This window comes from Lichenostomus cassidix, chromosome 2 (assembly GCF_008360975.1).
Source record: "Lichenostomus cassidix isolate B80296 chromosome 2, HeHo_3.0, whole genome shotgun sequence".
In the NCBI taxonomy this organism is placed as follows: domain Eukaryota; kingdom Metazoa; phylum Chordata; class Aves; order Passeriformes; family Meliphagidae; genus Lichenostomus; species Lichenostomus cassidix.
Window position 1 is genome coordinate 32,962,356 of NC_139482.1, and position 72,089 is coordinate 33,034,444.

The window sequence follows — 72,089 nt, forward strand, 5'->3', positions numbered from 1 at the left end:
GTCTCACATTTTGCAAGAAACCAGCACACAACCAATAAGAAACTGCAGATTGAAACCCAGAGTATGAGGCTCTTCCAATCAACCACAGCTTTATATTATTATTACCTTCTCTGAAACAGTCATGAATATCAAGCTAAATTTGAGGGCTGTATATTTTGCTACTCTAGAATTTGCCCTGGATGTTGATTTTAATTGGTCAGTCTGGTGTATTCATGTGAATAAACACAGTGACACTATGCTATTTTATTAAACCTGACTTTGAGAAACAAAACTAAGCAGAATAAAAATTGCCTAGAAATAAAGGGAGGAAACAATAAAAACCTTGTAAGAAGCAAAGTTAGAGGAGAAAAAGGAAAAGAAAGTCTGTATTCCTTTGCTTCTATCAAATGTGTCCCTTTAAAATTATTAATGTTTTTTCATTCTTGCTTATTTTTACTGCAGAGTATCATGCAAGTTGACTAGAGAACACTATGCAACACCAAGTGTGTGGCAAGGAATCATAGCTCTTTCTGATGGTTTTCAGTTTTTTAATAAGGCTCTTGGCTTCTTCACAGGTTGAAAAGATGGCAAAGGAATTTCATTAATAATCCTTTTCTTGTGGGTTGATAATTTTCTTCTTCTTCACACTAAAACCATCAAGTCCTTTCATTTGACCTTGTCTTCAGATCAGATATAATAAGGAAAACTGGAATTACTTACAGGTAAGAATATTTAAAAAGTGAAACAAAATAAACAGTCTCTTTTCATATTACATGCAAATCTGAATAATCCTCTCCTTCCAACAGTCTGACCCAATTTTGCTTGGGCAGACTTTGTGCTTCTAAGCCAAGCAACTTTGAGACTGAAAACTTAGCAGATACTACTGAATGTGAAAGCACAGCAGTTGCAAAACCAAGTTTGAAGCTACTGCACTCATGGCACTAAAACGTCCAGTGCACTGGCAACTTGCCTGCTCTAACCAAAAGTCCTCCCTTAGCCATGGTCACATAAATGGACAAGCTAAAGCCAAGAATTTCATTCCTTCAGCAGTTTTAGATATGAGAACATCTGCCCAAGCTGCATGATGGAATATTTTTGCAGGTAGGAGTATTTAAATATGTCCATCTGCTTGTTGCCATACATACTTGGAAAATGGATACAAACTAGTAGCAGGACACTGGCAAATGTGGTGATTTCATGCTTTATTGCAAATAAGCGACAAAGAAATCACTCCTTGCCAAACACAACATCATAGTTGAAGGACAATTGTTGTTTTCCACTACAGAACACAAACCAGTCCAGGGAAACATTAGCAGAGTTCCTTCTTTTGTTCTTCTCACTTCTCTTAATCCTTATACCTTCCACAAGATGAAAGCACTGAACACCCTTACCAAGCATTTTTCAGAACTGCAGTCATTGACACAATTCCTTTTATTTTTTATTGGTGCTTCCTAAGAGTAACGCCTAAGAATCCCACTGCAGCCTAATGCTGCATAATTTCCTCCCCTCTTCAGCCATAAAAAGGAAATTAGGGGAAAGTCTTAAAAATATTTTTTAATTTGTTTTCATAATATGCCACATTTCTTTATTCTTTATTTATTTAGTTTGAGGTGGTGTACTTTGCAAATTTAAGACTCTTCTTTTTTATCTGGAATTTTTTATTATATGATCCAGTCCTGTAGCATTCTCTGGATGCAGAAATTTATTCAAATCTAATGAAATAATTGAGGGACTATAAACATGGAGTAACAAAAGCAGCATTTTAATCACTCTTTGACTTAGGCTAGGTCTATGTTAGCAAGCAGCAGGATTCCAACCAGAAAAGCTCTGCAGTGCAAACCAGCTTGTGTGGAGGACGTGACCTTCCCCCTTTCTGTGCTCTGGAAGGTTTGTTTGAGGGTGGCTCCATCACTGGTTGGAGTGCAGCTTTTTGTTATGTTTCAGGTGGAACATTTATTACTGTGTCTTCTGAGGCTGCTCCACAAAATGAACCAAAGAGCAGAAAGGGAGGGCAACCAGAGATTTGCTTCAAAAAATACATACATCATCTGAAACAAAATGTTAATGTAGATGAATGCACACATAAGTTTACCCTTATGAATAAATGGAATATGAATAAAAGAATAATATCTGTGGCAGGTTTAATCTGAAATAAATCAAACTGATGGAAAGATAGAAGAATAAAATCTTATTCCTGTAGAAATTTTAAGAGAGAGATGTTGTGGAATAAAGTTTCCACTTGTTTTTTTGGCTGAAACATGGAAAAAATGCTTTACATAGACTCAATAACTCCCTGAAGTGCAATTAGTTTATCATAGCATTAAGAGGCAAGTTCTTGGCACAGGGGAAGAAATCCCCTCAGACCAGCAGCTCAGCCAACACCAGCAGCAGGCCATATCACTTGTCCCAGCACTATAGCTGCACCCCGAGAAACACTTGGACATCATGTCAGGACATAGTACCACTGGCACAAAAAACTGGACAAAAACACCATGAGGACTTCACAGAAAATGCACAAAAATTTCCTTGATGCAAATTCTCGTCTGTCAGCAGAACTAAATTGGGAACACCAGTGTTCTAAAACTGCCCCTTGCCCTAATTTTTATCCCCTTCCCTCAGAAAATAGATCTCCTTTTTGTAGTCCTTTGGGCTTTTTCTCCTCCACCTTTCCTGGTTTTTTTTTTCCCCTAGGATGTTATACCTTTTATTTATTTATCATCTATAATAATCTTGAATTTTGCTGTTGAGCTGAAATCTGTTTCCATTTCGGTAGGTCTGGTGGGAGATGCTCTGAGCAGTAACCAACTGGCCCCTCTGAATCTTTCACCAGACAGCTTTGTACAGATCAAGGCAAAAGGAGAGCCTCTTTTGCCAGCAAAAGAAAGGAGGAAAATCAGTTTGAGTACACAGCCCCCATCATCCATGAATAAATGGATAGCAGAACATAACATTAGAAACATCATGAAGATGACTTAGATTGGGAAAATTTTGTCCATGCTAACAAAAACTGGGTACATTTTTTGTAATATAATATTTTGTAATATATATCCAAATTAGGTTATGGAAACAGAAGCCCAGCCCTGTGAGGAAATCCCTGAAGTAGGTCTTGGACAGATCTTCCACTTCAGAAACACAAAATGTGAATATTATGATGATTAGCATCTGGTCCTCCTGATGCAAGGTTTCCTATAAAAATATGAAGAAAGGAAAGTTCTGTAGGGGCATCATTCACTTGTTCATTCTGATGCTCATCACAGTCATCTTAGTAAGGTCTGATCTATTTCATTTTCCATTCTTTCCTAGAATATATCTGCACACCATATCCTTATGAAAGGTGGTTATTCAGTATGGCACTGAAGTGGGACAGAACAAAAACAAAAGTCTGGAAAATGAACTAAGGACTGAAATCCTTAATTCGAATAAGCAGTTTGGAAGCCTGAACAGATCGTCTCTAAAAGAAAAAATTGTTTCCTGTCATAATTGTTCTTCGTATTTTTTCTATTAAGAATACTTGACTGTATGGCCTCTCTTTGCTAAATTTAACTATTTCAAATTATGATTTTTTTTTGTTGCTGGCAAAATTGTGTGGCTTACAGGTTGCACCATTTCACATTTATGTGGAGATAACCCAGATTTATAAATCTCATTTATATTAATTTTTTAATGCTAGAATCAAAGAAAAAAAGATTTCTGAAAATGAGTTTATACTGGCAATCCTGCAGAGCGCTATTTAATTATAAGTTACCCTCATCCTTTCCTTTAATTTTGGCCTTTTCCTATGATGGCCATCCTTTGTGACTCTCTTCTTGGGCAGGGTGGTGGCTCAGGGCTGCTGCTCAGCACAGCATCTGACAGTACCCGCAAAAAAGGTGATGTTCAGCCTTTGTGCTTTCACCATCCTACCACAAAATCTGCCACTACAGGACAAGTGCCATTCAGAGCCCTGTCTACACCCACGTGGTGAACAACCATTAACAGATATTTTGCGGAAAAGGCTGATGCAAATACTTGATGTAACACCCCCGTAATTCTCTGTACTCTGTTAATATGACCCAACAATTGTTCATGTTGATCCCTACCTGTGTCTGTAGTGTTTTGCTTAAGGGCTCTTATTGCATAAAAGTTTTGGCATACTCAAGATGAATCAATAATTATTTTCTTTGAGAATTTTCACCCTAGAACTTGCTTCAGATTTTGATGTATTATGAGAAAAATCAGCCCACAGTTTACAGAAAAAGGGTAGGAAAATAAAAGATTACAGGCTTTTTTTTCAGTATTTAGAAATGAAGTAAATATATACAATGATACTAAAATTATTTGTCTTTTTTGAAACAGGAGGAGTTGCTCAGACCTTCTGGTGATTCTTATTAGTACTGAGGTAAGTAAAGATCATTCAAGCGCTTGAGAAGCAGAAACCCTTACCACTTCTAGTTGTAACAAAAAATTTACTCTTTTCCTTCCACTCTCATCAAGGTGCTTTCATTTATTGCTCTTAAATCAATTTCAGCACAAAAGAAAAGCCTCAACAGCAAGAGACAAGCACTGTCACAGATAAATGATATCCCCCAGCTTGCCAAGCTCCTTTCCAGAAGACAGATTCCAAAACCCAGGAATCTGAGGTTCCAGAGTTGTGGTGTAAATTTACCATACCATTATGAAGACAATCTCCAAGTGATGGCACGCAATATTAATAATGTATTTGAAAACCCTCTTGGAACTTTAACACCTAGCCAGTAAGGAAATAAAATTACTACAATCTTGATTTCCTGAGAAATCAAGTAAACCTGAAAATAAACCTGCAGGAGAGATTTCATTCACCTTTTAAAAACTAGTTAATTACATTGATAAATCACAGAATAACAGAATCACTTAGGTTGGAAGACACGCCCAAGATCATCAAATTCTACCTTTGACCTATCACCACATTGTCAACTAGACCATAGCATTAACTCCCGTGTCTAGTAATTTCTTGTAAAACTCCAGGGATAATTTTCTTTTTCTCCCCCCTTTCTTAACTAACAGGCTTTTTAAAAACTCCCAGTAAACCCTGAACTTTTTCAGTGTGAGCTAGATGCGTGCATAGGGTGCAATCTCATGGGGTGCCGACAACGGAGGTGTTACAAGAGGTAAACGCAATCAAGGTGAGTGGCTCACAGGGCGGGGATTTGATCAGGATGCTGATGTGATCAGGATGCCGATGTGATAGGGTGCCGATCACAGGACACTGCCGCACACCATCAGCACGCCCCCAGGGCTGAGCCTCCTCCCGCTCCCGGGTGACGGGGCGGACAAACACTGCGTTCGACGAAAGCCATTCTTTGCCCCCCGGCTCTCCAGGGCCCGGGCGGGGCGGGGAGCGCGGCTCCGCCCGCTGCCGGTGACGTGCCGGCTTCTCCCGGGCTCTGGGCGGCGGCGGCAGCGGCGGCGGCCGAGGGTGAGCGGTGCGGGATCGGGATCGGGATCGGGATCGGGATCGGGATCGGGATCGGGATCTGTCAGACCCTTCGGACAGCCGGGGGCCAGCGGAGCGTCCGGTGTGGAGCGGGCTGTGCGGGGTGCCGGGGCTGTGTCTGTGTGAGGCTGAGGGCGGGCGGTGCGGGGTGCCGGGGTTGTGTCTGTGTTTGTGAGGCTGAGGGCGGGCTGTGCGGGGTGCCGGGGCTGTGTGTCTGAGTGTGTGTGAGGCTGAGGGCGGGCGGTGCGGGGTGCCGGGGCTGTGTCTGTGTGTGTTTGTGGGGCTGAGGGCGGGCTGTGCGGGGTGCCGGGGCTGTGTGTCTGAGTGTGTGTGAGGCTGAGGGCGGGCGGTGCGGGGCCGTGCTCCCCCGGGCTCCCCCGGGCTGCGGTGACGGAGCGGCGCTGCTCCAGAGCGGCTCGGGGAGCCCCGGGCCGGCAGCCAGCCCTGTGTCCCGGCTGCCCCGGCTGCTCCCGGCCCTCAGAGTGTGTTTTCCCCCGGTCTTTGATAGAGGGCTCCGCCGCGGTTTACGGCGCTCTAAGTGATTGCTCTGAGCAATGATTAACGCCCGGCAGGGGGAAAATTCGGCTTGAGCAATTACTAAGCTTGTTTTGGACCACTCCTTTTTGTTTGGCTATTACAAATCCATCGCCTTTGGCAACCGTGATTTAAAGATCACAGGGATGTGCAAAAGCTGTGTGTGTATATATACACATGCACGTGTTGTTATTCTTGTGTATGAAGATAATATAATATACACATTATTCTTGTATGATAATATACAAATATATAATGTATATCATAGCATGCTTTTGTATTAAATACATCGTATTCGATGTACTGCTTTGTTAGTCAGGAGACTGCCGTATTGTTATTTTTAAATTCTGTGATCTAAGTTAAGCAGCATGAGAAATGTTTAGGTAGGTATGAAGGCAGCCTATGAAAACACAGTGTGCAGTTAAAACGAACTGATTTATAAAGCAGAGGAAGTTGCAGTGACCGAGGGCTGCTGGTTTGCCTTGGGTCATGTTCTGGAGTTGGGCACAGAGGACAGGGGCAGCTGCCTGTGCTTTTCCTTGAGACGCCTGGTTTGCTGTTTGTTGCCCTTCAAGGATACGGCAGTTCTAAGTAAATATTGCCTAATTCTAATAGCAGTGTCCCAGGGATAAAGGCGGACAGAGGTGCGGAGCCAAGCTGCTGAGGATCAGGGTCTGGCTCTCTCGGGTGTGTTTGGGGCTCCCACATCACCCATGACCCAAGGGAAACTGCAGCTGGAGTTTTCATTGCCCGCTCTGCGTCTCACATTGACAGAAACAGCTCAAGTGAAGGGAAAGGTCTTCCTGTTTGTGCTAGAGACAACTGAAACTGAAAGTAATGCAAGGCAGGACTTTCCTGAATGCCACCAAACTGGACTTCCTTTAGAAAAGTGGAAACACCAATGTTTTCTTTGTGCTGAAGATGCAAATAATAATTATGCCTGACTCAGCCTAGGGTATTATTTATGATGCGTGACTTGAAATCCAGGAGTCTCCTGTTTATCATGTATATTTTGTATTTAATCTAAGGAGTTTTTAAGTTGCCTTTTAATTAATTTAAACATCTTGCATTGGTACACCATGCTTGTATTAATATAAACACATTCACCTTTATTATAGATGATGATGGTTATTATTATTATTTTATTTGGAAAATAATGATATTTAATTATTTTATTAAAAAGGAGGAAAATATTTTTAAAATATTACTACTAAGGATTTGTGCTCCCGTACCATTGCAAAATAGCTGTGCTTTTCCACACAAATGCCTGAAGAACAGCTATTCTGGAGGCAGCACCATTAACCAGTCCTGGTGTAGCTGCTTGAGCTGATTCTGTGATCTCTGCATGCTCACAGTAATGAGGTGCTTTTAGCACAGGTGCAGCACACAGGTCACACTGAGTGGTGCCCTGCTGTGCTGAGGGCTCCGAGTGTCCTGAGATTTCCCTTCCCAAGCACGATGCCATACAGAGCGAAAACTGCTGAGGGTTTGGGTCAAACTGAGCTGTTAGGCATAAGAGGAAGTGGAGCACTGAATCAAGCCATCAGTTGGCAGACGTGAGGTGACCTCTTGGGGGACTGTCACCATCGACCCAGGACTGGTGCAAGGTAGTAGCACTGAATAGTGAGGAGCAGAACATAATAAGGGTGAAGGCTCTGTTCACAGAAACTTTAGAGCCCTTACTGCTGCTGCTGGACATGGATCTCTTACCCAATAGCTCTTTCCACCCAGACAAAGGCCATGGCAGTCATCAGTTTGAACTTGAAGGGTACCAGTGCAGAAGTTGGGACCTTTCTGACCATAAAGGGGTGAAGCAGTCTTGTGGCCTCATTTTAGTCAATTTTTGCTCAATATGTTTCCTAATTGCCATCATTTCAGGCAATTGCAACTTCTCTGCTTTTATCATGCAATTTTGTAACTTCTCCATTTGAAACAAGGAAGCACATCTCTGGCAGGTTGATTTAAAAAGAAAATGCAAACAAAACCCAAAAAACCCCATAAGAACAAAACCCACACTACAGTAAATCGCAAAGCAAAATAATTGTGAACATTTACTCAGCAGCGTGGACTGCTGGGGCTGTTTCTTGCTTCCTGGGAGTAGATAGGTAGTATAAGATCGGTGACAACTTTGGTGTATCATATCTCTGCAATGTGTCACACAGATCTTATTTCCGTGTGTGTGGTGTGTAGTATGCATAAGGTTTTGGCTTTTGTAAACAGAGAAGTAAAAAAGGTCTCAATAATTCAGGATATTGTGGTTTTTTCTTTCTTCTCATTAAACGTTTTGCATCATTCTGTTTTCTAAAAAAACAAAAAAAACCCAAAAAACCAACTGTCAGCAACTTTTTTGTCCTTCTGATACTAGAAATACAAAGAGAAAAGCACAGCTATGTGTCCTACAAGAATGTCCTGACTTCTTGGCAAGACAACTGTTGGAATAGAGAGGCAAATCATGCTTCATGTCTGCAGGGAGCTACATGCACAAGTTTACTGCGTAGTGTTTGGCTCTGGATCTCTGTATCATTGCTTGCTAAATCTCTGCACATAACTTAAGAATAGAAACACCTTTCATAAGCATTCTTGTTCCCCATCCTGGGGGGAAGGAAACAAACCCAGAAGAATCCTTGATTAGTATGTTTACAAAACATTCATGTTTTGTATATAGACATTGAAGGACAGGGGGGCAAAAATAAAAAGCTTGTCATGCCACTTGGTTGGTGGCTGCAGGAGTGATCTCCTCACCCACAGAAAGTGGACTGCCATCACGATTTCCTTGTTGGCAGAAGCTCCAACTGAATCACACGCTTGGTCAACAGCTCTCTGTGCTCTTAAAATCAAGCATCTGTGGGAGGGAAAGAAGAAGCAGAGAGACTGCAAAGACAGCTTGGAGCTGAAACCACTTGCAGCAGCCCTGGCACAAACCCTCATGGTGGGAGGTGTAGAAGGAGCAGGGTCTCCTGAGCAATCCCTCTACACTGCATGGAGCACCAAAGTGCTGCCTGTGCAGCATCCAGCAACTTGGACATGGGTCAATTGCCTGATGTGCATGATGTGTGCCTTTTAAGGTGACTGTCCAGAGGGATCCAAGACACCTGTATGAGGCTGGCACATGACCTACAGTTGATCCACCCTCTTCTTGAGCAGCAGTTGAAGAGTAAGTAGGACACTGTGTGAGCATTCACAAAGACAATGAACATCTAAGTTTAGCTATATGAATCCTACTTATCCAGATTTCTGTAGACCAGGCGGAACAGTGGGAGTTTTAATGGAACATAATCCAATGATGAAATGACAAATTGTTCTACAATTCCCACAGTATTCCTCCAGGGATCCTCTTTCAACTTGGAGAAATTCAAACCAGTATTTTTCTTCTCAAGGTCTAATTAGTGAAATGTCTTCACAGAAACCTTAAATGTCCTCAGGGCTCCTGTTTTCAGTTTCCTTTCTGATTTTTTTGGGTCTGTGTTGTTCTCCACAGAGAAAGGAGCTCTAAAGGAGTGAGAAGCCCACGCTGTCTGCCAGCCTTTTTTCTGACCTTGACTTGCTCCTTGGTGTGCTCACTCCTTCAGTACTCAGGTGACAGACATAAATAACATACATACTACATTCTTGCTTGTTTTCTTCTGTTTTGCTGAAAGTCTGCAGTTAAATAGAGTATGTCTCTGGATTGCTGCTGTGCACATGTTGCTCAGGGTGTTCACATCACACTAGCACTGCATTTGGTCCTGCTGGCACCTCAGCATGACATGTCAAAGTGTCTCCCAGTAGACAAGAACCTTGCAGAAACTATTACAGCATCACCCTGTGAGCCCAGCCTGGAAGTACTAGATTGGACTGAAGGGAGTTTCTTTTTGCTCCAGCATCTTTGTGTGACTGGTGTTACAGATTGTCACAGAGCTGAGGAGCAGCTCCAAATGAGATCCATTTGTCTGAGAACAAGTAAACCAGCAATGGTTTTGTTCTGGATCTTCTCTCTGGTAACTCTTGTGTATAAAAAGAGAAAGTGATTTATCCTCCATGCCTGCTTTTTTTGTGGTATGAAGGAATTCCTTTTTCTTGGTATTGAAAGGATTTGTGGCTTAAGAAAATTACTTCTCCTTTCCCTTTCTTCTTGGCCAGAGATGTCTACAAGGATGCACTCACTTACAGCTAAAACTAGGTTTCAAAGCCAAATGTTCTGCTTCTGTAACGTATCTATTTTATTACAGAATTGACAAGAGTAATTTACCCTGACCTCTGTTTGTGTGCTGCCAACACATCCTTCAAGTTCCTACTCCTCCTTTCCCTCAGGGAGGCCCTAACTGCTCACCTACCTTGCTTCTTGTGTGCAGCAACAGTCACCAGGTTGTAAGTTTTGCCCTCTAATAGTCTCATTGCTTTAATTGTGTAATGGTGATGTGTGGTTTTAAATTAGTCATAACTTTAGCTTCCGTTTTAATGAGATCTTCAGTTGTCTTCCCAGAGGGGAAGGCTTTGTTTCCCCAAGAGCAGTGTGCCTTTTCCCAGAAGAAATGAATTTCTACTAATGACCTGAAAAGGTGTGGTGGCAATGGAGATGTTGGGAGTGGTTACAGGGAGAAGGGACCTATCTGCAAGTCTCAGGCACTATAGAACATGCTGATAATGCCAGAGCCTGTGACGTGCCAGGCACTCGTGTATAAATAGTCACATTGGCACGTAGCGTCATTGCAATCATGCTTTGACAACAGCTGAATCTAACAGCCTTGCCTCTCATGCACAGCCCAAAGACACCCTCACATGTCTTGAGACATGAAATAATGAGACTGGTGTTTAATGACTGAGACACAAGTTGTGCTCCCCAAGGATTTATTACTGCCTGGCATTTGTTAGATCTGTCTGGCCACTGGTTACAGGTATGACTGCTTGGGGTTGGGGAGACAGGAAGGCAAACCACTCATTCTGGATGAGGGAAAACCCCTTCGTCTCCCCCTCTCTGGGTGGATGAAGATGATTCACAGAATGTGCTGAGCTGGAAGATCTGATTGACCTGCTGGCTGGGAAAAAGATGTCAACAGTAGGTGTTTAATCCAGTGCTAAACCTTAGAGTAGAAATGCAAGATCCTCTCCCAGCTGAGGTATTTTTGGTGAGCTTTCCACAGCTGAATTGCAGGGTTTTTATGCCAACCCTGGTAGGTTGGTGTTAATAGTCCAGGTCAGCTTGCAAAGAAAGCATCTTGATTTTCTCAGGAAAACTACCCATCAGTATTTGCACCAAACCTTGTAACTAATGCAAGGTGACTGTAAAGATCATTTGGAGTACTGTGGACTATCTCAAATAAAATGTAAGGCAATCTTTAGGCTTCAGTTGGACTGGGAAAATAATATACTGTACTATGGCATATGTGCATAAGCAATGATTTTCTTTCAAAAATGATTCTTCCATTTACTCCAGGGTTTCCAGAGTCACAGATCCTTTGAACCAAAGTGAGTCTTGCACATTAAATATCTTTCCTTAGAGTAATAGGTTTGCTTGAAAAAATAAGGCTTTGGTATTTACAGTATCTGAACAACACTGTGACGCAGTAGTTGAAGCTCCAGAATTATTTTGACCACCTGAGGATCACTAGAGCTTCTGTCATTCCAACCTTGGGTGGTAATTGACTTGTCCTAGACATCTGAAATATAAGTTTGTTGGCAGTGTGGAAAAATCATAATTGGGTTCATGTATATAATTGCCCTTTCACTGGATTTCTGGCAAAGCTTAATATTAAGGAGTGCTGTCTTTTCATCATAAGCTTGGCTAAAACTAGATAACTTTCCAGCCTTGAACAGCTTTATTCTCTCTTTAATGTAGATAAAATTCTGGATTTCAGCAGTCAGTTGATAAGTAGCTTTTACAATTGTGAAAATTGTGTTGTTTTTAGTCTAGGTGACACCCATTCTCCCTCCTTTTCTCCTACTAGAACAATAATACAGACCCAGTCAAGGACAGTACTATCCTTACAGAGTGCTTTCGGAGTATGTAAAGCACTTGCCTGTGCATAAAGTGGTGCAGGATTTGAACCTCACCTGCAAAGGGGAATGCTTCCTCAGTAATGGTTGTTTACATCTCCAGTGGCATTGGTGACCTAATTGTGTCAGTTTTGCAGAAAAGTTACAGGCAGTGAGGAGTAGGCTGAATACCTGCAGTGGGGCTTTCCTTTATGGGCTTCCAGCTCCAGAGGGTGTGCAGTAATTGGTACCTTCTGCTCCTGCTTCATTCATTTCTTATTGTTTCATTGAGGCGCAGTGATTGCAGTTTAGTTCTGCGATCCACACATAGCCCTGGGCTGAAAAGCCATTGTCTCTGCAACATCAATGTGTGTCTACAAATCAGTAGAGCTGGAGAGGACCTCTGTGTGGTTATTAGATCCCACCAGCCATGTGATGGATGTTTAGTATGGATTTTGTGTAGGACCACAAAGTCATAGTTCAAATACATCCATACATAATGTGTAGGTTTCAACTAGTTTAGAGGTGGGATTATAGAAATTGACAGTAATTCTGTTTTCTTAAGAGTGGATTGTGCTTTTTTTGGCCTGAAGTAAATATATTTAAGTGAACTTTGAATAAGCCTTATTTAATAAGCCTTATTGAAACACAAACCAGTTTCATCTCAAGCCATTGTTTTTCTGTAGGCTCACCATACAGATCTGTGCATTCTGCTCCTTTAGGCAGCGCCTGCTCTGTGAGTGTGAAATCTTTGTCCTACTGAAGGCAGAAGCTGTTGTTCAGACCACATAGTGGTCTACTTAAGTTTGTTGTTGGAAAAATATCACATGGGTTTGGGCACTGTGAAAGCAATCTGTGGGCCATATTTGTCCTGCAAGCATTAAGTTTTCTACCTTTGCTCCTCTTACCACTTTTTAGTGAACCAGTGTTTGTTCCAGGCTGACCAGTAACTTCTTTCACTTGGCTGTGATGGCAGAGCAGTTGAGCCCAGTGCTGCTTTTCTTCTCTCCCTCCCATTTTTGTGTGTTTGACATGCATCCTGCCATTCTCTTACACTTTCTGAAAGATGTTTGCCACATCACAGATGAGCCTCCTGTGCCAGGAGTTGGCCAAAAGCTGATATCACTCTTATAAAGTCATGGTGCAGCAGTGGAGTGAAAACAACCAAAATCACATCTTAACATTCAGTTGGCACAAAATAAATGAGAAGTATCAAGGGATATGGATGAATCACTGATTTTCAGCTTGTTTTCCTTACTGGTCAATTTCATGTAAAGTTTCTCCTGCCAAAAATTGCTGTTTGTTTCTCAGAATTGTCTGCTTTCGTAATAAGTGACACTATTTAGAAGCTATTTATTTCCAAAGTACTGTTTTCATGCCACTAGCACAGGCTAGCATCTAGAAGGATAACAAAGCCTGTTAAAGAAGAGAACTGCCCAGTTGAATTCACTGCTAATACATTCTTAAATGCTTAATTTGATGGTTGATATACTCAGCTTAGAAACTAACACAGTGAGTGAATGCAGCTACACAGATATGACACCAGTCAGGTTTTGTGGCAGGGATGGGCCGTCTGATGCATTCTTCAGTGGGAGAGAGCCCAAAGAGTGAATTGCCATTGTGTGAAAGACTGGATGTCTCATCCCGTTGCACTGTTGTAATGATCCTTCACGGGCTTGGTCAACTTAAAAGATACAAGAAACACAACACTTTGAAGGGAGTTCACCAAAATGCTCTGTGGGCACGCTGCAGTATTGACTGATCTCAAGTATTGACTGCAATATTTCCTGTTCAGCTCACTGTTTTGAGCTGCAGTTATGCAGACTACGTAGGATCAATCTGTCTCAGGATGTTACTGTTTAGTTATTCATTTTATTTTTGACTGTATCTGTGCTGGGTCTTTCCCAGCCATCTCCCCAGACACGTGTCATAAGACTGGAACTTCTAATTCTGTGGTTGTGGCCAAAACTATCACTTTTGCCTTACTTTCCTCTCTGGGCACAAGAACAAACACTTAACACTTCCTGGACTGGAGCAGGTAGCATATAGAAAAAATAGTTGTTTTGGTAGAATAAGGAAATCCGCAGCAGGAAAAAAACAAGCTAAAACTTAGTGCGACCTAACAGCAATTCAAGCAGCTGACAAAAATTGTATCATAAATTAAAAGAGAGTTTGAAATGAGCAAAAATGAGATATTTCTGGCACATGAGATTCAAAGTGTTCCAGTGGGTGAGTCAGGAAGGAAGGGGTCAGGTGATGGCAGCCTCTGCAACTGAGAGACAGAGGAGGAAATGTAGTGATAAGACTGCATGGTGTTTGCTGACTTTTGCTCTGCTTACTCAGCAGCAAAGACACAGTTTCCATCAGCCCTTCTTTTCCTGTGATAAGTAAAAATCAGTTATTGCAAAGAAACCTTAAAAAAGATACTATTTTTAAGGCAACTTGATTTGATTTAGTGCAATGACATACTTAATTCTTGAGAGAAACATGAATTTTTGTAAGAAAGGCAGACATACATTCTCTGAACCTTCCTCCAGAAGCAGCATTCAATATTTTTCTTAGGAATTTAATCTGTGCTCTGAAATACTTATACTTTAGTCTCTCTTCACAACCCCCATCTTGTTGGTTTCTAAAAGTGACAGCTGTCTGATATGTTGTTTGTAACTGGCATCATGTAAAAAAATACCTAGGGCTGGCTAACCTGTCTGTGTTGGTGTACCTAACAAGATCTGATCATGGTGTATGAGTGCACAATGTGTACATCCTCATCATCACTTATGTAACTGAACAGAGCTGTCACTTGGAAAGTACACAGGTGCTATGTGGTTTAACCTGAAAATTACTTGCTTCTTTCCGTTTTCAAAGGTAGTCTCAGTGCCAGTGGTGTGCCCATTTTGTGTAAATATCAGTAAGAAGCCTAGTGTCTGTCCAGTATTTTCCACGTTGAGTACAGCTGAAAAGATGGTTGAATGTGCTGGCTTGCCAAGGTTGCTGTTTCGTCTGAAATTGATTTTTCCTAGCTCAAGGGATCTCAAAAGCTCTCCAGAGCAGTCATGCTTCCTGAAACTTTACCTCGAAGGTCACCAATGCTTCCCTTCAAAGACTGCCTTATCTCTTTGTCAGCCTTCTGAAAATGTCCTAGCAACAAAATTTGTGATTAGTTATGCCACAAAGTAATTTTGTGTAGTTTAATCTACTTGTGTATCATAAGAATTGGAAAGAGTAGCATAGGCAGGCTCACATGGCAGACTAGCTTGACAGGCTGCCTGGAAGGCACAGGAGTTGGAGCTGCAGGAAAGTTTTGAGTGGTCCCCAGGTTGCCTGCAGAAGCTGTGGCAAGCATTAGCCCTCAGTAATAAATCATTACCATGACCAACTCTGGGATGTACTATTATTGCAGTAACTTGACCCACAATGCTGTTCTGTTGCTGTTGCCTGAAAGCCCAAGATGCCAGTGTTAGCCTTACCAGTATTTTCTAATATGAGAAAAACAAAGTAATAGATGCTCTGGGATCAGCAACCCACTGAAACTGCAGAATATCCACGAAGTCCTTTGGTTGTGCATATGCCTGCAATTTGAGCCTGAAAAACAAAAACCAAACAAACCCACCAACACCATCCCCCCCAAAAAAATCCAAACCAACAACAAAAAAAGGAAAAACATGACAATGAGGAAACCTGTGATGCTCTCTCCTACTGTGAACAGATTTCTAAGTACTTCTTCCTTGTTTATCTTTAGGCTTTTAGTGGTTTCAGAGAGGCTTTGGGTGAGTCATGCTACTGTCCAGCTATGTGGTATTAACTTGAAGCAATTCAAAGTGTGGTATAATACCACTGTAATTGGAAATGTGACCCACACCTGACACTGTAATCCTTGTGATGTATTTATTTTGGAGGGTAGAGGGAAATTAGTTTCATTAACTCTTTGATGCTCAAGTTCCTCTGAAACAAATGAAAATTTCTTATATGGTGTCTTAGAGGTTTTTTTGGTTTTTTGTTTGGTTTTTTTTTTAGTTTGTTTTTTTAAATTATCTGGATTTATTCTTCTGCTAAGACATGTCTTAGTAGTTGGGAAGATTGCAGGACAAGGGAATGGCTGACAAGCTGTCTTATACCTGGTGGCCATAAACAAGCATTTAGAAACCAAATGTAGTGAAATCCCATAGGAAAGAGTAGTTAACTAAGCATCTTGGCAACAGTGGCTAGGAATTTCAAGTGTAGCCACAAAGGCATGATATTTGGCGATGCCTTTCTATACTGCATTGTGGCTGAAGGGAAGGTGTGTGAATTCTTTCAGGGTTTTGGAAAACTCTTGTTATTTTAAAAGCAGTTTGGACAGTGTGCTTGTTTTTTGTTCAGCAATGAAATGATTCTGCTCCTATTGTAATACAGCCCTGATGAAACAGGTACCTTGAGCATGGGAAGGGAGAAGAATTTGCTCAAGTTGTATTTCATTTTGTTGACTTCACTAAGCAGGCTGAGGACCCCTGATTGTTGTGTAGAGTTTAGATGAAAATGCTGACGTCTTTCATATCCTTTTCACTTCTGACCAACAGATCCTTATAGTAATCTGCTGAGGGAGGGTGAGGCAAATAACCATCAGGATACATGAAAGAAGGAAAGATGCTCTGTGATCTGCAGTCTGGAGTTTCAGTCCTCACCATCTGGTTCATGAGCAGTGAGGAACGGAAGTGAACTCATGACTCTGTGACTCTGATCAGTGCAGTTGGGTTGACCCCAGGTATTAAGGGAGAACAGGGGAAGTAGAAGACATTTGTTTATGCTGAATTTGAGTTATTCTGGATTGACTGAAAGTCCCTGCTTGAGGAACAGAATTTGAATAAGATTTTTCCCATCGCAAGAGCAATAGTTCTGTGATAGCCATGTACCTGATTAGTCTAAATGCCAAGCTGTGTTAGGATGTGGTCAGTTTGGCAACCCAGAATGGTACACGTGGCATACAGTCATACCTATATAGTTTTCTTTTTTTTTTTCTTCAAAACTGAGGAGAAAGTCCTCAAAGTGTTGCCTATTTCTTGTATTCTGAGGTTGCAGTGTAAGTCACATGTATGTCATTGCTATACTAGAAGACCTTTCCATGGATATATACAGTATATCGGTATATTTGATCTTATGATTTCAGGCACTTTTGTTCCATAAACAAGCAAACATTGCTTTCTTCCACTTGTTATCCTTTCATTTGAAACCTATGGTAATATTTCATCCGTGCTTCTGACTAGCTATGTGTTAGTACTAAGTGGGGATTTTGCTATTTTATTTCCTACTCCCTTGGAACTGCAGTGGTGCAGATATCTCAGGAGATGCTCTTTCTGCATCAGTGACTTCCCCTGCCAGTGACTGACCTTTAAGAATTAGTCCAGAATTTGCTTCTCCAAATAAAGTGAATGCTTCCTGAAAGAAATTTGCATTATCATATCCCAAATCTTAGTAGTAATGTTTTAGCATGGAATTGAGTTAATTATAGGTTTGGGGTTTTTTTGAACTCTTCAGAGATAGCATCTTCTCTTATTCTTCTTGTTCCTTTCCCTTCCACCGTTACCCCTGCATTTGTATTTTCCTTACAAATCCACATGGATCACTTGCCTTTCAGGAACATAGTGTGGCCAGGTGCACATGGCTATGTTCTCTGATAATAAGCTTCTTGATAAGGATGAAGCTGAACTTTCTACAGGTTGTAAATGAAAATTATTATGACTTTTTTTGAGTCTTAAAGTGAGCAAAACATAAAATGCAAGAAAGACTTGTAAGCATTTAGAGATTCAATTTTCATCACTCTCTCTCTCTTGGTCATACTGAGGCCTTGAATGAAAGTTTCATTTGATACTGATGATGGGAACAACCTTGAAAGCACAGCTGAGGACTTTGCTTGTGACTGAATAGTACTTTCAATCATCACCAAGGTCTAAAAATAAATCACACTTCCCCATTAAATGCTGAAGGTGGTCATTTAGTTATATGATTAGAAATAAGCAAAGGTGGATGGATGGATGAGCTGACTTCCAGCATTTATCCTTGAGAGCAGGCTCTGGCCACATGGAATCCATGAGCACTCCCAGAGCAGATAAGGATATTGCCCAGACCACTGCCCAGCAATGAGTGAAATCGTAAAATTTCAGTGCAGCTAAATACAGTTACTAGTGAGGCAGCCAGGAAGGCTTGCATTTGTTCATGCTGTTCTTAGAGCAAGTTGACCTCTTTTTTGTCTATGCTGCTGCTTGAGTTTTCATCTTTCAGTTTGAGAAAGCTGGGGAGAAATTACTTCCTCCTTTAGGAGCAATCCATCTACATGATAAAAGGGTATTTCCCTAGTAATATTGAATTATCTGTTTTAATTTAGATTTTAAAATATAAATTAATCTTTTAAATATGAAGTAAAATATAATATTTTATATTATTTCTCTGTTACCCGTAAGAAGAGCATTGCAGTTTATCTGTTTTCTCTAAGAAAAGCACTGCAGTACTTGTGGTTTTTTTCCCCCTCTTCTTCCTGATTCTTTTTTAGGCACGGGAAGTATGGCAATTCATCCTACGTAATCTTTTTGCTTTTGAGTGGTTGTGGTTGGCAGTTGTGGAGCTGTTCCCTGGCAGTTTTGTTGGTTATGCAATTAAGAACCATCAAAAATATGTACTGCAAGAAGTAGTTATTATACTAAATATATGAAACTAATAAAAGAAAAAAGTCTTCAGACTGATAATGGATCAGAAGCAGAACAAAAACATACTCAAAGCAATGTGGGGGGGGGGTTTCCCAGTCACAACAGAAAGCATTTTATCAAAACTACAGATCTACCACTGGCTTTTTTGATTCTGTTTCCCAGCACTCGTTCATTTGCCTATCAGAGGAAATTTTGTTAAGAGTAAAAAGACCAAAAGCCTTCTGTTTGTCTTCTGGTAGCTGCTTCTCTCCATCAGTGGTATTTTGGGTAAGTTTTTTCTCAAGATAAAAAGACCACTTCTTAAACAGAAGTTTCACTGGCTTCACTCTGTTCTGCTTCACTGGCTTTTCTATGTGTTACAGAATATATCCCCAGATATATATCTTGCTAGCCGACAGAATATTGCATTCAGTATGTTTGCAAGTGCTGCAGCATGACTGGGCAATCTCACTGAAATCAGTGAAAAAAGGCAGCTTTGGGGGGCTTGTGTTTCCAGTACTGATTTTTTTTTCCAAAAAAAAAAAATTACTTGATGAAAAACTGATGTATTTTAAATATATTAGGAAGCTTTTTGGTGTTGAAATATTAATTTTTTGCCATTAAATTTTTAAAAGTGTGGTGGCTGTTTGGAGTTTAAGCTGTTCTTGCTAACCTGCACCAACACATAATTCGGCCATTAGAAAAAGAGATGACAAAATGAAGCATGCTATTTCAGCCTTGTCATTCACAAGCAGTGTTAGGAATGGGATATTTTGGGCTTGCATAATTTCTCACTTAAATCAGCTTAGAGACAGGAGAGAAGCATGCTGCAGAATTTTATGGAATAAGGATATGTAACTGGAAAAAAAAATTTGAATTGCCATTTTGAAAAGAAACAACATATTTAACCAGAGCAGAAAGAAGGGAAGATAACATCAAACTATATAGGTTTACAACTATGCTGAATGGGGAGAGATAGCAGAAAGAATCTTCTTCAAACAGCCTGAGCCCTGCACAGTGTTTTTTGTCTGTACTCAGCACTTGTGAGGCTGCACCTTGAGTCCTGTGTCCAGTTCTGGGCCCCTTGCTTGGAGAAAAGACATTGGGGTGCTGGAGAGTGTCCAGAGAAGGGCAGCAGAGTTGGGAAAGGGTCTGGAGAGTGAGTCCTATGAGGAGCAGCTGAGTGAGCCATGGGTGTTTAGCCTGGAGAAAAAGAGGCACAAGGGGGACCTTGTCCTCTCTACAACCACCTGAAAGGAGGCTGTAGCCAGTCACAGGACAAGAGGATATGGCCTCAAGCTGCCCCAGGGAAGGCTCAGGTTGGAGAACAGGAAGAATTTCTTCACAGAAAGGGTTGTTAAGCATTGGAATGGAAAGCCCAGGGAGGTGGTGGAGTCACCATCAGTGGAGGTGTTCAGGAAACAACTATACGTGGGCCTTAGTGCCAAGGTCCAGCTGACAGCACGGTGGTCAATCAAAGGTTGGACTTGCTATCTTGGAGCCAGCTTAAATGATTATGCAGTTCCATGAAAGGTCTGTGATGTGTGCTTGTGCTCTCCTGTGAGGTAAAAGCCATTTACCTCCCCAAAAAGAAGGTTCTTAATATACTTTTGCATTAACAGCAGTTAGAACCAGTGAGCCAAATTCTTATCCCCACCTTGCAGAGGTGCTTGATGCTGCTGAGCCTGTGCAGCAAGAAGTGTTTGAGTGCTCTTCCATAACTTCAGCTTGGAACATGCATGCCAGTTAAGCATAAATAAATGGAATTTAAGAAAATTTGAGTGTGTTTTTGATATTCATATTTTATCAGTACCATTCTAGCTATAGAAGTGAAATGATGGCCTTATCTTTCTGGAAATGGGAGCTGTACAGTGGCACCCTCTAGGATGAGGTCTTATGTATGGGCATTTTTATTTGGAAACAGAGCATCCTATTTTGATATAACTGATCCTGTAGAAATTTGACAACAAAGTGTTTGTTCCAAAATTATTTCCTGGTCAAAGAAATGTATGTGTGCTTATCTTTGTGCCCTGTTCTATTCAAATGGGTGGAGTTTGTAATTTGAAAGTATTTGTAAGAGGCATTGGGCAGGGGTGGGGTGTTCAGCACTCTTGGCTGGGCTTGACCTAAATATGTTATATAATAAGAGCAGCTTCAAGCTCTGTATCACTAAACAGGAGGTGGTTTGTATCTAAGCTGGCAAGTAAATGAAACTGTCCTGCTCTTCTCATGTGGGAGCAAATCATCCTGTCTTTTGGACTGCAGACACAGTTAAAAATTTATTGGAATTTTCAGCCAAGATTTAAAATGTAAGTTAATGACAGGATGTTTCAATTTGGTCTAATTATACCTTTCCCTACATGGAGGTTTGAAAACCACAGATGCTGTGAAATTTAGCCTGAGTTTTAGCTAGCCTGCAGGATCCAAGCAGTTTGTGCCTTCAGTTCTCTGAGTTTCAGGGAAGTGGTTGAGAGGGGCACTTGATTCTGTTGACTCAGATGTTTTAGAGTCTCTGGACCTCAGCTGCAGTCACTCAAACCTGTGCTTGAGCACCTGGGAATGAGGCAATGCAGCAGTGCCTCGGCTGTGTTTATGCACCGGGAGTGCTGGCTGAGCAGAGCTGTTGGGAGGTTGGTACAAGCATGAACCCTGAGATGGCTCTTGGAGCAGAGCAGAAAAGCACTGACTTCCAGAGATCAACAGGCATCACTGCACTGTCAAGTATGACAAATATATAGAGCAGGGGACTAGCCCAGTGCTTCTAAAAAGGGATTATTTTTAAAACTAATAAATTCGGAGATACAGTTAATGTGAACGTGTTTTCTGCTATATATGGCACTAAGCTTGGCTCTTTTCATTGTCTACTAAAAAATAGCAAAAGTGATAATGACCTTTAAATAACTACTAAAGGCCAATCTCATGTCTATTCTGGGGTTTTTTTCAGGTTGATTTTTTTTTACTGCAAACCAGTGAAGATGACACCAAAACATGAAAAACAGGTAAGTCGTATCTAAGCTTTAATAAAAAAGGATTCAAGTTTGGTGGCTGTGGATTGAATTTCATTAAGGTTTGCATGGATCAGAGAAGATTGGTTGTATTCTTCATACTATTAGTTGCCAGGATACAGAATATTCTGGAATGATGCAGTGCCAGTTCCTTCTGTAAATGTCTGATGGAAGAATCAGATATTCATTCAGAGTAAGTGACTTTGAATAAGGGGCTCAGACACTGAGATAGGAGAGAAGGATTTTGATGGAGTCTTCTTTTTATCAGTCTTTAGGTATTTTATAGGACATAATGGTTGGAGCTGGGTCTGAACTCTGATTACCAGCTGCATGCACCGCAAGAATCCCACTTGCATGATCTCTCCTGCTCAGTCCAATAAACGTTAAAAGTTTCAACAAATTATTTTGTCTCAGCTGTTAGTCTCTTATCAGCCTCACTACACAGCATGCATGGAGTGAAGACGCCAACACCCACAGCATGAAAAGCCCCACGTCCTTTGTGGCTTATCCTTTTATTAACAGGCAACCTGATGGGATATGCTATTTTTCTTGGAAGCTTTGTGGAAAATTACTCTTCTGGGGTTATTGACTAATCAGATGTGTAACAGGAGCACAAGCTTATCACCTGACACAGTCCCGATCACAGACATTTGAATTAAAATGCAGCTGAAATGATTAATACAAATGAACAACCAATGTGAGATTGTTTTTATTCTTCCTTTTTGTGGTAGATTTTCCCCCCATATTAAAAATAGATATTTCCATGTCAGATTTCGTTTTTTCCAAGTAGGAAAATGTTAGAGACTTCTGAGGACACATTTTTTGTGGTCAGATTCTATATAGAAAGGCTTCTGCCTTATCCTTGTCTCTGAGGAATCCATTGCATTATGCAGAAATATATCCAACAAGAGAAAAGAGAGAGGGGAACAAAAAAGAAAAATAAAACTGAAAAGAGAAAGATTTCTTGTGTTTGCTTCAGCTGCTTTCATGGGGTATTTTTCCTTTTGAGGCAGATCCAAAAGGAACATTTTGTTTTTCCATACTTGTGTCTGTGTGACCTCAGTGCTGTCCTTTTACTCTGCTGTCAACACTCGTGTTCTTTGCATAGATCTGTAACCATGAGAAAGTAGGTGTAATCCAGGTTTGGGTGTCACTTTGGGCATTTTATCACTTATGTGTGACGCTATCTACTTGGACTGCTCCTGGCCTTGAGGAGAGGGTAGCAAAATACCACCAGTGCCATGCTTAAACTGGTTGGTTTAGCCAGGAATTAAAAGGCACATCCAACCAGAGAAACCGCTCTGCAATTCTTGCTTGTTAAGTAGTTATGACTACTTTAGGGGCAGATTTGAAGATTCTGAATATTCATGAGGATGTTCAGGCCATTGTGGCTGCTGGGATCCATATCAAAGCTATAGCATTAGCAATTTGGACAGAAAATGTTTTGCCTTTAAATTTAGCAGTTTCCAGAGAGAAGGAATACATGGAGATGCCAGGTGTTTCAGTAGCTTTCTGTTGAGCGTATATTGTTCTCAGTGCAAGAGGTCTCCATGCCCAAGCCTGGACACTTTGAAGTGTCAACAGTAAATTTTGGTTTTGAGAGAATTGTTGCACTGAAGCATTACAGGACACATATCATTCTTAAATGCATTTATATAAATGTGTGTATTGTGACCCTCAATTTAAAAAAAAAAAAAAAACACCAACACAACTAAGAAAAAAACCCCAACAAACCAAAACTGGAAATACACGTAGTGTGGCATAATAGCTAGATCTGCAATTCTGGAAAAACCGAGCAGCACTGGGCAGGAGAAGCAGACACCTTGTACAGGATTGCAGCTGGCAAAAGTAAAAAGTTCCCCAAACTGTGGCTCTCTTTGTACTGAGCTTCCCATGTTGTACAGCTGGACTGTAATACAGTTTTGTGACAAATTATTAAGTTAGTCTTCAAGTGGTCTGTGGGAGGGAGAGGTCAGTGTCAGCTCCCTGAGGTGGACAATGCATTACTTGAGAATAGACTCATCTATTGGAGAGTATCCTCATTTTTATAGCAAGATGGGAAGGGAGTAGAATACATACAAAGGAGAAAGGTAATTATTACCCAGTACTGCTGTAATCTGATTTTTTGTGACCAATGAAAGCAGGATGGACTGAGCCTACAACAGCAATCTTGCAGAGGAATATTCTGCCACCTAACTCTGCTTTTACCATAACATAGCCTTTATGGGAATGATGGCCCTTACAAGCTTACTTCTCTAGGGATGTGAAAGCATAAGCACCTTTTCTGGCAGTGGGTCATCATTTATACTGGGCAGTTAGGTCTGCTTTTATTAAATCAGTGCTGTTTTCCCAGTGGGATCTTGTGTTCTGGAGAAGACTTAAAGGTGAAAAGAGAAGAGACAGTCTACATGTGCAGTGCCACTATTTCAGAGCAGCAAAATCTGTAATGGGAATTAACACTTCCTGGATTCAAGAGCTTGATAGGGGAAGTAACCCTAGATCTTGAGAAAGGCTGTACATTTTTTTTTTTTAGTTGATTACTGTTTATCTTGCTTAATTCTAAACTTAGTATTGTCATTTTTTCAGTAAATAAAGGGGGAAAAAAAGGGGAACACCCGGTCTTCTGCTGAAATCCTGGTGTTTCAAATCAAAGCTGACAATGACTGTGTGTAAGGGCTGTGGTTTGCTGAGGGGCTCTGCTGTTCTGCAGATTGTTTTTCTTCTTAGCTCAGTTCTTTACTTCTTAGACACTGCCTGCCACAGCATCTCAGCATCTGCAGGAGGTCTCCTTTTTTTCATAGGTAGAGTCTGAAGGGTTTTAACTTCCTCCATATTGAAACTACGTGATGAATTAATTGCAAGTTAAAAGTGTACAGAAGTTTTCCAATGTAAATCTTGTGGTCTAGAATGATTTGCAAGGTAAGACATAGCTAACGCATATCATATCCAATAGCTTTTAATCATAATACTTTGCTATAATAAAGGTTTGAAAGAAGTATTTTGCTTTGAAGACACTTTTGATTCTGTACAAAGGAAAGGGTTACAGAAGGTTATTTGGAAATGGGTTAATATGGGGAACCTGGACAAAAGGAAGGTCAGCAAGAAGCTTATACAGCAGTAGATGAGAGGAAGGGAACTGAGATCAGATTATAAGCAGGCTGCCTGAGGTTGTGACTCCTGTGCTGCAGTGGTTGAAGGGAAGAGCAGTGTCCTGTTTGAAGCTTCTTGGCATAATTTCTCTTCTTCCGTTTGCAGAACTGATACATTTAGTGCTCAGCAAAGGAAGGAACGTATGTTGAGAAGTGGTTGCAGCTCTAGAGAAGAGTGGGACGCAGGGAAATGGGAGTTTGGGGAAGACAAAAACTTGCGACATAAAAAGATGGTACAGTGGGTCTGAAAGTATTTTTTAAATATATATATATAAATATATATTATATATATTATATATATATTATATATATATTATATATATTATATAATATTTATTATATATATATATATATATATATATATATATAATGTATGTGTGGTAAGTATGACAGACAGGCAGGTGGAGAAAAACAACCAAAAAATGGTTGCCTCTCCTGTGTTCAGCACATTGCTGATGATCTTATCAGGAGCAGAAAAAACTTCCTCATATCTCCCACTAGTGTTTTTGTAAAAGTAAAGGCATGACCCTCAGCTGGTAGAAATGATTAAAGCTCTGTTCATTTGTTCCTCTTGTGTCATGCTGGCATGGGGTTAAAAAGCTGCAGGGGAGAATTGGCCTCTGGTGCTCTTCAGCGAGGAAAGAAGCAGCAGAGGTGGCAGGAACCTTTCAAATGTGCTTTCTTTGGCAAGATGTTGATACTCACCAAAAGTGTAACCACCAATAATACAGAAAACACCATGGTGACCAGGAGCTGAGCTAAGTGAAATAAAACCAAAGACTATATCCAGCTATCAGGCCACAGGCTCCCCATCTCTGAAGCAGTAACACCTGGAAATCAGAGAGGAAAATTATTTAATCCGGACCTCAAATGCCTTCCTGCTATGTACAGAGTGCAATGGACGTTCAGGAAAAAGTGTATCTTTGCCTTTCAAGGTTTTTATTGTTCTCCTGTCAGTCTACTGAAGGTTTGCAGTGGTGGTGTATTGAAGTGTGTGTCAGGGGAGAAGATTTGGCTGAAGAGTAAAGCTTTTATTTCTGATGTCTTTGGCTTGGGCATAGGAAGACACATTTTGAGAGCTTTCTAGTTCAAGATTTCTTGGTTCATGCAAATACACACTAAAAAAAGCATGTTTTTTACCAGAGACACTGTCATTCCTCCCACAGTCAATTCCTGTACCTGGAGATCTTGTGCAGTGCCTTCCTCTCAGAGGGAATATATCTGCAGCTTAAAGTGCTACCCTTCTCTTTAACAAGGCTTTGCTAAGTGTTTGGCTTAGCTTTTGGGGTGGACAGCTTATTGAAGCAACTGGAGTAGGGCATCTTGTACATTTGCTCCAGAAGTAGCAGGTATTTAAACACACTTTCAACCTTTATATTTTAAAGGAATATTTTTCACTGTAGTATAAATACTGATTTATTAGGATTTTTGGGGTTTGGGTGGGGTTTTTTTTTTGTAAAACAAAAGTTTCAGTCATTAGCTGAGGGTATTCAGAAACATTTAATTCTTCAGTCTTTTCAAATTCCCATTACTGATGCCCAGTTACATAACAGTAATGTCCACAGGCCTCTCTCTCTCTCTCTCTCTCTCTTTTGGGATCCCTCTAAATTATTATGTAAATGTAGAAATTACAAGGCAGTAAGCTAGATATGATAACTTCTGCAACAAACACACTCTGCGTGATTGTTCCCCCAAAACAGGCAATTATGCTCTGCAGTGAAGCTGTGTTGCTTCCTTAGGCAGGGTGATGGGCAGACTGGAATAGAAATGCCCAGATGCTGCATCTTCAGCTATACTCTTTGTCAGTGTTGATTACAAATGTGGGAAAAGCCTAAAATACCTGCCTCATTCTCCTTTACAAGTGTGACTTTGAATGTTAGGTTTTTAGTTTGTTGCTACCAAGATCGCGTTTCCCAAGCATGAAACACGTATGACTTTTCACAGTATTACTTAATCTGAAATACTCCTTTTCAGCTAGCAGTTTGGCAGGGACTTTCCTAGACATGTGGTGTAGCTCAGATGATTCATTGCTTTTTGCTTCTCCATTTATAGGGTTGCAAAATTCAATAAAGCAGCAGTTCAGCTTTTAATCTGAGTCAGTAGTTTGTGGAACGGCAGAACAATCAAGAGAGTCTTTAAGGCTGCCTTTTGTCTTCTGAAATTAATTGCTTGATTTTTATTATGCACTTACAGGAATTTGTAACTGTCTTGGTGCGAGACCCCAGGATACAGAAAGAAGACTCATGGTATTCTTACATAGACTATGAGATATTTATTCACGTAAGTATAAAAATATCAGCAGAGGTTCTTTGGGCTCTTATTGCTGTCTCTGTCCCAGCCAGGGTTGTCTTTGGGATATAAATGGAATTTCTCCTTCTGGAATGCTGGAGGCTATTATTCCCTTTTTAGCAACTGGGATGCAGTGGAACAGGTAGGGTGAGTTGGCCAATGGCCATGTAGTAGGTCAGGCAGAACTGGGGTTGAACCTGTTGTGTTCACATGTGCATGCCATAATGTCTTGCAACAGACAACTCTTAGCTTTTCTTATCAGCCAGAAGACTGTTATAGTCAGTGATATCTTACCATTAGAGAAGAATGTTGATGTTCAGATGTTCATGGGAAAACAACTTTCTTTTCAAGTAATTATGTGGTAATTTGTACTTTAAATTCTCCTCAATTCTTTTTGCCAGGTTATTTGGTTGCTGCAATGTGGTTGTTTTCAGTGTACCTTGATATTCATATTATCCTTATTTAGTGGTGTTTGGATATGTGAAGTAACTGCATTTGGGTTTATGATTGTTGTCCACAATACACTAATGGAAGTGCACGTGGAATTAGGGTGCTTTTTGTGGCTTAAATCTGTCCTATACATAATTTTGTTTTCTTGATTGTTCTTTGGTGGATGATATACGGAAGGCATTATCCTCATTTGCCAAATCTAGATCCAGGGATTTTAATTGCAGTGTAAAATAAAAGTGTTTGAGAGAACCAAGTTACATTGTTAATGCTTGGCCCAAGACCAAAAGCATTTCCTTCCTGTGTGGAAGAGTTAAGCAGTTAGTGTATGAGAGCAAGCAGTCAAATGACTTATTAAATGTCTGTGTGACAAGTATTTCTCTCCTATGTGGCAATCAGAGTTGTGAAACTTTTAAGTTTGCAACATGCTTCAAGTACTGGTTCCAAAGCAATTATAGTTTTCATTTCTGGTAAATAGAAATTCTGTAGATTTGGCAGGGTGGGTGCTGTATTACTGTTTCACAGATGTCAATGCCCCTGAATAAAAGTGTATTCAGGCTTTCTCAGTGATTGCTAATTTGGGGAGATGTTGTTTAGACTCAGTGTGCCATGATTCAACCCCAGCAAACAACTAAGCACCATACAGCTGCTTGTTCACATCCCCTCTGCCCCATGAGCAGGATGGAGGGAAGAGAATTGGGGGGGTAAAAGAGAGAAAACTCATGGGTTGAGATAAGAACAGTTTAATACTAGAAATGTAACATTAGTATTATTAATAACATTGATAATAATGTTAAATAATAATAGATTGAATAATATTGAATAATAACAACAACAACACTTATAAGGAAAAAAGAAAAATAAATAGAACTGTAGAAAGACCAGTAATGCAAATGAAAACATATGCTCAGCACCACGTAACTGATGCCCAACCAGTCCCTGAGTGGCACCCCTTCAGCCAGCCTCCACCCCAGTTTATTGCTGAGCATGATGCCAGATGGTATGGAACATCCCTTTGGTGAGTTGGGATCAGCTGTCCAGCTGTGTCCCCTCCCAACCTCTCATGCACCCCAGCCTGCTTGCTGGTGGGGTGGGGTGAGGAGCAGAAAAGGCCTTGGCTCTGTGCAAGCACTGCTCAGCAGTAACAAAAACACCCTTGTGTTATCAATACTTTTCAGCACGGATCCAAAATACAGCCCAAGCTACTGTGAAGAAAATTAACTCTTCCCCCAGCCAAACCCAGCATACAGTGTTCCATGATCCAGCACTAGGTGTCTCTGAAGCTGTTAAGCATCAACTCAGCTTCCTGCCACCACAATGCCAGGGCTTTTGGAGACCAAGTCCTTAGGTCAGTCTGGCCATCCAGACTTGTCAGTGGATTCAAAGTGTTGTGTCTGCCTGGCTTTTATGCCAGCTGAGTTCCCCTTCTACCCAGCTCTTAGAGCATTTATCTTCTTAAACTGTCAGGTATCCTGAATGCTCCTCTATTCCAGAAGGCTATCATCTTTGTGCTCTCTGCAGTCTGCATCTTGTGGCTGATTTATGGCTCCTGGCAGGCAGGGAAGGTGGGCTGGACTGGAGGCAGTTTCCTAATGGAATCCTGTCTTCTGTGTGGGATTTCATCTAAATGTATGCTCCATGGGAAAATTTGGCAAAAGTATTTAATTCCCACAAATTGTTTCTCTCTTGATGAATTGGCATTTTCCTAGTGAACTAATAGTGTTCTGTGGGAAAATTTCCAAATGCTGCTACTTGCAGAGAGCAGTCACATTGGGTTCTTTGGTTTGATTTAAGTGGCACTGAACACTGGAAGAACTCTATGTAGCTGTTTGTAGGATTGTAACTAGAACAGCTAAAGATGATCTTTTTCCCCTGCAAAGATTGACATCATCTACTGAAACTTTCTTCTGAGGTCTATTTTTCCTGTTACAGTAAGTTGTACTGTAATCCAAATCTATTATTTTTAAGAAGAAAGCAATGAAAAATATTTCCCTGAGAAGCAGTAGAAACTGTCACCAATCCTGCCTGAGGTAAAGCACAGTCCTTAACATAAACTGAATTAATGTCAAGCTTTCCATTGGTATCTCAGGCATTAGTGTAGCATCTTGGATGTGTTTTTAATACCATTCCTGCACTTTAGCTTAAGCTGATTTGCAAATAAAATCTTTTTTATTTCCCAACAGACAAACAGTATATGCTTTACAAGGAAAACATCATGTGTTAGACGACGCTTCCGAGAATTTGTTTGGCTCCGGCAGAGGCTTCAGAGCAATGCAGTGCTTATGTGAGCAACTTTATATATGGCTGTTTAATAATCTGTCAGTCATGGACAGAAGGATTGTTTGATCTTAATTCTGAGAACTACAGAAATCAGATCTGGAAAGCGTCCTGTGTTTCTTCCTAGCACAAGTTGATTCTGTACAATGCATTTTATGTGCTTTAAACCCAGAAAAATGTGGTTTGTCCTGATAGCCTTTGTTTGGTGAGCCCCGCTCTAATTTGTAAGAGACTTGATCTGTATTTTGCTATGCACAGGTTGCAGAAATAACAGTCTAGTGTAGGTGTTCGTACCTCTTCTCTGTGCTTCTTGGATGTGCTTAGGTCCTGGAAGCACCATAAGAGACCCAGCCAGACATGGCTGCAGGCTTAACAACTGGACCAGAAAGATCAGATCAGTTTATTTTCCTCTTTGAGGTGTGTAAGAAGCCCTTTAGTATCTCAAACTTGTGTTCCCAAATTGATTTCAAGAGCTTCTGGAACATGACCCATGATTTTCATGTGCTTGGTGTTGGCATTTGCTTACTACATTTTTCTCTGCTGTTTCACATGTGGTTTTAACTGTGTATTTTCTTCTTGTTTATAAAGACAGCTACCTGAACTGCCATCTAAAACTCCCTTTTTCAATATGAATAATCCTCATCACGTGGACCATCGCCGTCAGGGTCTGCAAGAATTCCTGGAAAAGTGAGTACAGCCTATCCTAGAGATGTTGGAATTTTTATGAGGTCATCAATTTCTGGTGTAAAATAGCTCATCTCTGGTACTTGAGAGCCACCGTGTGGTCATCTGTACATGCTACACATTTGGTTATATTTCTTATTTGCACTGTCATATTTCATACACGTGACTTCAGCTCTATTGGTTATAAGGAGACTTCAACTGGGGCTTTTCCACTGCATTTCATTGCATTGATTATAGATAATAGGTTTGGATTTAAGTCAGCTTTTGCAACTGGAAAGTTTGGGAGACCTTTCACCATGGTGTCTATTCCTAGCTTTAAATAATGAGCTAGATATTCTTGTACAAAGAAGAAAGCCCCTCCTTTATGTTCATGAAAAATCAGTGTCTTTGTGGGCTAAACCCCTGGAAGTCTGGGAGAATTCACTAGTGAGATCTCCCAACACAGAGCTTTCCTGTAATGCAAATTACCTTGTTTACCAGTCCCACTAACATAAGCAAGCAGCTGTGACCATTTTCAGTGTAGCTGCAATCTGTATAAAATCATTCATCAGGCTTAGCTGGAGCCTGACCTGCATTACAAGGGAGTACTGTATGAGTTTCAGTACTGCATCTCTTAATTCCACTGCTGTGACCACTTCACCTTCTGCAGTGGCTGAGATCCTGTTGGTGGAATTTTCTGCTTTTTCTCTGCTATTCTAGCAGTGCCCTGGCACTGCTGGTGTGAGAGCAGGCTGCTCACAGCTGCTGGGGCAGGAGCTGTGTGTACATCTGCTGGCTGTCTTTAGCTGCTGCTCGGGGTAAGGGCATGGTGAAACACTGCAAGTAGAGACTATTAATCTTCTTTCCAGTCAGTGTATTATAAGCCTCCCTAACAGACAACAAATCATTGGTCCCGAGGTATATTTGTTAGGCTTAACAGCTGAAGACAGGGAGAGCTAACTGCTGCAGGAATAATATTCTGTATACAGTTATATAGGATCTGTGGCCAAAAGGTCAGCCAATAAATACTGGTGGAAGGCATGTGAGACAGAGAAGGGAAAGCAGAAAAGGATTAGAGGGTTTTTTGCACCTCAGGAAAGAAAAGCAGTGAAATGGAAGGGTTGTGCTCCTAGAAGCGTATCAATGATAAAAGGAAGAATGTGGTAGCTCAGGTTGCTGCGTCTGAGCAGTTCTATCTTAGCTGTGCTGCCCCATGGAGTAAGTGCATTTTGGAAAACACTCTGATTTTAAAATAGCAAAGAGGCCAGTCTGGTAGCAAGGCTCAGTATATCAGCATGAGAAAGGTTTATAACCACTGCCTGTACTTCAAAAGGCAAAACAGAGAGGTAAATTCTCTTAAAACACATCCTCACACTCCAATTTTGTGGATGTCTGTAGCTTAAATGGGTAGTGACAGCAGAAAATGACAGCATGTGGAGCATTTCACCGTGCTGCTGTTAGTCCAGGAGTGGGAAAAAAGGCAACTCAGTTTTAAGATAATGTTTTAAATGTTTGAACTTGAGTGCTAGAAAAGTGTCAGCTTTCTCTTAGCCCTGGGGAGTAGTTGGAAGGAATTTTCAGAGGCTGCGTTGAAATGAATTGGCCTGGCACCTCGTGTGCTGTGCCATTGCCCTCTGCTGGCTGGCTCTGCTGTGCTGCTGCTGCTGCTGCTCACAGAAGGCATTTTCCTATCGGCTCAGCGATGCTGCCATGATGCTTTTCCCCCCATTTTATGGCTCTGAACCAAAGGTTGTGATTCTTTCTCTGAAACTGAATTTGCTGGACTCCCTAACAAGTGTGAGTTTATAAAAGATACCTATATATAATATATAGGTATAATGTGCATATGTATGTAAAATATACATATATATTCTGTATATGTATACATTCTAGATGTATAATATGCATATATGTACAATATAGACATGTTACATATATATGTATACATATGTATATAATACACACAGCTGACTTTCCTGAAGCTCTGGTGTGGCAATGCCAGGTGAAGCAGGACCTTTGTGATGTATTAGAAAGGGGGCACACCCCAAAACTGTACAGCTTAGAGCTCCATTCATCCCAGCAATGACAGCAGCCACTGTGCACAAGCTCCCTGTCCTACTGGTGTTTCTTTGTGGTAAGTGGGAAGAAATGGAATTCAAGCCTTTGTGGATCTGTCGAGAGACGTTCACAGGTAACATTTTTAAATGCCCGCATGTGATGCAGGAATCCCAGATGTTACCAGGATCCAAAACATCTCTGAAAAGAGGGTTTACATCTTTCAAAGTCTTGTTTTGTGCCCTGTGCCTGCTGCTGTATGACCAGATTGCTGTAGTGCCTGCCCATGCAGGAGCCACATGCCTGAGGATCAAGGATGGAGCAGCTGGAGGATCTCTAGCGCTCAGTTTCTGGCTCTGAGAACACTTCCATATTGCCTATATGTGGATGGCTACAAATTTCTCTTGTCCTTCCTCACTTCCCACTCCAGGCTGAGTTAACACAGGGCACGGTGCGTACTTGGAGCCTTTGTGAAACCTCTTCGTGCTGAGCACAGTAGCATAAGAATTAGGCCAACAGCTGGGAGGTTAAGCAAAGCACTAGACTTTGGTGAAATCTGGGAACAGGTGTCCCATTTTGATTTGGTTTTACTGCACAAATGCAGGGTAAGATCTACTTGTCTTACAGGTTATTATCTCTGAGTGATGAAGAGCTGTAAAGCTCACTTCTCGTCTGGGCAGAATTTAATATTTCAAGAGGCCATTTGCATTAACGGAAGTCAGCTAGCCCCTTTTCAATTATGAATTACTTTGTAAGAATAAGGAAAATTATGTGTTTTTCCTGCTAAGTATCCTTGTCCTTTGAGGATGCCTGCAAATTCACAGAAGTTTATTCTTAAACAAGAGGTCAAAATTAAAACACTATCTTATAATTTTAGCTTCTGGAAGATCCTCTTTGCTTTCATCCCTCTGTAGCTGTGCAGGTCTAACTTTGGGATTTAGATTGCCTTCACAGAAGATCCTTTGGGTTTGCTCATGAGAAAGCTAATTAACAAAGCCATTTTGAATGGAGTTCAATTGATGACTATTTTTTTTATTGAATACAGTTGACTCCCAAAAAACGATGTGATTTAGAGAGAAGGGTAACTCTTCAATTACTTTTCAGACATGCAGTTTATGATGGGGTGGATGACAGACTAGGAGTCTTGAGAAGGGAAACGCTTGGATCCACAGGGGGTCAAGGGCATCCACAGTGTCGCTGCTCCAGAGGGCCATGCATCAGGCTTGCTTGGTGCTACAGCGAGTAAACCACCCAAAATTCATCTGCCTAAGGCAGAGCCATTTTCTGAAGGTGTCTGGTGTTTTGCCCTTTTCCTCCCACCTCCTTGCCTTTCCCATGCAGTCCCCCAAGCAGCAGCTGGTGCAGGGTCAGAGCTCTTTTCTGGAGGTATCTCTGCTGGGTGCTCTCTGGGGGATGTGGAAAGTGGGAGACTGGCTCCAAAAGGGATGGATGCCAGCTTGCCTTGCTAGGGGCTTGAGTGGGAACATTGGTGGTTGTGTGGGCAGGTGGAACCACCTTGGGCAAGTGGCCAAGGAGTGCCAAGTTGCCTCTTTCCAGTGGAGCCTTGCTAGTATTTCCAATCTGCCGAGGGAATAATGTGTAGCAGGCACGTGTCACTTAATCTTCTCCTAACCGCATGCATTATCACTTACCCAACAGTTGCTTCACAGTTGCTTGATATCAGTAACATTTCCTCCCTTATAAAAGTGAAGGAGGAAACGCAGCTTTTTTAGAGGAAACGGGCTTTGTTTGGTGTGGGCTGAGGGGCTGGATGCTCAATAGAGGGCACCACAGCACAGGCTGTCATCCCCGCCTCTCAGCTCCTTGGGTTTTTCCCTTGCTCTCCTGATCTGATGTAAATGAGCAGAGTAAATTTGTTGAAAACAAAATCGGAGTGTTAACCTTCCACACACATGCAAGTGTGCATCTGTCATTGTATTAGGTTACAGTAGATACAGGAAATCTTTAGTTAGGATTAAGTTGTGCTGTTCAGCCATATGTTGTTTTCCTCCAGCAGAACAGTGTATAATATACCTAATAAAATCATGTTGAAGAAAACCAGATTTTGGACCTTGTCCAAATAAGACAAAACACATGTTTTGTCTTTTGTAAATATTTTTGCCATAACACAGGAAAAGAGAAATATTCATCATATAGTAACCAGCATTTCCTCAAAAATGACATTATTTCTTCTGGTTGTGAAGTGATGTTTTTCAGCCTTGCTTCTTGAAAGATCTAGAGATCATGAGCATTTACTGACAGCTTACAAACAAAGATTCACATGGCTGTGAATAAAAAATTATTTTATTATCTCTAATTCTAATGTAGAGCCTTATCCTGCAGCCCCCTTAATCACATAAGTAGTCATTATGCATGTGAGCAATCTGGCCAAGAGGAGTGAGATCTCTGACAAGTAATGACTACTGATGGGATCAAGACTTGCAGGGTTTAGCCTTTCGTTCTTCTTCCAGGCGTGCATAGAAGGTCTGTTGTTCTCTTAAATATGCTCAGTCAGTTTATAGGAATTATTACTGTGAGCCGTGACTCTTCCATTAGCGCAACGGCAGCGAGTGCTGATTTACATCACTGTAACCACAGCCCTGCCTGGCACTGGCTGCAATAAAAGTGTTGGAGAAGCTCTGGGAGTGCTACTGGTTGTGTCGAGACTGCGCACGCGTCCAGCCCCTGCAAAGACATCTGAGTATTAATGCTGTGACACTCCTCCCTTTCTCTTGCCTTTTTAATTTGTTAGGTGGTGGTTTGTAATTTTGATTTTTTAGGTCCTTGAAGCCAAGTCTACTTTTTAAATTTACAACCCTTCACGCAGTGAGCCCCCAGCACAAGGAAGGCTCCAGGGAGCAACTGCTATACCAGCACTTAATACTGCTAGTACCTTCTGGTGACAAATGTATGGGTATTCTCTTGAAGAAAGAGTATTTTGAGCAGGAAAGCGTAACACTTATAGGTAGTGCGGAATTTATCTTTCATTCTGACTGCTTGAAGCATGCAATTAAAAAGCAGTCTAACCTGTTGGTTCAGAGGGGACGGGAAAAGCTGGAGTTGATTTTTAATTAAGAGAAAGCAGAAATTCTTCAAGGGTATGACCAGCTAAAAGATGTTGGTATATTTGCTTTCAGGATGGTTTTAAATGATTTGCAAAATGCACTGAGTGTTTGGTCTCAATGTGAATGCATAGTGAACACACACATATATGCATATATGAGCGTGGGTGTGATTAGCTTTATGAACATCTTTCAATTTCTGCGCCTTGGTTTCTCTTCACTCCCTTCACCTCCAGATGGCACTATGAAGCAGAAAAGAAAATTACTGTGAAATAATGAGCCCAATGTAAAGTAAAATTGGAAATTGAATTATAGCTGCAGAAAAAGGACAGTAGCCTTGAGGTCCTGATCAGTCTGTACTCTTATCACTTTTGTTTGCTGTTCCATGTGTTAGGTTACTGCCGAGTTAATAACAGTGCTTTAGCAGTTCAAGGCTTAGCAGAATTGTACTGGACATGAAATAAAGCTAAAATGAATTTGTGTCCAATATCATTGACATTAGTGCTCATTACTTCTCTCGTGTAATGCCTCAAACCATCTAAAATCAATTTTAAAGATTACCCGTTATTTTATAAAGAAAATAAAATACATTTCAAACAGCAACAGAGCTGTAAGTGTAGTGTAATCTCATGAACAGTTAGTTACTTGTGTTTTTGCTGGTTGGCAGGAAACTTTTGAAGGTACAGCAAGAGGAAAATCTGAAACTAAATGCCATTCACAGAATTTAATGACTCGGCTTTTTGCTGTGTTACTTGGCATTAGACACGCAAATGTTAGAATTGAAGAAATCTGCATTCCCTCATTGTGCCTGGGAAAAACAGTTACTGTAGTTACTCTACAGGAACCTCCAGTACGTTATTTTTCTTTTGTTTTTATTTTCTTTTTTTTTTTTTCCTTTTTTTTTTTTTTTTTTTTTTTAAAGAGAAGTAGGAGAATATTTACCCCCCCGACTGCATAAACTATGAAAGTGGATTTATTGTCTGGAATGATACTTCTACTTTTTGTTGCAATGTTTGTCTTTGTTTGGAATGTGGGTTTATCGAGAGTCAAGGCTGAAATCTTCTTTTAGTGGCTGCTGAATGATGGGTTTTCAAACTGTAATCACGAAGCTGTTGCTGTCAAGGTGTGTGGACCTGTAAATTCTGTTTTGAATCATTTTTACACAGCCTTTGCTGGCTTTTAGACTACAAAGAAGTTTTTCTGTGTATTAACACATTACATGCATTAATTTTACCGATCTCTATTTGCTATTAAAATTGCGGGAATTTGGATTGGATTACAAAGGCTTTCTCTAGTTATGAAAGTGTGCTTATTTTGAACTTCAGCAAAATCTGGTCTTTCTGAGACTGAATTTTATCTGCATCTGATACATCATCAGGGTGGTTGGAGACATTTCCTCATTGGAAGGTGTCAGAGTTGGAGTTGTTTGGTGCAGACTGCATGTGTGTTTACCTAGGCAAGTGAAATGTGCATGCACACAAGTATCTCATGGTTTCATGTAGATATCTCTTATTACTTATTTTAATTTGACAGATTTTTGTAGGCCTGAATGAAGCCAGAAATCCTTTCGTGTGTTTATTAAACATTGTTGTAATGTTGGCCGCTTCAGAGAACAGTTTTCAGAATGTATTTGTGTTTAAAACATTACAGTCCAAACACACCATTAATCTTATTCAAGAGAAGGAACTAATCAGTTACACTTTTCATTTTAGTCAGAGTACCTTTAAAATGCAATATTTCTTTCTGCTCTTACTAGTTCTTACATTAATGTCATCTCTTGTTTCCTATTGCACAGCAATGACTTTTTTTGGTAAAAACTGTAACCTAAACCGAGAGAAGTAAGTACATATTGACTCTGAGTAGCTTTGAGTTGTTTAAAAATATTTTAATAATTTTCTGTGGAGCATTCTTTGGCATGGTCATATCCTCTGATGTCTTTATTACATGAGTAAAATTACACACACAAAAAAGTTTCTTGTTAATCATTCTAGGATTAAATATTATTCTTTCTTTAAAGAAATATTGAAGAAAAGTTGCATCATTTTTTTTCAAAATAGTGATGATGATCCTCAATTCTCAGGCCCCAAAAAAGTTTCTCTACAGCTTTCTGTGTTACTGGAATGTACTGTATTTTGTTTATTCTCATGTGACATAGGTAAATACTCTGTGCTAAATTTATTTGGAGACGTAATTTAAAATGTATACAAACCAAATTTTAAAACTGATTTTTAAAGATAATAGCTGGAATGAAATAAAATTTAGGAGTTCCTGAAAACTGTCTGCAAGTAAATTAAAGTCAGCATTTGGTATTAACATTTTCATTCTAGCTTAAATATATGCATATTTCTAACAATGTAAATAATTTTGGCTACTGTTGGCTTAGTTGTTGACAGGCATTCCAAAGTCCTGGTGTTGCACGTGTATGATGAAGTCTGTTCTGCCTTTGCACTGTCTCTCCACACACTTCTTTACTCTGCCATACAAATCAGTGACTTGTAATTTTAATAAAAGTTTAGCTATTTAAAAAAAAAAGAGACCAAATTTTTGTAAGAGTATATGCCTCCAACTGCCTAAAAATCATTAATTGATCCATGTGGTAATAGCAGATGGTTAAATGGAAGAAATGTCCTTGAAGTTATTCTAATAGCAGATGTGCCTAACTATTAGCTTCATGTTTTTACTCACCTAAAATTCCAAATAATGTAATAAGAAAGTAACACACACCTAATCATTTTAATATGTTCATTGCCTTCTGTTACTGATTTAGGATTCATCTGAAAACTTTAAAAGCAGGACATCACTTAGAACTTGTTCTGGGAAAACACTTTGGAATATATGCGTGTACGTGCAGGTTCTATATAAACATTAGCCTTTTTTTCTTTTTTCAGAATCCTACAAGATGTGTTACTGCTTTCGGATAGTAGGCTTCACCTCTTCTTACAGACTCAGCTAAGCCCAGAAGATATGGAGGCCTGTGTGTCTGGACAAACCAAATACTCTGTTGCTGATGCGATTCACAGTTTCGCCTCTCTGAACAGACGTTTTCCTATAGAAGACGAAGAGAGAAAAAAAGGAAAAAACGATGCAGACTCTGATTCAGAGAGGTGATTTTTGTATATCCTTACTTTCTGAGATTATATATCCATACATACACACGCACATGCTTCACTTTTTTGTTGATGTAATACTAAGATAATGAAAAAATTAATTGACTGAGATTTTATTGAGCTGTGACAGCTCATCATAGAAGTCTTCACACACACCTCCACACTGAATTAATGAATGCAGTAGAAATTCAATTATCTGCATTCTGATTATGTGAATTTCATTTAGTCAGACTTGAATTATTCGCGTTTAAATTATCTTGCTAAAAAAATATCCAACTGCACTCCAAATGGCTAATTAAAAGTCCAAATTTCCTGTCTCTCTTTGTGACTGGAGATAATTAAAGTTCTCCTCTGTTACTCAGGCTTTGAGTGTGTTGTGAAAACCAATTTCCTCCTTTTATTTTTTTTTTTTCCTCCCCCCCTCTCCCCTTTCTGCAGTTCATCCTCCGGGCTCGGACCTAGTGATGACAGCATTTCATGTGGATGTAAAGCAAGCCCAGCTTCTGAAGAATCATGAAAAATAATTCCTGCATTGTTATCTTAAGGACAATACAGAGCAGTTTCTGCTTTGTTTGCTGGTTACGTGTACCACACAAACAAGGCTCTCTGGTAACATGTACCTAAAAGACCCATCGTTAATGCAACCATATGTCCTTACAAAATATTCAAAACAGACCTTGATACTACCTTTTTGGTGATTTTTTTTAATGTATCTTGATGCACGTCTACATGTTACCTATTTATAGTTTTGTGACTCTTAAAATCTCAGTATTGGGTATGTCATGCTTGTCTGACATACATGGCAGTTAAAATATTTCCCTCAGTGAGTGCATGTCTCGGATCTGAAAAATAAAGATAACTTAATTCCTCAGCTTAAAAGTTGGAATATCATAGCAAACATATTCAAAGCATCTTCTAGTAATTTGCATCAGAGAAGTTTCATCTTTAGAAGTCATTTGACATTGGTTATGAAATTACACACCACACCAAGGTACTCACTTTTTAAAGTAGCTCAGCAACATCAGCAAAACAACACTCGTACAAACTATATGCTGCTGACAATTTGAGATATAAATACATCTTCCTCTGGTCCTTCTGTAATGTTTATGGAAACACTGGTTTTATCACGTGTAAGTACTGAAGGCAGAAATTCTTGAGCATGGTTGCTTAGAAGTTTAGAAATATAAATAAAAATTACATAATTTCTAGGCTTGCTGGAGATTCTCAGTTCCCAGGGAATTACGGATACTCATTCCCAGCGAAAATCTTGGATGAGGTCCATTGAAACCAATGGCTGAATTTTGCATTGACCTTGCAAGGGCCAGGATTTCATCCGACATGTTTAACTTTAGGCTTATATTTGAAGATGGTGGTAGTTCAGTGGCTGTTTTAGTTCAGCAGCTGAAACAGGGAGTATCTCCCTCTCTGAGATGATGATAATCACATAGCTGTAACACCCTGCATGGATGTGGCCCTCTCCACTCTCTGTGAGGAGCAGGAGCTGCTGATTTCATTGTTGCTGTAGTTAACACGTTGGAATATTGACTTTTTCACAAACAAAAGGCAGGCTTGAACACAACTTCTTAACCACCAACACTTATTTTGATTAAACGTCAGTTTTGCTCTTTATTGTTCGCAGCAGCTGCGTAATGTCTTGTCCCAGATTCTGTCAAAGGAATATGTTTCACTGTGGTGTTGTATTTATATTTGACATTTAACTGCTATTAAAAAGAGCTAGGGGGTCTGATCACCCTAGCAAAGCTCCCATTAACTTCAGTGCGGTAGTTACCGGCCTAGAAATGGATATAAACACATGCCTTTTTTTTTTTTTTAAGAATTCTGTGGTTACTTTCAGAGAAGGAACATTTTAAATGTGTGAATTACAGAAACAATAGATTATTAAATAGACAGCTAGTAAGGGGTAGCATAAACATGTGTGGGCATGCTTTTTTAAAGCATCCAGCTGGGAATCTGTGTAATTTTAGAAACAGGTTTTAATAGCCTGAGAATAGTATCTCTTAGGTAACTACTTTGGGCCACTGTATTTTGTTGATGGTAGCACTTTGTAAGATAAATGTCTGTGTTTCTTTTTGCTCAGTCTTACTGAATTGCACAAATGTATCTATTTACCATCACAGCTTGTGTGTGAGTTAGCAGCAATGCTATTTTTAATGTAAAAGTGATAACATTTAATTAAAGCAACAAGTTATCAATAAAAGTAGCTTAAAAATAGCTATTATTGCCAGGCAGAGATTTTGATTACGTGATTTTTTTTTCTGGGTTTTTGTTTTGTTTTGTTTTTAAGTTTGCACATTACAAAAACAAATCATTTAGCAAATTTATTTCAAAGATGGGAAAGATAAAACCAAAAACTGGAATAATGTTGAGAAGGATATCAATGTTTTTATTTAACACAGTGTAGGTTTTTCTTTTGTTTTAAAAGATTGAGCTAAACTCTTGAAGCACTTTACAGTTCTGGCTTACTAACACATCCCCAGTACCTGACAAAAATTATGGAAACATAAGGTTTGGAGAGCCTTTGTGGCTGATTTTATATTTTAATTCTAGGAGCTTATCAGTATGCCAGCAAGTGTTTTCCAAATGAAGATGTTTTTGAAATAAATATTTGTTTTCTAATAGCTCTATTGTTGTTCTGTTATTTTCTTCATCATCCTGTTAAAAAATTCTAAGACTACTACAGCTTTCTTCTCAGCTTTGACAGAAATTTGTTTAAATATTTACCTTTTCAATGTTATTTGTATAGCTAGTTACTGGAATTTTTCTTAATTATGGGGGAGGGAAAGTACTCCATAATCTCTAGTATGTCTTCTTCTGGTAGCAGCTGTATATAGTCACATATAAAGGCTTTAAGGCATTTTGTTTCATTGGAATATTAAATGTAACCGTTACAAATGTAATTTTAAAAATAAAGTTAATACTTTTTGTTACTTCCAATGATATAGTAATTTTTCAGCACTATGACATATAGTTTGATCAGTTGATCACTGGTATTTTGATTCTCATTTTTTAGTTTTGAATAATGCTGACATTTCCTGCTAGTTTTTTTTTTAAACAGGATAATACCTAATTTATAAATTAGTAGTAATCAGATTACATTATATCTAATTGCAATAATTCTGCACTCAAAAGCTTTTCTTCTTCTTTTGCTTATAACTTTATATTCTCATTTTTATGATGATTTCTTAAAAGCTTTTAAGTAATTAAATAAAACAAGTTACTACTTTCTAGCTCATGTTTAAACCTGACAGTGAGGTTTCCTTTATTTCAATATCAATATCCTAATCACTTTATGACTTACCATGTGCAATTTACTCTTCAATTATTTCTGTAATGTGTGTATATGTATAAAATATATGCATACACATATGTATAGTATATATATGTGTAGGTATATATACTTAATATATATACACACACACTGTTGTGTTTGGGTTTTCTCTTCTTTGCATTTTCTACAAAAAGAATAGCAAAGAAACTCCAGAAAGATGGTGTATTTGGAATGAAAATTGTTGTTAACATTGCAGTGTATTTCTGTAAGCACTGAGGAAAATTTATACTCTAAATCCCGCACTGTATAACAATGCAAACTTCAGCGTCCATGTCTTTTTTTTTTTGGACAGGTGACATACTGAATTTATTTTCCAGACGAATATTTAAATTTTATATAGTTATTATTAATTATTAAAACACAGTGTCTGTGACTTGCTCTGTTGTACACGGTATGGATAAGAAGAATAAACCTTGCATGGTCCTGTAATTGCAGGATTAGGCTTGGGGCTAAGGAGCGGGGGCTTTTTTACCTTTCTTCCCTAGCTTTTACAAGGTTACAAAAATGTAAATAATTGTTTCCAGTCTCAGGCTGATCCTTTTCACAAAAGGCCTGAACGCTTTAGAAAAGACACAGTTATTGTCTGCTTCGGAGTTAAAAATACGTTGTAACGGGTTAAGGCGTTTCCTTGCCTTCTGGAACAAAACATCCTTAGAAATTAATTCCAGTGGCCTTGTCGGACAGCTATCTGTGGCCTTTGGGCTCGCTTTGACTTGCGGGGTGTCCGTGGAAGCTCCGCGCAGCGGCTGCGGGTGCGTGTGCTCCCGCCGGAGCGGCCCGGCAGGCGGCAGAGGCAGCGCCGGCTGCCCGCGGGCTCCACCGCCGCCGCTACGAGCGGCGAGCGCGGCGGAGGACTTGAAAAACGGGGAGAGGGGGGAAAAAAGCAAAACGAACGGAGGGAAAAAGCGGAAAGGAAGGCAGCATCCCAGATCGCGCTCCCCGCTGCGCCCCGGCCCGGCCCTTCGTCGCGCCCTGCCCTGCCTTGCCCCGGGGCCGCGGAGCGGAGCGGGCGAGAGCCTTACCTGGGGCCGCCGCGCTCTCCGCCCCGCTCCGCCCCGCGCCGCTGCTCAGGGAGCGGGGCCGCCCAGCCTTCATCCGGTAACTCGTGGCAACCGCAGCCCATGGCAACGGCGAGGGGGAGCCGGGGCGGGGGCGGCCGCCCGCGCTGTCGCAGCGCTCCCTCCCTCCCTCCCTCTCTCCCTCCCTCCCTCCCTCCCTCCCTCCGTCCCACCGCCCCGCGGAAGGAGGGCGGCAGCTCCCGCTCCGCCCCGCTCCGCTCTCTCCGCTCCGCGCCCCGCCAGGGGGCGCTGTGCGCCAGCGTGAGGCGCCGCCGGGTGGGGCGGGGCGGGCCGGGGAGGGGCGGGCGCGGCCCCGTGCCGGGAGCGCGCTCAAGCCCGCGCGGGTCTCCGCGGGGGCGGCCGCACGTTTTTTGGTTATTTCTGGGTTTTCCTGCTGCCCACCGGCTCCCTCCATCCCTGAGCCCCTATCGCAGCAGCGCAGCTCCTCAACCCGGCGCTGGGGATGGGGCGCAGCCGGCGCAGGGGGAATACACCTGCTGCCCCACGGGCAGGCCCCCGCCGCCCCCACGGCTCCGCCGTATTTTGAAAATACACCTTACTATTTGTTTATTTATTTATTTATATTTTTATACAAAAGCATCTGGGGCCCGCCGCGTGACATTTTCCGGCCTCGGTGGCAGCAGGCTGCTCTTAAATGGAGGCCTTTCTGCGTAGCAGCAAGAGCCAAAAGGCCTTGTGTCACCCAGTTATGTAAGACACAATCTCGCCTGAAAATGCACAATGAATCGGGAAGGATTTATGTAATTAATTGACCAGTCTTAACCTGTTATCGTGATGTAAGGAATTTGGAACTCATTAATTTGGGCCCTGACAGATTTCATATTAGAGCTGGCAAATATGGATTGAGCCTCTTATTCTTGTAGCAGCTGGAATTTCCGTGACAGTGAGGATTAGTGAAGAAGACCTATTGCTCAAGTCAAACTGCCTCTTTTGTAATCAGCAGCCCTGCTCTGCATTAAAGAGGCAAAGGAAAAGAGAAAAAAAAAATACACAGAGAAAAAAAAAAAGAGGGAAATGTATTCATATATGGGGCAGAGCAAGGGAGGGAGAAGAGGGATGTATCCTGGACAGCACGGGCACCAGAGTGGGGTTTTCCCAGCTCTGTGGCAATGAAAAGGCCACAAAGGCAGCCCTGGGGCAATGGAAAGGGAAAGTGCCTGGAGGAGTCTGTACCATCACCATGGGCCTTGTCTCTTGAGCAGACCTTCAGATGGACTCTCCCAGGAGCCACTGAGCACTTGGGGTCGCAGTGTCAGAGGTTCTGGGAACAGGGTCTGGGCTGCCAAGAAATGGAGGGACTTAGGAAAAGAAGGATTTGGGTTCTGATCCTGGGGAAGGCAGGACTGGGAGGTACCTGTCTTTCAGTCTGGACTGTGACACCCTCCCCCATGGGGAAAAAGATGCTCAGGGTGGGTAAGAACTAGGTCCAAGGACAAGGACAGGCCTGCATGCAGCTATAGCAAGGGTGACTGCACATGATATGCCTCAACTTCCCCCAAGAGTAAGAAAAGTCCCTTTAGTCTGCTGGTTTGTGACAACCTCTCAGTTAGGTTTTTCATGATGCCTGGCTGGGGAGTGCCCTCATCCCATTATCATTTCTTGGCATTGATGTAGTAGTAATAACATTGAGTGCAGTCTGTATGGAAACAGTCTAGGAGCTTATATTTTCTCTCCTGGCAACCTGTTAATGACTGCCCTGGTAGTGAATACAGTTGTTAGCAATGACATTAAAAGGCTTTCATGAGGCATCATCATATTTCTACATGCTAAGTGTTTACCTACTCTTGTGATAAATGTCATGCAGAGATGGAGGAGCATTTTTCCTTTTCTCATTTTTTCCTTGCTTTATGCCATTTGGTAGTTGAACATTTCCCCCTTCACGATTGTTTAGATCCACCATTTGCTGCTGTGAGGAGAAGGGAAAAGTCGTAAAACAGGGGTATAGGCAGATGAAAAATAAAATACAAATAATAAGGCCAATGTGGCTGAAATTCTCTGGACATCTTTGACCTTGTGCATGTTGGCTTTGATGTCCATAATTGTGTTGCGGTGATTAATGAATCCTGGCACTAAAGTGTGAGTATTCAGTCCTAAATTTGGGCCAAAAATCTGGATCATAGCTTTGATCTCCTTGATGTAAAAATAATAATAATTAAAAAAAAAACCCAGACCAATAGATTGCAAAATCTTCGCACATATCAACTATCTCATATTTTCCTAAAGGTAGGGAATAATTTATCTTTTGTGACGGTACACCCAACTCAACCATCATCTCACTCAGTTTATCTTTGCTTTTCTCATGATCAGGAGCAGCAAACCATCTAGGTACTGCTGCAGCTATAGGTTTTGTTCAAATGTTCCTCTTGTTAAAATTTTGAACAGGCATAGCTAATTTCCATGTTAAATGTGCCAGCATTTGTCTGAATTTAGAATTATTTCAGACAGAAAAAAAATATTAAAGTTTAAATTGATACTGTAATTACAAGTATTTGCACATTCTTTGGTTTCTTCCCATGGTTCTATTTTAAATATGCATGAGTGGTAGAATTTTCCTGTGATACGCATGATTTTGAGTGCTTGCAAAATTACTACTAGTGTCTGCTCCTTTTTTTTTTTGGCTTGTAGATAAGAAAACACTCATCAGATTAGATGAATATTTTGTCAGATTCTTAGACTATTTTTATTCTGTGATGGTTAATCAGAAAGCAAGGAAAAAACTGTACAGAAAAAAACCCCATAGTTAAGCCTTCTGAACAAAATTATTTTTGCTTCAGATATTTTGTAACTTACAACAATAACAGAGGACTGTTTTAGTTTTTGCGCAAATACTAAATACAAATTTCACAGTAAAAGTGGTTAAGACATACAAAGCACTGATTCAGATGAAGTCAATGGTAAAAACTTTGTGCTGCATGTGCTGGGGGTTAAAAAATTCTGTTTTCTGCATAGCCCTGAGATTAAAAACTACATTCATGTTTGAACCAATAGGTGGCCTTTCTGAATGTGTTATAGTAAATTTTTTCTTGAAAACAGAAAAATGTCTGCTTTGAAATACAGTCATTTTCAAATACAGTGATTTTGTTTCTTTTGTTTCTGAAAGACAATAGATAGATGAACTTCTGGATTTATTTCCTATTTTTGGTGTACTTCTGTTAAGTCATGAGTCTTCCTAGGATCAAAGAATGGATTGGGTTGGACGGGACATTAATGTTCCTACCCCCCTGCCATAGGAAGGGATGCCTTCCACTAGACCAGGTTGTTCAAAGCCCCGTCCAACCTAGCCTTGAGCACTTCCAGGGATGAGTTGTCAACAACTTCTCTGGACAACCTGTTCCAGTGTTTCACCAACCTCACAGTAAAGAATATCTTCCTAATGTCTAATCTTAACACACACTCTTTCAGTTTCATGATCAATAATAGTGATGATAAAGTGGACTATAGAGTCTATAATTTCTTTTTTCATGTTCATGCTTTCAAAATGCCATATATTTCCAGTTTCTAAGACCTCTCATAAGTTCTTATTTCCTGTTATTTCACAGTTAATGAAAACTCTTTCAAAAGAACAGTATCCTGTTGTGCTTTGGAAAGGGAGAATTTGTGATTTTTCTGAAGTCCCTCCTCTGAGCCAAGAGTCAGAAATCTTGATTCTGTTTTATTTCCTATATAAGCAACACATTCTTAAATGGTTTCTGCAAGGAAAAGGCAGTCAGCAGCCATAGATGGCCAAGCCTCTTAAAAACCTGGGTCAGATGAGGATGTTAAAAACCTGAAAATACAGCCCTGAGTTCTTCATGACACTGCTCACTTAGGCCTGGATGACATATTTTAGCAGCTCATTCTCTGACCTATGCATTTCTGAACACATGTTTATTTTATGGAGTTGGTTGGTTTTTTCTAAATTTTGGGCTTGTGTTTTTACCCCTCAGTGGGGATAAAAACAGCCAGTGTAGGGCAGCAGATTCAGTCACAGGACCCACTGGTTTGACCTTATTCTTATTTTTCTTGAAGGCAATGGCTGTCAGGTAGTAACATAGAACTTGGTCTGGACCCAGCACTCATCCCATGAAATTAGGCTTGAATTAGAATCTTTAATGTGGAACAGTTCACCCACAATGTTCAGGGCTCCTGTGTTCCCATTTGTGTTTGCACACCACTTTTTACTTTTGATGGTCATCTGAGGGCTCTGTATGTTGAATTATGAGACTGAGGCACCAAAAGTGTGGGGAGAGCTTTTCTTAGATGCTAATACTGACCTAGGGAGTTTGGTTCCTAAACAAATTTAGTTGTTCTGACTCACTCCCTGAAGAAGCCCATCACTCCCCTGCTGTGCAAGAGCCTTGGGAGACCTGGTCCTGGGACAGAAAGTAACCACATGAATATGCACCTTGGGACAGTAGTACTTAGCCCCAAGTACTTAGCCCCAAAACTTCCAACTTTGTTGGAAGAGTAACTTGCTTATATAAGATAGCTTATTCTTTTTTTTTTTTTTCCCCAAAAATGCCCTCTAAATGCTGTTTAAATGAATCTTGTATTTTATTACTATTTCTTGCTCTCTAACAGCCACAAGACTCTTGCTGCTTCTAATGATCTAAGGCATTGGGAGAGGAGGTGGGATGTGAGTTTCTGTCCATAAAAATGCTGCCAATTTGGTTGCACATAAAAAGAAGTCAAAAAAAAAATTTGAGTTTTGCTGGGAAATCAACGTCCACCTTGGCACCAGAGTCCACACATCATGGGTTGGATATAGGAAGTTAATAATTTGTCTGTGTTTATGATAAAGCTTTCCTGTCCAGAGTCTCAAAGCCTTTTGCAAGGAGGAATTAATTCAGCCTTACAATAAACAGGATCTACTATTTTACAGCTGAGGAAACTGAAGAACAGTGAGATGACCACAATGAAGTACAGGGCATCTCTCTCTTATGAGGGAGGAACAGTGTTCCTCCTGCTGCTGGGCTCCACTGCAGTACCTGCTGGGAGGGACAAAGTGCCACTCTCCTTGTGAGAATCTCACCCCAGCCATCAGCACAAAGCACTCCGAAGAGGTAGCACAGGGGTCCCAGTTTTTGATGTTTGATTTGAAACACCTGAAAGGGAGTTGCTTTTTGCTTCCCAGCACTGTGCACTCTGGCACTTGGAAACCAAACTGCCTCAGACATCTATTGCATTTGAAAATTTTGGGCTAATTACCTTTTGAGTTGCGGCCTTCGTAACAGAGATTTATGTCTATTTTGGAAAAAGAGAGTTACTCACTCTGCTCACTAATTAAAGAAAGACGAGGTGAGAAGAGAGAGGTAATTAGGGAACCTTGTTTAGCTTGGTTAAATAAGCACCACTGACAGGATTTTCTCTGAAGGACACTTGCAGAAATGCTGTGGTCTTGTTGATATTAGATGATGTTATCATTGGAACTGGACTGAAGGAAGCAGAGCTGATGTTGACTAAAAAGTGTAGGAAAGATTGATTTTGGCCAGATCTTTCAGTCTTTACTTATCTATCCATGACACTAGTTACTAAAACTATTTGGGGCTGCTAGCATGAGTAAAGACCATTGGTGGGAGTGAGCACTGCAAACTTCCTTCTCCAAAGTTGCCTGTTCAGCTGATTTCAGCAGACCTCCTCTCCATGTAAATTTATTTTGCTGGTGGGATGTATGACCTGGCCTTTCATAAGTAGAAACAATTCTCAAAAATTGACATAAAATACAAGCATTATAGGTAAATATAATTTTCTAGATTACAACAACCCATTTAATTAAATCCAAGCAGCATTTTTCAAGGTTCATATTTTGCTTTTTGACAAGATATTTTTTCTTGCGGTGGTGACAGAGACACTTCACCAGAATGCTCTGCAAGCTTATCCTCAATTCGGTATTGTTTGTACAAAGTGACGATGACTTCTGAGCAGCAGATGAAGACTGTGCCAAGGACAGGGCATTGTGCTGTTCCTGGAGTTTTACTGGCTCTTCCCTCCCACTTTGTTCCTTACTAATCACAATAGCTTCCTACAACACACTTATCAGGGCAGGCCACTGCCCATAAATAAGAGAGTTTTTGTCCTTTCCAAAAGCCAGAAGCACAATGTTATCTTTCCTCTTTCCCACAGAAGAGAGCCATTAGGAAATTCCTTGGTTTAGTTTGTCCCTCCTTGTTCCTGGATTATGTTGGAGCCATTGTAAAAAGATGAGGCTTACGTTTCCTTCTGAAGATGGCAAACTCATTGATGCTTTGGATTGATGAGCTGAATGTTCCCTGATGCATTGCATCCTGTAAGGAGAAGAGTATTCTGGGCTACATCAGGGCTTAGGAGTCCACAAGGAATTTTGCTGGTCTGAGAACTGAGTGCTTGGTATTTTTCTGGGTGCAACACAAGGAATCAGAGATCTGAATGTAAAATCTAGTGAAACATGACTTGTGGAGACAGAACATGGCAGTGGTGGTGATGTGCTTGCACTAATTCAGAACCATCAACCTTAGCACTACCGGAAATTTCTTTGAAGGCAGGACCCAAATTCCCCTGTGGGAACAACTCAAGAAGGAGACCTTAAAGATTTGGCTTTGAAAAGTTAATTGCTTTTCCTAAAAAAGGTTCCTCTGGCAGTTCTCAGTTTCTCTGTCTGCCATAGCAGGGAGGGCAGAGGGGCCTCTGGCTAAGGCTCTCCAGATACTGCAAGGGCTGTGGGTAGTGTCACAGGAATGTCAGCAGCCGGAGAGTCACCTCACTTGCTCATTCTGTGGTTTTTTATATGGTTTTGCCTTGCCTCAATTTCCCCCCAGAAAATGGTGCATTGAAGCCTGCTGAGAAACATATGCTGAACTCTGCCACTTGAATGCATGATGGGTTGCAGCTCCCCTGATAGATCTGAGGAGGTCAAGCTTCCCTCTCAGGCAGGTATTAATACTGTGCACATGCAGAAACTGTACAGACAGATAAAAGATTTTGCTTCTCACAAGTCACAGATTAACAACCAAACCATCCTCACTTACAGAAGTCATCCCTTGGGGTCAGAAGAACCATTTGTGTTAGCAAGAAAGGTGAGGCCTCCCAAGATGTGCCAAAATGATCCTGAGATGAAATTGCTCCACTCTTCCCGGGAGGGCCCACAGAATCTCGCGGGGTCGGCTCCATAAATTGTGTGTTGTTCAGGGCAAGGACCTTGCCCTCCGATTTGTCTGGGAAGAATGTGTTCTGTGCACCATACCACAAATAATAAATAACTGCTTTGGCTGCTGGGTGGGCTTGGGATTATGAGTCAATTCTCCCTCCTGATTCATTTCTTGTTCCGAGATACCAGCAATGCAGTTTTACTGGAGTATGTCAGTGTTGGTGTTAGTCCCCTGCTCTTCTCTTGCTCACAGTTAGGCAACTGTCATCTCCTGTCTGCAGCATACTTTACAGCACTGAGGAAGAATATTAATAAGATTTCCAAAAGGCTCGCTGCCACTTTTGGTGGAAAGGCTTCCTGCAAGGAATGTGCAGCAAAGCTCCCAGGAGACAGATAGAGAAAACCCTCCCACCAAGAAGAGCTGGTGTCATCCAATTTCATTGTCTCTGTGTCACCACAGCACCCCTGTGACTGACACATAGCTCTGTGCTGCTCTAGCTTGTGCTGCTCAATGTAATTTCCTTGGTTGAACATCTTTATTTTAGAATTGTAACAAGATATTAACTAGTTTCCCTTTGCCTAACTGTTGGCTGTTTGCTGTTTAAATAATAATCTCTTTCCGGCTCAGGTCAACTAGACTTTTGCTTTTGCCATTTGATTTTGCATCACATTTAAAAAGCAACCAGCCTTATATGCCATATTTCCAAGCAGGTTAAGGATTCAGGGTCTCAACAGTTTATGTGACCAGGAAACCAGAAATACCCCTTGTCAGTGAGTAACAAACCCATGTAGTCCAGCAGTCAATAAAAGAAGGCAGACGCAGAGAAGCCAAATATTAGGCAATGAGGCCTGCAGTTTACTTAGATGTGTTTCTTCTGGGGGAGCTGGCAGAAGTTTGTGTAATCATGAAATTGCTAGAAGAGCCCTCTGAAAAGCAGTGGGCAGCCCCATTGTGTTTCTTAGCTGTGTCTCACTTGCTGCCATTGCATCTAAGCTGGTGCTGGGAGGTCCTGCATGTGGCCACCCCTGCCCTGCTCCAGTGGGATACTCTGTGGCGCCACTGCCCCTTGCTAGGGGACACCTTCCTTTCCATGGGCAGCTCTGGCAGGGTGCAGCTCTGCCAGAGGCACCTTGTCAGGGTGTGCCTCCCATCAGCAATCATGGGACAGGCTGCCTTTACCAGGTCTGCTCCTGAGAACACCCCTTAAATGCAATCTGGGCATCCCCAGTAAGTCTGTGAACATAAGCAGGCTTGTTTTCTGAATTAAGGGATAAAGCACAAAGAAAGAGGGCTTTTAATGCAGAAAACCCCATAATGTTGGTCTTTTAAGAGCTCCAATTAGATGGCTGGCAACCTCAAGCCAATCCAGCAGCTGCATTTGTAGGTCTTGACCTTTGTTATTTTTATCTTCTTTGGATTCAGAGAGACAACTCTTAAATGGAATTAGGAGTCTGTGAGCTGGCTCTGTATTTTTAAGTGGATGTTCATCAGCTTGACCAAAAGATTGCCTTACTTTTTATTGCTCATTTATGCATCATTTAGATATATTTATATAGTTGAACAAGCGTAGTACTTTAGCAAGTTCGACTGATATATCAAGTGCATCATCCAGATATAACTTTTAATGTGGAATAGTGATATTGCATGGTGTATTCAAAATATAAATCCCTAACTACTGCATAAGGCACACTGAGGTTTTGTTTCATTTTGTTTTCAGATTGAAACCAGGAAGCTAATGTACATGAGTTGGCCTGTTCTGAATCTTTGTCATCTTAGACAGCCCTGCTTATTGCCAGCTCATTTCACAGAGATCTATTTCAAATCAACTCATAAATTATTAATAGTACATGTGTAGGTCAGAGAGACGCTAACCCTGACAATCACATCCTAATATTCTCTCTTTAGCATCAGAAATAAGAAAGGAGATGTGAATAATCAATATTCAACAACCATGGTACATCTCATACAGATATGGTATATGCACTTAAAAAAAAAAAATCCCACATCTTTGCAAAACCTGTCAGGCTGGCATTAATCTTGCATGATGAATAATGTGGCAATCTATGAATTTTTAACACCTTTAAAATGATAAAATTGTGGGATGTGATATCCAAAAGTAAATTTGTTCAAATTGGAGAATATTTTTGATCAAATGGAGATATTGAATAATGCGTAGAGAAATATTTAAACATCAATTTAAATTGCACAGCAGGCAAGACAGTTTGTACGGGTTTGTGACTGGGAGCAGCTTTCCGTCACAAATAATTCGCCTGCAGATTTAATTATAACTCAGAGCTTAAGCAGTAGCTCTTCTGAGAAGAGCCCTAACTCTGGAGGCCCTGAGCAGTTCCTGGGGCTGTCTGGCAGCCCAGGAAGTGCCACATGGTTTCTTGCCTGGTTCCTGCTGTCTACAGAAAACCCCACCAAATGCGGAGTGGGATGCTTCCAGAGGGGATGTAACACAGCAGCAGAAAGGGGCAGGAGCAGAATTTCACCTTTTATTTGCAGCAGGGCTCAGTTTCAGAGGATGTCCCCAGTGAGCAGGATCAGACTCTTGCACCACTGATGGTGCTTGGTGGGAGAGGGCAAGCTTGGGTTTTCATGAGGGAAAAAAGTGAACCACTAATACATAGGAAATAATGGGATGGATGCTGCCCTGCTTGAAGTTCAGTACAAATTTGTTGTTGACATTCGTGGGGACAGGATCAGACTTTACATTTGAAGTCACCTCCCTCTGACTAACTGCCTGACAAACACTAAACCAAAATGCTTCATTTAGAAACTGTCAAAAGGGAATTACTAACCTTTTATACTTATCAAAATTGCTATATATGTTCCTGTAAAGGGACTAGAGAGCAGCTGGACATTCTAATTTTCACTCTATGCAAAATAAAAATGACACTCAAGCACTTTGCCTGTTTTTTTAATCCTTCTAATGAAAGCATTTTATTTTATTCCATTTTTATTGAACAGAAAATAAAATGTGTTTGTTTCCCCAGATTTGAGGAGAATTAACATGTATCTGATTGTTAATATTTGATCCTTCTTTAATTATTTATGGTATCAAGGAATGAATCTGTCAAGTAAATAATGAAATGCGTACATGCAGCATATGTAATTAGGTTAGGTGCATAAATCCAAAGTGCTCACTTTATAGTTGTCAGTGCAAAATTTATTAATAATGAGAAATGCTAAGTGAAGAAAATTCTTAACAGTCTACTCATTAGTGTAGGTTAGAGCAGTTGCTGAAAAGGAAAGTTATCATTCCTCTCTTACTGTATTTCATAATTTCAGAATGTTAGTAAATTGTTATATATTTTCCTCATATCTGCTTTAAAGACAAGAGCAGTCTTTAAGTTGTGCTGAGAAGGAGCACATTGTTGTGATTCTGCAAAGAAAGAGCTATCAAAGTAGAGGGTTTCTGCATATTTCTGTATTTTAAGGCCAATGATCTACCCCAGACTTGCTTTCCTTTGGAGTTCCCAAGTGTTTAAAAGGGATGACCTGCACTGTATTTATCCCCTGGCATTTTAGGACTGAAGGTGATGAATGAATGCTTATGCAGAAGTGCAAATATGAGTGTACATTTGTTGGGGGATAGGACACAGGCAGCACAAAATGGTAGGTGATGCTGTGTGTGTTTGCTTGTGCTGTGTTATGTCCTGCCTTAGCAGAAGTCACACAGACACAATCTTCACACTATGCATGTCTGCCCAGGGCATTCATGTATTAGAAAAGCTCAACTTTCAGAGGTCCAAGCTTGTAGCCAGGTGTAATAACCACAAGACCATCTATTTCAAGTGGAGTGGTGCATCTGAGTACTTCTTAGGCCATGGATGATTTGGTCCCCATGAACACAAACCTTAATGTATTGCTAAGGGTGGTGACCTGAGTGAGGAGCTGTGTGGCTGTGCCTGGACCCAGGAGTATATCAGCCAGACTATCAGGCTTTAAAAATAGGGCTATGTCCCATGTCACTGCTACCACCCCTTCACCTTAGCTTGCTATCGAAGTTGTTTGTGCTTTTTGCAAATTAAGGGAAAAATTGTTCTAGTTAATAAAAAACAAAACAAAATTAATCTGTGAGTTTATGCCTTCTGGGGTCTGAGAAAAATATGTGAGAGAGATGAAACACCTGTTTGAGACAGAGAAGTGTCATTGTGGGACCACAAAAAATCTTTCTCAATCCCAAAAGGTATTTTTCAGCGCTCCCTCTCTGAAAGAGGATTTGATTGCTAAATGCATATTTAAAACAATATTTCAATATCATTTTGAAGCTTATCATTATCACAAGCACTTCATGGGCTAATTCTCTATATCCGAGGATACACATTCACCCCAGCTCACTTTTGCTGTGGAAAATTAGATATCTAGTCTGAATTAGCCATCTGGGTTCCCTTCGCAGTCATTGAGATTCATCCCAGCCTGAAACTGGTGCTCTAGGCTAAGCCTAAGTTACAGGAGGTGAATCACTCTCTGGAGACACTAGCTCTCTTCTTGGGATACAGAAAGCTGATACTGGAAGTCTAACTTTTAGTCTGCTAAATGAGATGAGCTGAATCCCACGCTATGCATCTGGATCTGACTTCTACTGGGGATCTTTAAGGGAAGGTCATTAAATGATGACCCTTAGGTAGCTGAAGCTCTGGGAAACTGACCACACAACCATAGTAAAGTGCTTATGCTTGCTTTGCCTTATTTTTCCAAAACATTAAAATAAAAAGGACTGGATTTGCTGATCAGCAGAGGCTGACCTAAGTCTGGTCTGTCATTGAGAGCTCCCAACATGAAGCTGCATAGCTATATCCATATCCCTCACTTCTGCTGGCCTCAGCATCCCCACAGCACAGCAGGCAGCTGCTTTGAGAGCTGATTTGGCTGAGCACAAGTCTTTGGGGGGTGTCGCGGTGTAACTTTTCATTTTTAGAGATCTAGCTGACCATGCAGCCCCACAGTCACTAGTGCTGGCACAAGGGAGAAAGATGGGAAGGCAGTGATTGCCGACGTTGTGAGGTGGCAGGGTTGCTGCTGCTGGTGGCGGTGCAAAATTAAACAGATTGTGAAATTGAACCAGGAGCAAAAGGATGCTGACAGCCATTCATTAAATTTTGTATCACGCTGTTAGAGTTTAATCACAACATTTTGGATCAGAATCACAAATCCTCTTATCTGCCATAAGACCTTCTTTCAAGCTTAACATTTTTATGCTCCATGTAGGATGCAACAATATTCATCTCTGCTAGTCAAGCTTAGAAATGCATTAAACTGTCCAACCAGAAAATCAGGAACAGGCATTTAGTGATGCAAAATGGTCATTCTGCAACCTAATGCCTCAGGGACAGATCAGTCATCACAGACTCCCACTTCTGCCTGAAAAGACCAATTAGGTGACTCTGTCTATTCAACTATCAATACAGGATTGTTCCCAACAGTATATTCCCTTGTGCTTTACCCACTCTAATTTTAAATTACTCGAGTGCCAAGACTTCTATCACTTCCCTGGGGTGACCATTACACAATTGAAGGCCTCACTGTGAGGAAATGTTTCCTGATATTCTGCCACAATCTTCCTATGCTTAGACTCATCCCTTTTTACCTAGTTATATGTTCTTGAACAGCTCTACCTTCTTTTATAGTCACATCATTGCAAAACACAATAGAGTTACTACCCCCCCCACTTTTTTTTTTTTTTTTTGTATAATGATTCCTAGGCAGTAAACACATAAAGGAAAAGTCAATTATTTCAACCACTGGTTATCATTATTGGCCGTGTGCTGGTGCTGAGGTGGCCTGATTATTCTGCATTGAACAAAGTTGCTCCAAGAGGAGGAGTTTCCTGCCCACATCCTTTGAGGAAGGATGAGAAAGGCTGAACAGAAAAAAGTCTAGAAAAAAAACCCACTAACTTCAGGTGTTTTGTACTACTGTGGAAAGAAGAGTTTGATACTCACACATGAGAGTCCCCTAACAACAAATAATTAGGATAAAACTCCTCACAAGAAGGCTTTAAGGCTTGCTCTGTATTTCCATGTTTTGGTAGGTAGGTAAATACCAGAGCCCAGTGGCTTGTGAGTGGTTCAGGCAAGGGGCAGCAGAACTGTGCCACAGCCTAATGCTTTCAGGCACTTCTCAGCTCTCCTTGCTCCTGGAAATAAGGCTTGGATGCATCTTGTACAGCAGGAAAAGACTTATCTTCAGATCTCTTGAGCAAACGAATGGCAGACCTCCTCCTCAACAGTCTCTTCGTGCCAATAAAGGAGCAATAATACTATGTTCCTGCTCCTTTCATCTGAATCCACACCACCCTGAATTTTGGGTCAGGTGCATTCAGAATGAGCTTTCCCAAAGTTGTTGCAGGACCTTTCAGCCTGCTTTAGATAGGATTTCTTTTTGAATTTTTTCCGCCACACAGTGAGTGTCGTATAGTCAAGCCGTTCATCTGTTTTATCAGACAAGCAGAACTGGGAGTCTGATATCTTTTAAAAAAAGATACAGTTCTCTGATTAACTGAAGAGTAATAGCATGAAATTCTAGTCTCCAATAAGTAACATATTGATGCTTATGTCTAATTTAATCAGCATCAGGGGGGACGGGGGTGCCCATTCCTTCAGCATCAGTTATACAGCAGTTCAAGGTGATAAATCCTATCTGCAGAATGATATTCCGTCGACATTTCTATAATATTAATTAGATCACCGTGTCAGGCTGTAGGAAATTTGCTTAACATTCATTAGAAATTTCTTATAGATAGATAGGCATCCCTCCCTCCTTCTTCCCCCGCTTTCTTTCTTCTGTGATTGACAGATGAGGTCAAGCCGGAGACAGCCCCCCTTCTCTCCCCGTGCCTGAAGAGCCAGGTCACTGGACTCCATAATGCATGGGGAGTGGGAGGGGAGGATTATGCCTTGAAGAGATATCCTATTAAATTGGACAAAAGCTCGTCTGCCTCCAGGCTCCATCGCCAGGTCTTTTCAGCCTGCAGCCAGCACGCAGAACGCAGGCGAGTGTACAACGCAAAAGCCATTTGCATTACCCTGCAGTCATTTTTATATGCGGAGGTAATGAAGTTGTCAGCGGAGCCTCGAGTGTGGCAGAGCCTGATATTCAAATAGACCTGCCAGCTCTCCCCTCTCCTCACCACCGCCCTCTGCTCCCCGCTCTCCCCCCATCCCCACAGCTGATCTACTGACTCCCTGGATTACTGCTTCGCTGGCTCCCCGGCTCCGACTGTGCTTGCACTCTTGCCCCTGTCAAGCGCTTTTGTTTCCAAGCCATGGAGCAGGCAGCCTCAGCCTGGCTGTACACCGCTGCCCGCACTCCCACACTGCCCACGCACATGGGGTGTCATGGGCTGACTGAAGTGACCAGACAGTCACACCATGGCCCTGCAAAAGCAGCCCTGACAGGCTTGCAGGGAAAGCTCCCCAAGGCACCACCTTAATCCCAGGCTGAACGTCCGGGGTGCTTTGTTGTGGACAAACGGAAGAGAAAGGTTTCACATTCCTGTGGATTTTCAAAGTGAGGTGGCACATCCATGCTTGGCGTGCCCACTGTGCCCATTTGCTGTGAGCAGCAGAACGTGGTGCAAATTGTGCATTCAGCTGGGAGAGAGGCAGCAACCAAGTGGTACTCAGCACTCGTGTTCACCAGCATCCAGGGGATGCTGGAAAAGGGCATTGCAGAAATACCTTGTCCTCATAAAAGGAACCACAGGATCATAAATAACAAGGCAGTCAGAACTGGCCTTTGGTAAATTTTGCACCCATTTTAGGAGGAAAAGAATTTTAAAATTCCCGGTGGCAAAGCTGCCTGGTAAGCAAAAGGTTTGAATCAACCCCATTAGCCTTGGAAACTAGCTTTTACTAAATATGGGGCTAGGCTGTCAGCTGGTGTTAATTGGTGCAAACCTACTGAAGTCAATGGAATGACAGTGATTTATACCAGGATGAAGACTTGGGGGATGGATACTTAACAGGAAGGCTGTCTTTTCTCTGTTTTCAGTAACTGGACCCACTTGTGGTCACAAATCATAGCTTCTAGGCTTGATGGGCAGATGTCGCTAGGTAGATAGGCATCTGCAGGTTGTCAAATATATACTGCAAAAAGGAAAACCATTAAAAATATTCATCACCCTGGTAAATATTTAGCTGCCTCAATAGTCTCATTTTTGGATCAGCAACTCATTCATTATTTGCAGAAAAGGATACTTTCTGTGGTCTTATGAAAATGATCAATGATCCTTTAGCACAGAAGGCCCCTGGGATTAATTTATTTTGTAAGCAGCATGCTAAAAAGACTGGTTCAAGCATTTTTTAAAAACTTACAGGAGGGTCAAAACCACAAAGGTTTCAGCAGCAGCATTTTTTGGCCTTTGTTCTTACACTGAGATTTTGAAAGATTCTCTGGAACCCCAGCAAGCTACAAATTTTCATGGCATGATACATCATTGTGCCACTGGAATTCATACGCCTTCAGGAGCTCCTTTTGGAGAACCTGAAATTTATTTAAGAAAGTGAACTTTATGTTTACAGTACAACAGTTAGCCTACAAGAATTTCCAGTATACAGGGCTACTCTAAATGCACCAACCTGCAGATTAAAGGCTCCCTGAGTATAAATTGGCATGATGCACTGTAAATGATTCACAAATGGAGGAGTCCCTAAGTGTGCATTGACTCACTACACCATAACGTCTCCTACAGAGATTTTACAGCATCGTATGCCAATGATCCATGGATTAAGGGCTCCCTGAGTGCACATTGACACGATAGACTGGAGCTGTTTTGGTCTATCGTATCAATGATCCAGTGATAATGACAGTGTCTTGTGCAGATCCACTGAGACCAGAGTTGTTGTGGTTCCTAACAGAAAAGCCAAAATTGTCCCACTTAAGTCATATTGACTATTTTGGGTGCTACAGGAACATGGACAAAGTTTTCACAATGTTCTCCTCCTTCATATCAGTTGAGGAATGTCTTCGGTGGTGCAGTTCTGTAGTCTGGGTGCTTCTGTTTGTCTATGTACATGCATATACACGTTCATATTAAAAAATATGGACAAGTGCACTCTTATATATTTATATGCATAAATATTCTGTTTACTTGCCTCTCAGAAAATGCCTCTTCAACAGTTGGAAACCTCCCCTTGAACAAATGGGAAAATTGGGAAATAACAAGTTTAATGTGGTAAACCTGTGACCACAGAGCAACAATGACTAAAATATAGCCTTTTCTAATATGTCTCAAAGCCAACAGCAGTGGTTTAACATGTTGGAAATAATATTGTGTAGTCCTTGTGCTGTTTCTGTGGAGACAGGAGAGAAGAAGATAGGAAGGCAGGAATGCCTTCAGAGACAGGCAGAGACAAGAAGAGAGTGTTAGCGAGTGTTTATCATCCAGAAATTGTCTGGCATTTGCAGCATCCTGGGTCAGCATTCTCACCTTCAGCTACTCAAGCTTTAGAATTGCTAGGGTGGAGGAAAAGTTAAGATGTCAAAAAATCAGGTTGCAAATGAAACAGCAGGAGAGGAAGAGTCAAAAACATTAAAAAAACCCAATTTTGGAGGATTGAAACAAAAATATAAAATTTTAAACATATAATTAAAACTGGAGTTCCATCAATCTCCGTAGAGCTATCTCAGAAGAAACTCATAATACTCTGAATACATTTAATTGGAAAAAGGGAGAAAGTCTTTGACTGTGATTATAATATAAACAAATACATTGTATATTGACAACTGAATCCTTTGATGAAAGGCTGCTTATAGGTGCATTATATTGGCTTTTCAGGTCCACTTTATCCATATTCTATTAATTATAAAAATTTCCATTATAATACACCATCTTCTGAAATGTTTAAATTCCTTGACACCTGGCAGTCAGGAGAAAAGGTACATATTAAGAGTATTAAGAGTATTTCCATCTTCTGCATAATTTTACATTCACAGAAAGTGAAGTCTGACCTCCATTTTATCTTCAGAGGTAAAATACATGCTACTGAGAAAACTGAGAAAAAACACCTTAAGAAAACTGAGAAAACTTCAGGGATCATCACTGATATTTGGTAGCTTAAATCCCAAATAGCTTTTACTGTCTTTATTCCTGAAATTACAAATTTCATTACTTTTATAATTTAACAGAAGATATCAGTTTATTTATAGCATACATACGACTACTTTAATCATGTTTAAGACTATCAATTGCTTTATTTCATAATGTATGAAGTAAAAGTTTCACTTCCCAGGATATTATTAGCTGATTTTCAGGAGTGAACTACTCCAGTCTCCCCATTCCTAGAAGTTCACTTTCGTGAAGGTCTGACAATTTTTAATAAGTGGGGGGATTTTGATAAACAGAAATTGTCACTAACATTCAGCTTGCTAATGGTTCATTTCAAGAAATACAAACCAGGAAAGGATTTAAGCAGTTGTTCAGCCAACTTCTCTCTCTGCTGTGGAAGTCAGTCAGGTTGATATTATTTAGTGCTAAAGTAGTGACAACTGGGACTCCAGCTTGAACAGCAAAGTACAGATGCAGCAGGAAATCAGGGTATTGGGTGATCTGCTTGGGGCTGCAGGCTGGCACTCCACACGGTTTGCAGAAGGCAGTAAAGGGAATACTTCCTAATGAAGTACTGGGAATACAGAAGAATCATGTTGTCTTTAAAAATGGAAATGTATCTTTGGAAATATTCTTCATAACACCCACCTTTGTCTGCTTCACAATCTACCTCCACACAGAGGCTTAAGAAGTCCATCTCAGCTAACAATTGATGATTATGCTGATGTTCAGGGATCCTAGATACTGGGGTGATGTTCTTGTTGCATTTAAGGAGAAACCATGTGACCTGATTCCAGGTGAAACAAACCATGACTTTCTTTATTACCAGTGCGAACATCCCTAACCCACTCTGTATGTATATATACTGTGGATTTGTGGATTCACCCATTTTGATAATTATAAAGACTTTTTGTGTTCAAGAACATTCCTCCCACAAATCTCAGCTCCATTTTTAGCCAACCTTCCTCTTCACTCCTTTGCTTGTAAATATGTGCATCATATTTACAATATCAAAAAGAAAAAAAATACTGTCCACAGTATATACTACTTAAAAAGTAATTGTATAATTGTTTTGGTAAGTTAACCAGAATGTGCTTCTTGCATATCTTGCTCTGAGGCACTGTTGCCAGTCCCTGATATATATAGAAATGAACTAAATATCTCACCTAAGATTACTAAAATACAAGAAGTCATTATCATTATGTTCGGTAGGGCTGGGGTAAAGCACAACAAATCGTACTTGTTTCTGTTAAGAAAGATGAAGAGTGTAGGCAGCAAAAAGACAGACTTCTAAATTTCTATTTTCTCCACAGGCATATAAATTTTTTAGGTTTTTTAGCTGTGGATAGTAAGTTGTGCTGTGTCTACCTGTACAAGTAATGCCACCCAACAACAATGGATGCGCAGGATAAAACATTCAGTGCCAACCACACACTTTAAGTTCTTTGGACTTTCACTTGGGATGAACTCTAGCCTGACTCATATGACTCAACACCTACTAGCAGCTAGAGTGTATCAGGTACACTCCTGGAGCTTATCTTCTGGTTTGTTTTCCTCCAAAATTCGTTTTGGTGGTCCAAGACTGTTTTGCAGCATGACCCAATATGAAGTAATTGGGGACAGTCAAGAGATTTTTCCCTCTGCTTCTGCAGGCCCCTGCTACAACCTGAAATGCTGCCATTGATGAGCCCCGTAGGTGTCATTCAGCCCTCTCCCAGCTGAATCTCAACATAAGCTCCACTGTTTTATCTCAGTGTAGTGCACAGTCTGTATTGCTCAGCACAGCACTCAGCTAATAATGCTCACAGAGTACCAGCACCCACAAACCACCAGCTCTGCACAGCTGGGTGATGAGACACTTGCAAACCCCTCTGGGTTATGGCATCCCTAGTACTTGCTTTCCACACAGATCTATGATGGCCCTAACCTTCTTCCAGAGAGTTTATTCTCAGTAAGAGATCTGTGAATAGGCAAACACACACAATTTTACAGCAAATTCCTATTTTTCTGAAAATGTTCCATGCAGAGATGCTTGGTATGCTTTCAGCAGCACCATGTAATGTCTGAACAGGACTGAATCTGTCCTCATCAGTAGCCGGAGGATACCCTGGGGACAGCCACTATCTATCTCCTGCTGAGGTTGCTCCTAGATATACTGCACACTTCAGCCAATTTGAGAGAGAATACTGCTTTTCTGTGCAATATTAATAGGAAATGATGCAAAAGTGTAAAACCTAACATGGATCTGATGCAGCCCATTCAGAAGTTGAAAGGCTGGAATAATAGTTATATTATCTCTCCTTTCTGAGAAACCTAGCCAATGCCAGTTACTACTGTGCTCAAAACCATGCTGCAAATTAGAGCCTCGACTCTCAAGTTGTTAAAGAATAAAAGAATGTGGCCACAGTCCTAATATATGCGGAGGAATGGCAAGTCCAAGAAGGAAATGGATGGAGAAATGAAGGCAAAAGGAAAAGTTCTTTGTTGATTTCAGCTTGGCAATCAGGATATAAGTGGATCTAAAAGAGTCAGGTCAGGGAAGGATCTGAGGCTCATTTTTCCACAGAAGTGAGAAAGAAGAAAGGAGCGAGATTGGGCAATAAGGAAAGAATGTGAGAAATCCATTTGTGGCTCACAAGAGCTTTTTTTCCCTCAGATGGTAAGACCCACATTTCAGTGGGTGTTTGGAGAGAACAGCTCCCCAGGGTTTGGGGATACTCCTGACACATTCTGGGATAAAGCTTCATGAGATTTGTATGAAGATGGATGGGGTGAAACTCAGTTATCTATACATAGTTGTCTCCTTCCATTGGAGATGTCCTTAGCCACTTGAGGGGTCTGTTCATGCTGGATGGGGTGACATAGTATCTGTGGGAGACCTGTGCCCATCTGTAATGGCAGCTGAAGCTTATCCCAGCTGTCCAAGAGCATCTCAGGTAACATCAGCCCCCTTGTGTAGGTAATAGATTCAATCCCATTAAAAAAACCACATCTTGTTGCAAAACTGGTGCTCTGCATCTGCAATTTATAGCTGTCCTGAGAACCTTTAAGTCCTGTGCTCATGCCTGAGATAAATATACCCTGAAAAATACTTTTTTTTTTTTTTTTGTAATTTCTGGATTTTGACATTTGTACCCTTGGTATTTAATTTTGAGATGAAAGGAACCTGGCCTCTTTATACAGATAAAAAGTACACTACACTTTTTCTGTATGAAAGATCTTTCAAACATAAGCTGAATAATTTTTGTCCATTTGACCATCCGAGTAATTACTTTAGAATGTCCTCTCCTGTACTGCTTTGCTAGCAGTCAGACCTCTGTAATAAAATATTATGTTTGAAATATATTTTAGAAGAAAGGTATGTAATCCTATTAACAGATTTCTTTAAATTCTCTATATGTGTTTTGCAATGAAATAAGCATATCTGTAGCGATATCTAAAGTTCTGCTTGAGGATTTATGCACTCTTAATGGATGGAGATTATTTCTTTGAATAACATAAATATCCCAAAGATTTAATGAAGCCATAAAGGCATTCATTAGACTTCTGTAATTAGAATTATAGCTACAAAGGCTTTAGAGTGCTAAATATACATGCAGTATTTAGTTGTTTCAAGTTTTCATTAAACACCTTTCATCCAGGGGAAGAACTCAGAGCTGTGGAGGAGGAATTCACCTCCAAAATGGTGAGAGGGCTCAGAGTGTCACCTCCTCTCAAACTGGGCAAATAACCCATGAAACTATATTTTTGGACACCAGCTCTTCCAGATTAGCTGCAGCCTCTTTGTGGGCTGCTTTGGAGCATGCCTCAACTAAATGTCACCTCCAGCTTGCAACAAAGGCTCAGATAGATCCCTCATTTCTCTGCCTGATGTTTCTTCATGTCAGATGAGGATCTGACATTGCTTGGAGGCCTTGCACAACCGTGTGTGTAAACATTGAGGCTGAGTCTGGCCCTAACTTCTCATTGTAAGTGGAGCAAGGTAACATTTGTTAATGAACGTCGCAGATTCAGTAATTTTTCCAATTCTGGGTTTGTTCAGGCCACTTTGCTCTCATGCAGATGTTTTCTCTGTTTTCTATGCAAAGAACAGCAATGACACAGAGCCCAGTGATGACGTCTCGGAATCCAATCAGAAAACCTGCATAAAGATGAAAGGTCTTACCAACGAGAAGTGAGCTTGCTAAACTACACCTTTCAATGAATTCAGACAAAACTGAAAAATGTTGTTGATATCAGATCCTTAGGCTGATTACTGAAGCGTTCGATTTTTCAGCATGTCAATTCATCACTGTCTACCTGGTTATATTTAACACTTTCTCCTGTTTCCATCCTGCCTGCTGAGATAGGCAATCTCTGTCACACGGTATCTGCTTCACCAGAAGGTCAATAGACCATTGTGGAGGCCCATGAGTCCTGTTCCCAAGTCACCTTGATTGTCTTCACGATATTGCTGACGGCAGGTGGAGCTTCCATGTCTTGTGGCATCTAAAATATTAATGAGATTAGAGCTTCCATCCTTCAAACAGTTCAGTGCTTCCTTTTCAGTGCTTTGCAATTATGCATCCAGTCCATGGAACGCAAAATCCCCGCACTGATGGTTGCTGTCCTGTGCTGGTATTGCCAAAATTGGTTGCACTAGCATTCATTTTCTTTGAGAAAGTGCTACTTTGCATTTTAAGCAAGCCATTAAGTTCAAAGATTTTGTGGAAGCTTTGGATAACTCAGTCTGGAGCTGAGAGGTTTAGCTGTACAAACAGAGTTTATGTTTGGTTACAGCTTCTTAGTACTGGCCAAATTATGCAAAATATACATAAGGAAATGGTGGGTCACAACTTCCATGTACACTAGCCTGGTTTTGGGGTTATTTGGGAGCAGTTCAGAGGCTACCTGTAGTACCAGAGCTGTGGTGTGGGACTGACGAGGATTAAACAACCTTCTCTTCTGCTATGTCATTGTCAGTGCGAGGACAGAGCAGCTGCAACCTGCAACCTGTTAGGTTGCCTCCCTGTTTCTGTCAGACTATCCCTCATTATGTACCTGGATCCTGGATGTATATCTAACATATATACAGTATGTATAATGCATACACAGCTTTTAAGATCATCTTATAAATCAGTCATTGACTGATTAAAAGGCATTTATTGTTAGAACTTGATAGTTTTGCACAAAGTGGCTTCACTGGTTTCTTGAACAGGGATTATTTTTCCACTGTGAGTCCTGAACCAAACTCTGGATCTGGACCATTCTAAATGTTAGGGAAATCACTTTTTGATATTTGGCTTCTCATCTTTGTAAAATGATAATCATACAACTTGCATAGCTTTGTAAAGAGCTTTGAGATCTATGGATGAGACACAGCATAGGCATTCTAAGCATGATTTATTTCCTTGCAGGGCCTGTCCCTAAGTAGCTCATTGAAGAAACAACATTTATAAATATGCATAGCTTCCTGGTATAGAATTTTTCCTATTCTTTTCAGAATATACAGGCTACGCTCTTATTATTCACTTTTCCATTTTTAGAATCAATGATTAAATTGCACCACACTGCTGTGTTGTAGCAATTAAAATAACTACTGTCTATTTGGCAGTCCTTTAATGGGAAATGAAATTCACTTTTAGGCATATATCATGGTAATACATATATCATATGGTATACAATTTAGATCATTTTCGAGCACAGTAGCAGGATTAGTTCTTATTCGCCACCTAACCATCCTTACAAGCATAAATTTTGTTAATTAAGAATTTTAAGCCCTGTGAATTTATAGTACAATTATGTTTTACTTCATAAGTAGGTCTTTACCCCTCTACAACTATTAGCAAAATGTCCACTTATATTATTTGTTGGTGGTTTCAAAAGCTGATGAAATTTCTGAAGATTTACCCTTTTGTCTGAGCTTTGCTCGCTGTGTGTCAGCTGTTTGTCAGCAAAACATAACAGTGAAGACTTTTGACTTAAATCTTTTTTTTTTTTTTTAAAGAAAAGCCAATTCATCAGGTAAGAAAGACTGCTGCTCACACTCTCAAGTCCTGCCAAAGACAAATGGCTGTAAAAATTTAAAATCAATCATTAACAGATTAGCTGTTGGTCCAAAGTAAATAGCAATCAGCTTATTAGGCATCAGGCAGAGTGAGATAAAGGGGAAGAGTTATTGAAAATGAGGATGTTTGCTGGGGCTGTGCTGATGGAGCAGAACAGGGAAAGGCTGTTTCTTTGTTGCTCTAATTACAAATGGAAAATAACCTACAGTGCTGAACAAGTTGAGCTCCCTAGCTGAATTGAATGGAGCATAGTGCTTATGTTCTACGTCATGGCTTGATTTATCTTGATTATCAGTAGTTTGCACTACTTCTTCCCTCCCCAAAAGGCTCTGTTTGGCATTCTCTTATATCAAAGTAAATGCAATCTTTGGCTCTGCAAAGAATGGGATGCTGGGGGGAGAGTTGCCACAAGAGAAATGCCCTTCTCATCCAAAAATATAATTTCCATACAGGAAATTCCTCTCATATGATGGAATTTTGTTTGTGACAGGGTTTCATTATGGTTGAGCGACAGATTGCTGGTGACTAAATCACAGCAGGCTTTGTGCCATGGTTGTATTTGGACACCGTGAAATTCTGCAGAGCAGATAAATTCAGAAAAAGGCGGATGTTGTAAGAGGAAACTGAGAGAGAAGGACTGGAGGGTCAAAAAGGCTGAGAAAACAGAAACAATAGAAGGTGGGTAGGAAGCAAAGCTGAGGGGAAAGAAGACAAACAATATCTAAGAGTAAAATGACATGAGGAAGCAGAAAACTCAAAGAAATGAAGTAGGAAGGAGAAGGAAATAGCTACAAGTTAAAGTCAATGACAAAAGCTCCCTTTCATCATATAAACACTGAAGTGTTTACATAGAGAGAAACTGACCATTAGAATGATTTACTGGGAGTGGGGATCATTTCCCCATGGCTGAGCATGTGAAATCCAGACTAAGATGTTTTTTTAACAAAATAGGATACCTGAGAATTGTGTGTTTAATGTTTTGAGCACAGTGAATTGAAAGGTCTGTTTGTGAAAAAATCTGGAAATGGCAGCTTTCTATAAATGATGTGATTCCATATGTTATACTTGTGAACCCTCAGATGATACATGACTGAAGGTAACCTCAGAAAAATTTCTGCTCCCCAACCTGGTGTAAACTATAGTCCCTTGTACCCCAGGCATGAGGTTACACACTGCTGCCTCCTCCGTGGCATCCTGCTGTGTGACTGACCTCTGCCCCTTGACTGCATGGATGCAATGCAGTGCCAGTGCCAGCTTCAGTCCCTGTCAGCTAAACTGGCAGCACTTCAGCCAGCTTCATTTGAGCAAGCTGCCCCTTCATCCAAGCCCCAGTACAGTTTTGCCCTTCCCAGTTACACATCTGGGGCCTCTGCTCAGCCCTGGAAGAAGAGGGAGGCGTCCACTAAACAGCGCTGGCACTGGGATGATTTCTCGCCCCAGTGCAGAGCTGTAGCACTACAACAGTACATCCTCAGCCAGGGCTTCTCTACCATGCACAGTACAGAGACCAGACACAAACAAGGGGGGATCCTTTTTGCAGAAAAAGAAAATAATGCCAAATGAGTAAGCTTCCATATGCTCTTACTTCTTTTTCCTTAGGAAAATATCTGCAGGGCCTGACAGAAGGAAAACTATTCTGGTATTCTTTAAAATTTTCCATTAAATAGCTGTAGAAAAACAGGAGAGGGGGTATTTCCTTTCCACCTTTTATATTTATGGTTTTTGCTTTTTAGCCTACTTCTCATGTATCAAAAACCAAAGTGTGTATCTTCTGTTAATTTTCTGCTGCCTTTGCGTTTTTACTGTCAAAGACATCCAAGCAAAATTCATAAAATTACATAAATGTGATTTCAACAGAAAGAAAAAAGTGAAAAGTCTCAGAAAAACACCTCCTAACAGTTATTTGCCAATGTTCCCACAGAAAAGAGCACTCAGCTGAAATGGTAAAGTAGCCAAAAAAGAGGACTCTTTTCCACATGATGAAATGGCTGAGTAAGTTACACAGACCAAAAATTACTTTTCTGCCTGCAATTTGTGGAGTCCTGGGACAGGAGCCCACACCTGGGGGCGACAGAGCTGTGGCAGTCTGTCATCCTTGAGCTGTTTCTCCATGCACCAAGGAGCAGAGGGGTGGTGTTGCTTTCTGTCTACAGCAGGAATTTTGTGAATGATTTGCCACGGACAGAAGGACAGCTGTGGGGAGAGTACAGGGACGCTGGTGCAATGCTATAGACATTGATCCTGCCAGGAAAAAGAGCAAAATGACTTCCAATACAAATTGTGCTGTTGCAAATATAGAGGGAGTGGACATTTTCCAGCGTCATCTTCAGCCCCTTAAAAGAGGGCTCCATGAAAAGGAAATTGTGAATATCCAGTGAAAGGTGGTTGTAGTGTTGTCTAGGGGTTGCATATATCAAGAGAGTTTGTCTTCTTCCTTTCCTGTGAATTGGTGTCCTCCAGTCGCTGGAAGCTGTGCAGTGAATTTTGTGCGTTTGCAAAATTTATCTCCCTGAAGAAAATTTCCAGGTTTTCGCTTGACTGCTGGTAAGAACAGATCAAAAGCAGAAGAAAGGTAGAAGGCTGATGACTAGCCAGTCACTGGGATGCCCTACAGAAAATTGAAGACAGCAGCTGCAGGACTGGCTCTTAATAACAAAGACTAGAAATAGTTGACATTAAGACTGTAAAGAAATAGTTACACTGGTGACACATATTATACAAGGACTGCCTTACTTATTTTTCCACCCACATACTCCTTTTACACAATTTTTGCTTCTTTTAATTAAGTGTTTCAAGAGAAAATAATAGGATCTTAAAGTCTCCTGTATTTTGGAAAAGGTAGTAGTAAATTGTGTGGTTTTGACCTTTTCAGCTTTTTGTAATTTGATTGGCTGTCTGTTCCTCTCCCTCCACTATTTACAGCTGCAGTGAACTGTGCAGAAGGGGTAGGATGGCTAGCCAGCTGAAATACGGAATATTTAAAAGGTTAAAATGCTGCAACATACTGGTGCCTTCCACAGAGTATATGGGCATTATAAATTTTGCTGCGTTGATCACATAAAGGATTGAGAAATTAAATGACTTCATGAATCATTTTTTGTGGGACAACAAATGTGACCAAAATGGGGAAAAATTGTGTCACTCTGACCCCAGAACTGGGAAGCATATATTTTTTTTGTGTTTATTATTTTTGCTGCAGTAATAGATGAAGACTCCTTCTGAAGAACAGGATCATTTTAGCAAGAGCTGAGCATCAATGAGTGACACAAAGAAAACCTGCCCCAGAAAGCCTGCAATCAAAGCATCTTGAATCCATTCAACAGGTGACTAAATAGAGGTGGTGACCTTCTTAGGAATAAATATTTCTTTTTTAGCATACCCGAGGGAGATCTTAAGGAAAACATGGTATGCTTTGAAAGTAATTCCTTAGCAGATGGAGACAGTAATACAGAAAACACTATTAGCCATATACTGAGTCCAGAGGGCGTCTGAGGGGCAATGCCAAATAATTTGGTACCCAAGCAGTGTGCTGGGGAGATTGACAGGAATGTAGCAGGGCAACAGGAGATCAAAAGAATCTCAGACCAGGATGACAGCTGAGACACTAATAACGCAAAGAAATAAAATCTTCTGGATTTGGTACTTCCCTTTGTCATTGATAATGACTCTGGTAAACAGCAATCAGTTCTATGAAAGCTTTCCTCAGTGGAAAAGGCTGCTTAGGGCAAATCTGAAAAAGGCTTCTCAGAAAAAAAAAAAAAAGAAAAGGAAAGAAAAGGCAGTAAAGCCTGGCTTTGCTGCAAAAAAAGCTACAAAAATGCGTATTTTGTGTGCAAGAAAAATCCTAAGTGACACCAAAGAGGTGTGGGGTCTCATAAACTCAAGCAAGAAACTTTTTGGCATTGTGAACACTGTTAAGGCAGATCAGCAGTAGCTGGACCTCTGCACTGAGGCTGGAGGATTAAGACTGAGTCTCACCTCCCTGCCCTGACCCCACACATGTCCACAAGTGGCTGAGCAGAGCAGGTGGAACACCACAGGAGCACTGTAGGTGATGGAGTGGGAACCAGATACAAGCAAAAAGAAGTGATGAATCAACTGTGGTTGCAGACACAATTCAGAAAAATTTTATTCTAGTTCGTCCATGCTCTTGAAAGTCAAAAGTTTCATCTTATTCAAGTTGTAGCTCTGGATTAAAGACAGAAGTGTAGGAAAAATGTCTGTTACCACACTGAGATGCTAGGAAAATGTCTTCAGAAGGAAATGGCAGTATTGCTTTCGATCAATCACCTGAAACACACTCATGATCTTGAGGGATTTATTTTCTGTGGTCATTAAAACTGAATGTTTTCATTGATTCAGATAGCTTCTTTCTGGAGGAGCTGCAGCTGCCAGGACAAACAAGCCTCCATTCTGCTATGCTGATCCCTCTGGGAGCCAGGAGTGATTGACAAGGGGCTCTGGTTAGGGCAGACTCTCACCCCAAGGTACAGGAACTGGTGCGTGCATTTCAGCGAGAGCAGCCTTTGCAGCACTGAGCCAGGGGGGTTTTCCTTCTTTCCACAAGCATCAGGAAGCAGAAAAATGCATTTCCAGCCTGTCTGTGCTGACAGGACACGCAAAGACAGTGAAGCTTGTCCCAGCCTTCTCCTGCTCTCCAAGGTGGCCTCTATCCCACCGTCCTTAGGCTGTCCTCGGAAGCAGCAGCAGGAAATCCATGCGGGAAATGGGGGATCTCTGGAGTTAGCTGGGGGCAGGAGGTCTGTAACAAACAGCACCACCTCCAAAATCGCTGAGGAGTGGAGATGTGTTGGACATGCTGTGGGACTGTGCCCAGGCATCCTCGGATGTATCTGTGTGCAATCTCCTGATGCTTCAGCCCTCCTGCTGTGGAAGGAGATGTCCTTCCCAAACATTATATCTAACTCAGAGGCTCAAGGACTTCACCAGCCCAGGGACCCCATCAGCCCAGGGACCCCATCAGCCCAGGGACCCAGCTGCTTGCCTCCTCCTCCCCCATGCACACCACAGCTGCTCTGGGATGGCCTGCAGCATTGACCCTGCTGTTCAGGGAAGGCAGAGCAGAGGCAGAGAGCAAGGTTTTGAAGGTGCTGTGGAGCCCTCACCTCTTCCCCCTCTTGGTTCTACAACCAGCCCATCCACAGAAAAGATATCAGCATTAGAATATACACATAATAGCTGGATAGATGGAGATATAATTTATTGAAGCCATTGTTCAGGCCCCTGGGGTGGCACAAGTGCCCAGCCATGAGACAGCCTGACATCAGCTTGCAAGGATGGAGAGTCTCCCCTGGAGGTGGTGGTGGCCCTTCAGCAGCCTGGAGACCCAGACAGAGACCATCCACGGGAGAAAGGGGGAAGCCTCTCCGTGAGGCAGAGCCGGAGGTGGGTGAAGGTGGCCGCCAATCCGGGAGGGCACAGCCCCACGCCCAGAGGGCACTGACAGCCCCCACCCACAGCGCCAGGCTGCTTCATTTTCATCCGCTGATCAGATATATTTACTTCTTGGGTATTTTCCTAACCAGAATTGACTGCACTATAATTGCCTATTTCTTTGGTCCATTGGCTGTTAACCTTGAAGCGCGTCGGGCGGAGGCAGGGAGGCCCTCCCTGTCAGGCCTGACCCCGGCCCGCGCCGCGGGCTGCCATGACAACCGCGACAGATGTCACCCATGCCGCCCGCGCCCCCCGGATGGGGAAAATCGATCTTGCGACGGCGCCGCCGCGCACAGCCACCGACCTGCCAAGTGTTCCCGGCTCAATCATTTGTTTCATCTAGCGAGGAGAGGAAAACATAAAAGAAATG

General features: G+C 41.1%; 1 protein-coding gene across 5 annotated transcripts; it reads left to right on the top strand.

The window, feature by feature from the left end:
* The first annotated feature begins 5,348 nt into the window (after nucleotides 1-5,348).
* Nucleotides 5,349-41,266, top strand: SNX10 (sorting nexin 10). 5 transcript variants are annotated; one of them, XM_085050967.1, is made up of 8 exons: nucleotides 8,994-9,119; nucleotides 18,757-18,861; nucleotides 21,518-21,572; nucleotides 26,921-27,007; nucleotides 29,647-29,747; nucleotides 30,329-30,427; nucleotides 38,409-38,624; nucleotides 39,066-41,266. In XM_085050967.1, the coding sequence occupies exons 3-8, from the start codon at nucleotides 21,549-21,551 to the stop codon at nucleotides 39,142-39,144; spliced, it is 606 nt and encodes a 201-aa protein (XP_084907093.1). In that variant the 5' UTR covers nucleotides 8,994-9,119; nucleotides 18,757-18,861; nucleotides 21,518-21,548; the 3' UTR covers nucleotides 39,145-41,266. The 5 variants fall into 5 exon arrangements, with proteins under 5 accessions (XP_084907096.1, XP_084907093.1, XP_084907097.1 ...); XM_085050970.1 differs by lacking the exons at nucleotides 8,994-9,119; nucleotides 18,757-18,861 and adding an exon at nucleotides 5,349-5,413; XM_085050971.1 differs by lacking the exon at nucleotides 18,757-18,861 and having other exon boundaries at nucleotides 9,098-9,119.
* The last annotated feature ends 30,823 nt before the right edge of the window (nucleotides 41,267-72,089 follow it).

Coding starts and splice junctions, on each gene's coding strand:
- SNX10 (XM_085050970.1), top strand. CDS start 21,549: ATGACACCAAAACATGAAAAACAG. Junction 29,748..30,328: donor CAGAGCAATGCAGTGCTTAT/GTGAGCAACTTT, acceptor TTGTTTATAAAG/ACAGCTACCTGAACTGCCAT. Junction 38,625..39,065: donor GCAGACTCTGATTCAGAGAG/GTGATTTTTGTA, acceptor CCCTTTCTGCAG/TTCATCCTCCGGGCTCGGAC.